The following is a 72,089-nucleotide window of genomic DNA, read 5'->3' on the forward strand; positions in this document are numbered from 1 at the left end:
CGCTGGAGATTTATGGCAAGGCGGAATGCTGAGACAGAATTGAGAGACTGAGATTGAGAGACGGGTGAATAAAACGTTGATTCCCACTCTCCTCACACAATGGGGCCAGAGTGAGGCTGTGCAGTGATCTGTCAGGTCTCTGCAGTCTGACCACGTGTGCACCCAGGCCCATAAACAAGCCACTGCCTCCGTTTCGCTCTCGACATGTGTCCTCGCGCACCCTCCTATCTGTCCCCAGGACACTGCCACAGGAAGATGGAGGAAAAACTAAGAAGAGTGTGTGTGTGTGTGTGTGTGTGTGTGTGTGTGTGTGTGTGTGTGTGTGTGTGTGTGTGTGTGTGTGTGTGTGTGTGTGTGTGTGTGTGTGTGTGTGTGTGTGTGTGTGTGTGTGTGTGAGAGAGAGTGAGTGACTTTCTGGGTCAGTGGCTACTTATCATGCAGAATTCCATCTAAAATTGAAGGATTATGCAGATGATGCCAAATGTTTGCTGGAGGTGATCGCGAGTGTCACATTATTGTGTATGTGTTGTTTTGGAAGACTGTTTCAGTGCAGCCCAGCATGCAAGGCTTAATAGGAATGGTTCAAAACTGAAGCTGCACTGCCACCTGCTGGAAAGGAGACAGAATGGCGTGAGAGAGAGAGCCTGTTGTAACTTAACCTCGCCTCACCAGGCTTTCCACCACCTTGGAGGAAAGCCTGGTCTCTGTTTCAAAAGTCTGTATGATCCTGTCGGGAGCGGATGATATCGTTACATCATGTTGTAGTATTGTTCTGTAGTCGACAGTCAGGAACAACGTGTGTGTGTGTGTGTGTGTGTGTGTGTGTGTGTGTGTGTGTGTGTGTGTGTGTGTGTGTGTGTGTGTGTGTGTGTGTGTGTGTGTGTGTGTGTGTGTGTGTGTGTGTGTGTGTGTGTGTGTGTGTGTACACACATACATACGTTTTGATAAAATGAACTTCAAACTCTCAAGGCAGCAACTGTGTTCAATAAACAGTTTAACCCTGTGACACCGTGACGATAGGAATGAGGCCACGCCATAAGCTCATCTGTAACACTCGTCAGAGGAACGAGCCCCCTGAAAATATCCTTCATCATGTGATGGCAGGAGTCTCATTATAGTTCACCCCTCTGTCACACTCCCCGCTCTCTCTTCATCTCACGCTCTCCTTCACACGCGTGCACACACACACACTTCATACTCTCAGTCATTTGACACTCGTGTACACATGTAGACATGTGCACCACACAAACATACAGTATAGGCCTACACACACATGACATGCACAATCACACCGCCGTTGACAGTTTCATCTTTAGTACCGCTGGCCTGTATCACAGTATCCAGGGTGAGATCCAGAGCTTCTTCTCCTGGCCCACCTCTGGAGGCCATGTGACCTATATGCACCAGGGTCAAAGCTACAGTATCCTATGATTAACACAGAAAAGGATCGTTCTTGCGTAGCCATTCCGTCCTGCGTTGAATGCATCCATAGGGCTCTCCCGACAAGTCAAAAGCTCCCACGAAGATGCAGTACAATACTTTACTGTACTGTTCCAATGCAATCAATTCCGTTTTCAAGAATTTCCTCGAGTCAAGTTACGTAATCTGGATGTTAATGGTGTCAGGCTATAATTCAATATACTGCCTAATTTCAGTTCGGCAAATAGGTTCCGTCGCAGTGGGAAAAGACTGCCTACATTGAAAAGTGCAAATGTATCTACCCACCACTGAGTTTCTTTTCTCACTTGAAACAAGATATCATTTGCAAAGGTTTACTGAAGACTAAATAAGACAGAATTCAAGTGTTTTGCGAAGTAAACTATACAGCCAGGCTGAACAAAATGTGTGAATGCACAAGGGCATAAATCACAGGCTTTTTTTTTCTAATATATTTTTTATCCCACGATTTTGTAACTCATTTTTCACCCCTGTGTCAATCATCTAATGTGATCCTGGGCTCTACACACCCTCCACCAACCTAGTCCCCATATATGGGGGACAAGGGGAGAGCAACGGACTTGAACTCATGCTTCCTTCATGCCTGAGTGTCCAAGTTGCTCCTTTACACCTGACAGGGGGGAGTTTCCCTGGTTGGACGTAGCGCGTGGAAGGAACACGTTATTCCAACCAGTTCCTTTCCCCTCCATCAGGCGCCCCGGCTGGCCAGGGGGAGGCAGTTTAGTGACCAGGATTACTGCATGTTTTTTGTGAGGGTACCTACCCTAGGGGACACGGGGAGAACATGCAAACTCCACACAGAATAAACCACAGGCTTACTCATACTATTCTGGTATAGTTATGTGCACTCTACATAACTCCAAAAGCATTAATAGCCTATATAGTGTAACAAAATCTGGTCTTTTGCCATAGAGTATACTTCAACTTTCTGGTCTGGAGGTACTCTTTACTTTAGAGTTGCTTTAAAGCTTGTATTAGAACATTTTTTGGGGGGGAAAATGTACATTATTAAACAGAAAAGATTGTATTAAGGAATAAAAACCCCCAAGGGTACATGCCATGGGGAAGAGGACATAAACCATTAAAGGTTTCATGACATTCATTTTCATTCATTTTTCATAACCTCAATTACACCCACACAACCTGAACTTTTAACATTACGTGGGTTTTGTGTGGTGTGTTCTATGAGGCCCTTTGAGCTGCAATGAAAACAGCCAATAACCCCACAGTGACATCTGTTGGCAAATTGTTATGTAATATTATATGGGATTTGTGGACTCTTACCTCACAGTCCACAGGAAGATCAGAGCACTTGTTTGAGCCAGAAAAAACCAGGGGTTGTCATGGCAATCAATTGGCTGAGGCAGAGGCTGTAAATTGCACAGGTGAGGGGATTTAGGCTGACTAGGCCCACTGGCAGAGCCTGACCAGAGCCTTTTGTGGTGGTTCTGTAGAACCGTGGGTCCGACCGACTCGAGGCCGGGCACTGCAGTCCATGCAGGGGTGTGGAATGCGTGTGTCGAATTTGAAGTCGGTGTGGCGAACGGTTCTCGAGTTACGCGCATTACACACATGCACGCAGACAGAGACATGGTGCATTTATATTTGGATGAAACTCGCTGCCTACTAGTTTACAAGCTGGCACATTCGCAAACATTAGTCCAATTAGTCCATTCACATGGTGTATATCTTTCTGCTGCTGGCTGGTAGTGGTAACCCAAGTAGCCATGAAACTAATTAAAAAGTTCCCCAACTTCTTGCCATTCACCAACTCATTTCTCCAGCATACTACAAGTGGCTAGATTTGAATGTACTGATCCTCATATTTCCTCAGGAGAAATCAAATAAGAAACGATATAGCCTACTGCACCATGGCATGGTTGTATGCTTCCACCAACCAGTTATTTTTTACATTCGTGTCTGCCCAGACTCACATAGTATAGTGAATTAAGCCTTTGAAGGCTTTAACATGTTTTGAGAGGTCACAGAGTTCCCTCAAGGCTTTTTCTGAGATATGGCGTTGGAGGCTGAACGGACAGCCAAGGGACTGTACAGACGGACAGACAACCCAGAAACATAATGCCTCCGGCCTAAGCTGTCGTCGGCAGAGGTTTATAGGTCAAGGTCAAGGTTAAGTTTATTTATGTCCCAAGCTGTGCAATTCATTTTACAGCAGATGATAAAAACTCTAAAAACACATTTATAAAAAGTAAAACATACATAACAGACATACGTACATTATCACAACATACAGATTTGTATTACATTTAAACAGTGCTTTTCAACCAGTGGTCCGGGGACCACCAGTGGTCCTTGAGGGGTTTCCAGGTGGTCCCCTGCTAAATGATGGAGAGTTGTAACCAAATATAGAAAATGGACCCAAAGGTCCATTTGGTTTCATGTTACGCTCTCAAGAGTTAAATTATTAATTGTTTAATACGTATCTGCATTACTTAATTTACACAAAGTCTTCACAATTACAGAAAGTAGAAGAATTGTTTTTTTGATCAACGTTTGCCAACCACATGGAATTGTGTGTCAATGATAACAAAATATTCTTTAGTTACTGGGTCTGAGAGGCTAAATGTCATCAAATGGTGGTCCCTGCCCTGGCTCAAATGCCGAATAAATGGGCCTTGATATGAAAAAGGCTGAAAACCACTGAATTTAAATATAAAGTGCAACTAGAACCAAGTGTAACTACAACTATCTTCACCACCCACCCCTGAAACCAAACAGCAGCTACCTCCTCCTACTTCCCTTGTTGACGGCCCGACGTGAGGCAGGTACAAAACTCTGCCTGTTGTTTTTGGTTACAGGGGTCACTCTTTAACCACTGGCCAGAAGGCAGTAATACATATTCACGGTTTAGAGGGTAAGAGCTGCTTTTTTGAGCACCTGCTCGTCATATATTATAGGACTCAGACAGCTGAATTTCACCCCCTCTTAATCTTGCTAGCCCAATTATCAACCCCATTAAGGGCATTCTTTTTGCAGAACAAAAACGTCAATGATTTGTCCACCTGGACTTTTGCCCATTCTGACCTGAGATCAGATTCATACGAGGTTTCCACTGGACACACACTGGTCTGATTAACCCATTCTGACCTGAGATCAGATTCTAGAAATGTCAGTCGCTCTTCGATTTTTCAAAAATAGCAGACCTACAAGCTCGTATCGCGCCACTCGGTGGCGCGATATGAGCTTGTAGATCTGCTATTTTTCAATAGCTAAAGCATAACATGATGCTGACACCAAAATGGGTGCCCGGTCAGAATGGGTTAAACAGAAGAGGCGCTGCTGACCTTGCTTACCCACCGTTTCAGTATTGGAATCGAAGATAATGGTCCCAAGGTATTTGTAATTGGTATTACCACTTACAAATATATAAATAAAAAAACAGACACAAAAGGAAGCAAATCCGTCTAAATATACTTATGTAAAAGCTATACAAAATCTAATGTCTAATCACATAATGATAAAAGAAAATCATAATCAAACTGGGGACCCCCCCACCCTGAAGCACTTGGAATTGCAGACATATTTAGTTTAGAGCGTGTACAGTACTGTAGATCGACTATTTCATCAATGTTAGCCTCTTTCTCACAATTTGGCCAATTTGGTATTAAAAAGATCTTAAAAGTCATTAAATTGAACATTTAGAAATGTGCAGATGTTAAGTGAGAAAACAATGTTGGACATTAAGCATGGGTATATACCCCCCATGGGGGTCCCGCGGCTAGAGTTCTCAAATTCTTCCCGAACCCAACACGGCCCGACCCGATGTTTTCGGGCCGGGACGGGCCTAAAATGTATGCTAATCAGTATGAAAACCAAAAAATATATATCGATTTTTTTTTAAAATAATTATAGAAATAATAGTTCCGTTCTGTCTGTTTGTGTATTTACCTATTAAGAAGATGGAGCTGACTGGCGTTTTTTTACTCTGTGTAGAGTTCTCAAATTCTGCCCAAACCCGACCCGACCCGATGTTTTAGGGCCGGGTCAGACCTAAAATCGATGCTAATTAGTCGGGCCGGGCCTTGGGTCAGATCAGTTAGGGCCAGGCCTTAATTTTCAGGCCCGTTGAGAACTCTAGTAGTCCCTACCCCCCGTTTGGGAACCAGTGCACTACACTAACCCGCCTTGTCTGCATACTATAGTATAATAGACCTGGACCAGCTCAGGCCGGCCCGTGCCAACAGCGCTGGCCCACGGCCAGCTGACTAAAGGTGCCAGCATGGGATTGTTGCCATGGGGTTTGCAAAAGGTCAGAATGCAACAGACGGGATCAAGTGACTTCCTTCAAACTGCAGTTTCACTCATACTGCAGGCCTGTGTGAGTGTGCTCGTGCGTGCGTGCGTGTGTGTGTGGGTGTGCGTGTGCATTTGCGTTTGCGCGTGCGTGCAGCACAGGGAAGGACAGGGTAAAGCCACCGGTGTCGTGCACCAAAAATAGCCAAGCTTACAATGCTGCAATGTTAAATGTTGGGAACTTGATGATCTGCCATTTTCACTGACGTGCAGTGGTGAGTCGACGCGACCTGCCTTCCAGCAGCATTGTTGCACTTCCTACATTACTGGTTCTAAATGTGGCGTTCGGAGATCCCAATTGGAATCTCTGAGGTGATTGATTGAATACTAAAAGGTTAACACAAAGTCCTGATGGCTTGTTTCCATTGTGGTCCTGTGTATTCAATTCATAAAGACATACGATACTATACTATGGCGGCATAATAGTAGAATTAATTATGGTATCCTTATGTGAATGTGACCCTTATGGGTCCATTTGTTTCCATGTGTACACTCTGAGTCACATGAATAGGCTATACTGAAGATTTGGCGTAGTAGATCTTACATAATAGATTGTGTTCCCAGACAAAGAAATTGTGACATGAAACTTGTATTAGGAATGTAGACATTTGTGTCTAAAGGCAATGTCGGCTACAGTTTATTCATTGCAGGTGATCAGTCAATAAAATCTAAATAATCGATAAGCTCAACCACTTTCTCTTGTCAATCATCAAGTAATCATACCCCCCCCCCCCATCCCCAAATGGGTCAACCTACGTAGTTGTAAGGCAGAACATGACTTAGTTGTAAGGCAGAACATGACTGTAACACATGCCTCATGATGTACGCACGTATCCTCGCCGATCAGCTGTTCTCATGTGGCACTGACTAGAGTGTGGCCCTACTCTCGTGATTTGGCTCCCGTTGGGGGGGTTGATCTGAGGACAAGCAGGGGCATGTATCATATGCAGCCGCACCAGTGGTGGAAAAAAGATCAGATTCATACGAGGTTTCCGCTGGACACACACTGGTCTGATTAACACATTCTGACCTGAGATCAGATTCTAAAAATGTCAGTCGTTCTTCGATTTTTCAAAAATAGCAGACCTACAAGCTCGTAGCGCGCCACTCGGTGGCGCGCTATGAGCTTGTAGATCTGCTATTTTTCAATAGCTAAAGCATAACATGATGCCAACACCAAAATTGGTGCCCGGTCAGAATGGGTTAAGTACAAGTGTCAATGCTGCAATGTACCTGTAGAAGCATGCTGTACAAAATTTACCCATTTCACGTTTTCACATTCATAAAAGTATTTTGAGGCCCAGGCCGTAGCGTAACGGTCTGGGCACCGGACTGGTAATCCAGTCGCAGTGTGCCGCGGGTTCGACTCCCGGACCCGACACGGCCTTTACTGCATGTCATCCCCCCATCTCTCTCCCGTTTCCTGTCAGCCTACTGTCTGTCCCTTCAAAAATCAATAAAAGGCGTAAGCCGCAAAAAAATATCTTAAAAAAAAAAAAAAAAAAGTATTTTGAAAATGGCAGATCTACAAGCTCACAATGCGTCACGTCGCGACGCATTGTGAGCTTGTCACACTACTGTCTATCGAACAAAGGCATAAAAACGCCATAAAAAATATCTTTAAAAGAAAGTGTGAAAGAATTGTTACTGCCAAGAATATTTCACCAAGTCAATAAAGAAAGTTTGGGAACCTCTGATTTAAACTTCAAAGAGCCTTGTATATAAATGAGTACCTTGAAATGATTTGCGTAGTATAGTATATTAGCAACCAATGACGTGATACAAGTGAAGGAGTGCCTGCAGCATTTCTGGATGAGCTGGAGGCCTTCCTAAGTATTTTTGGTATAGCGTGTGAATTACCAAGAAGCCTCACACGTTGCACGATGGATAATGCTGTAACTCAGTGATTTTAAACCTTTTTACTAATTCAGGAACGCCAATCTACACTGTAAAGTCAGTATTCATTGAATTACAGTTGCAGACAATTCTTTTTTTATGGCTTTTTTATGCCTTTATTGATAGGTAGACAGTAGTATAATATAATAATAATAAAACTTTATTTGTATAGCACCTTTCATGACATGAAATGCAGCTCAAAGTGCTTTACAGAACAATGGAGAATAAAAGAAAAGCAAGGCAACGACATTAAAAAAGAAGCAGTAATGCAATACAGTGAGGACATGAATAACAAAAAAATAAAAGATCAATTAAAAGCAATGTTGTAGATGTGGGTCTTGAGCTGAGCTTTAAAAAGCTGACAATGCTCACAATGTGTCGCGATGTGACGCATTGTGAGCTTGTAGATCTGCTATTTTCAAAAGATTTTGATAAATGTGAAAACTTGAAATGGGACATTCTGCACAATGAGTACCGGTACTTTTACTTTTGGTACTTTAAGTACATTGTAAAACCAACAATACTCTTGTACTTTTACACAAGTACATTTTGAACAGCGTGCTTCTACATTGCAGCATTGATACCTTTACTTAAGTAAGAAATGTGAGTACATTTTTCCACCTCTGGTGCAGCTGCATATGATGTATGCCCCTGCTTGTCCTCAGATCAACCCCCCCAACAGGAGCCAAATCACGAGGGTGACTAACTATAGGCCTGTCTGAGAGAGATGTGTGTGAATGTGTGAGAATTTTGGCTGGTTGAAGACCAAGCGAGCTGCGGCATTTGGATCAGTTGGAGAGGCTTAAGTGCACATGCCGGTAGGCCGTTGTACAACGAAGTATACGGTAGAACTTAAGTTCTAGTTATTGTGTCACATGATGTCTGTCTGTCTGTCTGTCTGTCTGTGTAATATGTATGTACAATACATGTATAGTCACTCTGTCCGCAAAAAATGTGTGGACAGAGTGACAAACCTGGCTGTCATACACCAGAAGAGCACCGAACAGAAACCCGTTGAGACGTTGAAATTGTTTCATGAACAAAATCCATTTCTTTATTGAAGATAAGCAAGACGATGGGAAAAACAAAGTGTTAATCTTCTAATGCCCCACTGTAGCAAACATCTGTTAAATAATACACATTATTGCTTTGGTACTTTGTGTTAAAGCTGCAATCCGGGACTTAGTTTTGATAAACTAAAACATTATTTTAACCAATCTGTATAGCAGAGCATGTTAATACAATAACTAGTACATCTACAGTGGACCCCCAGGGGTCCTTGAGGGAGTTCCAGGGAGTCCCCAGCAACATGATACATAGTTAGGAACCAAATGGACCCTTATGGGACTGTAACTCTGAGAGTGTACAAATGGAACCAAATAGATTTGGTTCCATTTGTAAAAGAGTTAAAATATTAACATGCTTTTACAATACAAATTGGGGTCCCAGAGATAGAATGTATGCCGTTAAATGGGCGACCGTAGCTTAATGCATGTCAAACTGGGGGTCCTTGAAATGTAAACGTTTGAGAAACACTGCTAGACAGTGGCGTGCACAGACATTTAGAGGGGCAGGTGCTCAAGTGAAAAAAGGGCACCTTGTGCAGCGCATTTTGGGGCGGGAACCCATTTTGGTGCTTTAGCTATTGAAAAATAGCAGATCTACAAGCTCATAGCGCGCCACCGAGTGGCGCGCTACGAGCTTGTAGGTCTGCTATTTTTATTTTTTATCGAAGAACCACTGACATAGAAACATATAGCTTTAGATTGTGGGGACCTAAATCATATAGTAGAAGCGTTTTTTATCAAGATTTGATCAATGTCACCATGGTCCACACACTACAAATTAAGAAAAAAAAAAAACTTTTTTTTAAATTTATTTTTAGCACATTGCCAAAAGGGCAGGGGGTGCTCTAGCACCCCCTAGTGTCTGTCTGTGCACGCCACTGCTGCTAGAGCCGTACAATTGGGGGTCCGCGGGCTGATGGATGTCAATTTGGGGTCCTTGACGTGGAGACAGTTAGAGAACCACTGGGTTTAGTGCTCTTCCTACGCTTCCATTGAGGAATTTGACAATCTCAATAAAGTTACGTATTGTAGCTTTAAGTGACATTGGCCCGTAAAACACATGAATTTACATTAAACAAAATCAAATCTATAAATTAAAGTTATTTTGTTTTATCGTCCACTTGACAGAAATGTATTTGACCTTGAATAAATGAATGAACGAATGAATGAATGAATGACTTTTATTTCGAACATTATTTGAAAACAAAACAAAACTGAAACAAACACAACAACAAAGCTGTGCATCGGCTGCACCGCTCCAAAAAAATAGAACAATAAAAACAATCGCAGCAATAACAGAAATAAAATCAATAAGAACATCCAAAAGGCCCATGACGGGCCACATTGCCAGGGGTCACATTGCCACATTGCCAGGGGTCACATTGCCACATTGCCAGGGTGCCGGCCTTGCCGTGGTCCTGTGCGACTGGAACTTCCGGGGACCCCCGGGTACCCCCACACGGAGTTGCACCACTCCCTTCTCACGGGTGTGAATTTTGTATGTTACCCAGTGGCAATAGCTTTTTTCTTGCTCTAAACATGAGCGTAGTCTTGTATTCATTAACTTAATGGCATGTGATTGTAAAAACTGTATATTTGTGTAATCCAGATATACTTGACCACTCAGCTCTGCAGTTTCCATACTATTCCAAATAATTATCATATTGGATTCAATGGTATAATGACACAATAAGTCATACATACCCCTGCCTAGATTGTCTGTCTGTCTGTCTGTCTGTCTGTCTGTCTGTCTGTCTGTCTGTCTCTTCACACATTTATGTTATGTAATTGTGCAGCAAACCAATTTGCAACAAACTTTTCATTTCCATTTCCATTTCTAAAACCAAACCTCTTATGGGCCACTAGTTTGAGAAAATCATCGAAGCTGTCAGAAAACAAAATACCAATCATATCCACTCCAATCACAGGTAAACGTGATGCCCCCCTTCCCCCCCAGAATCATGGCCTATCCCTTTGTCGCATTTCTCCCTCGATGCTTCCAGAACTGGCAAACCCACCAGCACAATGTAACCACAGAGAAAACAAAGCATGAAGGGAAGTCGTATATCAGGGTGGTGACAACTAATGCGGCAATTAGAAGCACTTGGCTGATTGAGACGAGCACATTACGCCATGCTAGAACATTTCTGCTGGCATTGTCCTGCTCTGAGGAGGAAGGGAGACTCTCCTCAGATGGGGGAGTTGATCGGTTATTGATTTCCTGGACCTGGTGTGTGACTAAACAGCCTTCTGACAGTCTACCTATCTCCTGGTGGGAGAGGGGCCTGTGTTTGATTTGGTTGGCACGTATCTGATCCGCAGACGGCAACAGTGGGCTGTGATGCAACCTGAGTCCAATAGCTGACTCAGTGGCACCCTTCTCGGCAGGTTTAACATCGGAAATGAGCTCAGGTGTTGAGATGATAGATCTGTGTGCTGTTTCAACTAATGACCAACTGCTCTCAACTGTGCTATATTCATTGCTACATGTGGCTATATTATAATTTTTATTTTCGTCGAGTATGAGACTTTGCACGGTTTCAGTCAACAGCTGACTACACTGAGCAGTGTCATAATCACTGCAACCCGCTGAACTTAGATTTAGGTCTTCATTGAGACTCGCAGCAGGGTTTAGATCTGTAGCTAATTCTACGAGGGAAAATACACCAGAGTCAAATTCCTCTTGGGCCCTATTCAATTGTTTACTGTGATTATGGTCAGGTGTGTCTGTTAGCAGGCCTCCCATTTCCCCTGCTATATGCCCTGTTCTCTCAAAGGCAGTTGGAGTATCCTTCCAATCTGACACCTCATCCATACCCTGATCGATTCTATCTGTGAATTCCTCCTCCACACCTAACTTCACTCCCATTTTGAGGACTGTAATATCACTGCAGATGATAGGGTCTTTTGTTCCCTCTGACAATTTCTCACATTGGACTTGTCGGGGGCACTCAACTCTTTCTGCTGACACGTCTTGTTTCGTCAGCGCTTTGGGCAATTTCTTCCACTGATCTGGGGTGTTCTCTGCATCACACATCCCCTCCCCCAACGCTTCAATTTGCTTTCCGATACTCACCTCAGCATCCATGTCTCTCTGACTCTTATCGCCCCCCATCCCTTCTGATGTCTCGGGCGTCTGTCGGAGTTCACATGAAATGTCTTTCTCTGCGACTGTCTCTTTCAACGTACATTCTTGATGTCTACTGTTGCCACCTGCATCATCCTCCCTTGGTCTGAGATCGGCGTCCACTAGTGTCTGGCCCCACCCCTGTTCCCCATCATTCATAACTTCCTTGAACATTTCCTGGTTAAATTCAACCTCAACACTACTCTGACCGGTTGCTTTGTCACCTGCTGTGTCACATGCAACTTCCTCCTCTTTTGCCTCCCTCAATTTGTCAGAGTCTGAGTGATCTGACATGACGTTTTCCCATTCACCTTCATTGGATTTGTATGCAGCCACATTCGGCGGGCCCTGCCTAGACTCGCCTTCTGTTGTACCAAATTCATCCGAGCGCAAATGTCCAATATCTCCCTCCTCGTTGCGCTTTAATGCATTTTCACTGTTTTGTTTCGGCCTGAATTCCTCACATTTCTTTACATCCGCACACCCCTGGGATGTTGCCGCCGCCTCCCCACTTTCCCGTGGCCTAAATATTCCTTTTCCTGCGTGTGCTTTGGTTTCTGTGTAGCTCAGTGCCTGCCCTTCGTCCCCTGCTTGTCTGAATGAGAATAACACAGACCTCCTCTCATCCTTTGTCCCTAGTCTGATTGTCTCCCTAAATGCCACCGTGTCACACGCCACATTGTGTGTGCTACCTGCAACCTCCCTTTCCCCACTGGAAGAAAGACCCTCGTCTGGCCTTGCTCCCTGAGAGATCCTATCAACGGCGCTGGCATTCTGAGATTCTGCTATTGCTGTCATCTCTGTTGTCCCCGTCTCCCCAGAGCTTGTTACCGAGACTGCCGTGTGGAGTGCGAGATCCCCCTCTTCCTCCTCTCCTCCGCCTTTCACAATTTCCCTTCCTCTCCCCGTCCCCGTCCCCTGCCCCGCCACGTGTTGGCAACACCGACTGTCAGTGGAGCCCCCGGAAACAGATGTTGGCCCCGTGCGGCTGAATTTGCAGAGAGTGTCTGTTACGGCGGGGCTCCCCTCTGAATTTCGGGATGTGCCGTCATCTCTCAGGGAGGCGGTTTGCCCGCCCCCCGTGGGCACTGACCCTTTGGTGTTTGCCGCTGATGTTTCATGGGGGCCCGACACCACCAGTCGGCACTCAGCTAAGCTGTGTGCATGTCTACGGGCAGGCGTGTCTGAGACCCTCTGAGTGGCGGGAGGGGTTCGAAGCGACATGTGGTTTGAGGGTGACACCAAAGCTGCTGACTGCAGCCACTCCGACTCTGAAACAGAGGAATGATCTCTTCGATCTGGCCCACTGAGGAAGTCCTGCCACACGTCACACACAGATAAGTCGTCATTGGTGTTCTTGTTATTGTCATTGAGAAAGGTCTCCCACAGGTCACTCACAGTGGGTGCATTGTCCGCATGAACCTCTGCCGATTTGGACAAGGTTCTTTTCTTTCCCCTAGTCCAACTGTCATTCTCATCTGCCACGCCCCTCCACCGTGTTCTGTCATCCTCACTCCAATCCAGTGGCAGTAAAGGAATCTGATGGTAGGTGAGGATCTGTGGGCTCTCATTGGCTGGCTTCTTGTGGCGGATGCGGAAAACGCCATATGCTGAGTTTGACCCGGGTTGGCGCTGATGATGGTGATCGTGTGATTTTCGGGAGAGGGTGTCCGGCGGGCCACGCGCCGAGTCAACCAAACAGGCGCCCGGCTTCATCTGGTAGAAGTGGTCCTGCATGTGCAGCAAGCGCGCCGCCCTCCGCTGGCTTCTGGCACTGTCCATCTGTCAATCAGTAAGAAAGGGACGTGGGTCAAGCTAAGAGGATAATGATATATAGGATCTTTAAAAAAAGCCCTCTCAGGTTCGTTGCATCCGAAGATCCGCCTCGGTATCATACATTATGCATAAGAAGCACATCCGATTATCATATCTGTGACTGAGGTTCCTAAAAAATAATAATAATATATGTTGTTGCTGCTGTGGTGATGCAACACATTGCAATGCTGTTGCAACCACAGCCCATACTGTTATTTTGTTTACATCACTGCCCTCCTGCACACTCACAAGCCATAGTCTCTCTGAACTCCTAGTATTAATAGTTTGCACGTGGCTGCTTCTGGAGTGTGTATGGCATGTTCTCACGTATCATGGGAGCTGCCTTAGCTCTGCCGTTCTGAAGTTCTGTGCAGTGGTGGAAAGCAACTTAAAGCAGTGTTGATTTTAACAGCGGATTTTTATTTTAGTTTTATAGTCATAGTCTCTCGAATAGTCTTCATTTTGTTTTAGTCACATTTTAGTCCCCTGGAATGTTTTAGTGTAAATATCATACGTTTTTAGTTGACTAAATCTACAGTTGATTTAGTCGACTAAATGTTGTGAGCTTGTAGATCTGCTATTTTCAGCATGCAACCAAGTGTAAATTGATACTGGATCTCTTAGTCCCTAACATTTCAGTAACAGTCTTTAGTTTTTATTTGTTGACGAAATTGTCAATATATTTAGTCTTAGTTTTAGTCATCATAGCATTTAGTTTCCATTTAGTTTTCGTCAGTGAAAAAAGGTAGTCGACAAAGTACATTTACTTAAGCACTGTACAATTCTAAGGTATTTGTACTTTAATTGATTAATTCCAATTTCCAATACTTGATACACTGATACATCTCAGAGGCAAATATTGTACTTTCAACTCCACTACAATTATTTGAAAACTTTAGTTGCTAGTTACTTTGTACATTTGGATTATAATTACAAAACATACATTAACCATTTCGGCCATTTGAATTGAATTTCCTCAGGCTATCATAAACCTGGAACAATGACAAAACTGCCAGGTCAAATGTCTTCAATCTGTAAATACTAAAGAATACACTTTCTTATTTTAATTCTTCTTTCTTTCTTTATTTTATTATTAGATGTAGTGCTGTAGTTTCTGTAGTGCTGCTTCTATTTGTTTTAGCTTTTACTTTCATTATACTTTGTTTCATTAAGTGAATCATTTTTATTATACCTTGTGCAGAGCATGTCACAGCAACATTTTACTGCACATACTTGTGCGATTGAGTGACATTAATCTTGCGTCTTGAATCTTGAATAAAGAAGCTTTCTGTTCAGAAAGTTCAAAAGTTGTTTGGTAACTGGTGCACTTTTAATTGTGCACTTTACAGAAAGAACATTCCTGCTTGTGTGTACTATATTGTTTGTGAGCAGTGCAGTCAAAGAGTATATGCTTTCATAGGTTCATGTATACTTTTAAATAGATTCACTTCATCCAACTTGAGGTAAAACAATGAATGCTCACCAAGGCATTGTGCCCTTCATGGTGTAAAATAGAATGTATCTCTTTGTTGTCCACAGTCTTTCTGCCACTGTCCTCAGCTTTATGCACAGCCTCTGGAAAATAAATTGGGCACTCAGATTCTCAAGCACAGACTTCAGAGCAGAGTACCGGCACAGTTTGGGACTATATATCAACCCTAGCAGACACAGACAGTCACACTAATGCATGTAAGTATGTTGTGCAATCGTGCAGACAGACAAGTGGACTCCCACCACCACCCATCCCCCCACCCCCACCACTACCTACACACACACACACACACACACACGCACACACATACGCAGTGGCGTGCACAGACATTTAGAGGGGTGTCTATCTGTGCATGCCACTGCACGCACGCACGCACACACACACACACACGCACACACACATGCGTGCGCACACCAATACACACCTGAAACATCGGTTGTCATGGCTGAGCTGCCATTAGCATGTTCTTCTGCACTGCCCTTCCTGTAGTTGAAATGCAAAAAGTGAGCGTCCTGATGTAGGAATAACGGCATCGTCATGGAGTCAGGCCGGGAGCCGATTACCCTAACATGTAAACCTTTTCCTTCCACAGCAAAGACCTCTTGGCGCTGTTTGCTATATATTTTTTTAAATTTACATTTCAGATTTCAAATTATTTGGTTGAAAAAGAAAATCTGTGCTGCTTTATATCAGAACTTATTTCAGCTATGTATTTATTACACTTTGTCTATAGGATTATAATATTGTTTGTATAATGCCAGTGGCATAATTGCACAGTTTAGATTGGATGGAGGTTCTGACACTGGTGTCAGCAGGCTCACCTGTAAGAGCATCTGAGAGAGCTCCTCTTCCCCCTCTGGTTGTGACTCTCTTTGCAGACAGGTTCCTGCTCCTTCTCCCTGCCCTCCTTCACGTGGCTTTTCTGGTGACAGAACAGCACGTAGTTAAAATCCTGGTTGTTCACCCAGAAAACCCCCGCCTCCGTCTCGTACCGGATGCAGAACTCCACCCTGGTGCCCTCTCTGTCGAAAGGAGGCACGAGCGTGTACTGGAATTTGAAGCGGTCCGTTTTCCTAACGCTGGAGCCCGGCACGTACTCGGCCAGCAGGTCCACATGGCTCTTCCAGCCGTCCAGCGTGGTCCGGACATAGACGGATTTGTTGAAGCTGAGGTTGAGCACCCGTACGACACCTCGGAGGATGGCGGTTCCGGGCAGGAGCTCGATGTGCTCCAGCTCCGCCATCTGCTCGTGCACGTGCTGCTCCAGCTCTTGGGGATCGGGGGGCATCGTGAACAGGCATGAGATGTAGAACTCGTCCGTGGGATGTTTCTGGATAACCTCCACGTTGGCAGGCTTGCCTGCTGCTGACGCGTCAAACTCCTTGACGGACACCAGGTCAAAGCCGAACGCGTCCGCAAACGACACCTTTCTGCGTACCACTGGTGGTCGCTCCACATCGTCGTCCGATTCCTCCTCGGAGCCCATGGCTGAGGAAAGGGTCTCGCGTTCCTCCTGCTCTTCCTCCTCCTTCCCACCCTCGTCCATCTCTTCCACTGCCAGCACCCCATCCCTCTCCCAGATTCGGGAGTAAAGAGCCTCCATGATGTTCGAGGCCCTACAAAGCCAGTGTTTGCAAACCAAGAGTATACACTCAAGTATGTATGCCCGTCCGACAGTCTGTCCGCCCCAGAGCAGAGTGCCTCTTGCCTGGCTGTGGTAATGCAGTAGACGAGGGCAGAGGACGTGACTTCAGACATGGGTCTGGTTACAGTGAGTGAGAGCCAGGACTATAAATAGGTGGCTTATAACTAGACCGGTGCTGTCCCCTGTCCCCTCACATTATTGGTTAAATATGAAAGGAATTAAATGAAAAGTTCTATTCGAGATTCATGTAAGGCATACAGTAAACCAGTGGTTTCCAAACCTGTCCATGTGCTAGGGACCCTGACATGATGATATGCTCGATACCTTTAGGTTTAAATGAAATTGTCAAAATGACATTACATGAGTAATAGATTCATACTGTAATACACTATGATAAGTGTGTGTGTGTGTGTGTGTGTGTGTGTGTGTGTGTGTGTGTGTGTGTGTGTGTGTGTGTGTGTGTGTGTGCGCGCGTGTGTACTTGTATAGGGGGGCAATAATGGGGACGTTTTAATTAGTGTGGTTAACCAGCAGGCTCTGTGGATGTGGACAAATCTTTTGACGCCCAGAACAAACACAATTAAACTACATGTCACAGATCAATTCAGTAGGGATTTAGCAAGTTCAGCTATTTACATTTCTGTCATGCAAGTGTGATGGTGTCTTTGGTTGTCATCTTGATAATTGATAAAGCTAAATTAAAATACACCAATGCAGCTCCCTTTGACACAGGTGAGACCAGAGATTACGAATATGACAGGTGAACTATGTGCAATAATTACAATTACAAGGTTGCTTATGATGTATGTGGAGCTATAGCAGACAACATCCCAAAAATTACATCTTTCTTTTTAAGAGTAAATGCACCCTAGCACATATTGCAGAGAACTGGCATCCCACACATTGAAACCTTCAATTAGGCTGTTTTTCAGCAGGTTTCATGTTAGAAATATAGGTATATTTCATCACGATTAGGGTGTGGCCAGGAGCAGTGTTGATTTCGTCGACTATGACGAAAAATGTTCGTCGACTACCTTTTTTCACTGACAAAAATGACATAAAAACTAAGCCATGATGAGTAAAACTATGACTAAATACACTGATAATTTCGTCAACAAATACAAACTAGACTAAAATGTTAGGAAGGGACTAGTGGACAAGAGATCCAGTTAAAGTCATTTTACACTTGGTTGCATGCTGAAAATAGCAGATCTACAAGCTCACAACACGTCGCGAGCTTGTAGATCGGCTATTTTCAGCAAGTGTAAAATCAGTCATTACGACGGCATCAAGGCCCGCCAAAATACACTTATGATATTTAGTCGACTAAAACACTAAAACATTCCAGGTGACTAAAATGTGACTTACTATATGAAAACTATTCAAGAGACTATGACTAAAACTAAAATCAAAATGTACTGCCAAAAACAACACTGACTAGGAGTGCAACCTGATTTTAAAGTTTGAACCGGTAGAGACCGAGGCAACAATAGTTTACTGCAAGGAGCTGGGTGTAGTGGTCCCTCTTTAAGTTAAATCTGTTCCCACACTATTTCCATCCTGTATATTGACTCAAGTTGAAAGTTGACCCTCTCCTATCTTTGCACACTGAATGCGACCATGATTATGAGGTTAAAGTGCAAATTGGGAGCCATCAATTTGGAATGTCCTTAAATACAAAGTTACCGCCAAAACAGTGTCTTGTTCCATGGTGCTGTATATGTGCCTGGGGGTTCCATGGGGTCCCAAGCTAAATGATGAGTAGTTTATTAGATAATTCACTTAAAATGATTGCAATGCAATTATTTTTTTATCATCAACTTATAATATAAATAAGTAGAAATAGTACGAAAATAGGGCTATAGTGTAGAGCCTGGAATCCAGACTGATTTTATGTGTTCCGTTCCGTTTCTTTTTGCTTTTCTTTTTTAACGGGTGAGAAGAAAAATCACACCAGTGTGAACCGAGTGGTGCAACTCCCGTCTATTGGTTCTCTGTATCATTCCAATTTGTATCGTTCCAATTTCTTCTCTGTATCGTTCCAATTTCTTCTCTGTATCGTTCCAATTTCTTCTCTGTATCGTTCCAATTTCTTCTCTGTTCTCTGGTGCCCCCTACTGGTATAAATAAGTAACATACCCGCGCTCACTTATACATACAGGTACACATACAGGTACCTACCTAGGTACACGGACGTTGCTGGATGTAGGAGTGGTTGCACCACTCAAAAAGTCTGCAGAACGTACAGTAGCAAATCAGACTGGATTCCATGCAGGCAGTATCATTTGTGTCATGTGTATCAGGACACATGATTGGTGGTTGGTGGACAAACTTGACTTGGCTGTTTCAGGAAATGACTAAAGTTGTTTTGGTCTTGCTGGCCAGAACGCCCTACATGGGAGTGCAACGGTGACACACACCGTCACACCACAGTGACCCATAACCAAGAGGTCAAACAACCCTATACCTATACACCCTCCACAGGGTATAGACTAGGGTATGTGCACGCATAAAGTGAACGGCAAAGTGAGTGACTAAGTGAATTTAATGTTGTTTAAAGTAATTTAATGCAATCAAATGGGACTTTTCTGTTTGGATGTATGGGCTGTCAAGGCCAGAAAGTAGTTTTTAGCCACTCAGTAGGCATTCCTGCATAACTTCCTGGTATGATGATGATGTCATGCGCATACCCCTCTATTGAGCAAAACAACTATCTAACCATTAACATGTCCATTCACTGTGGATCTCTCTATGAATATCAGCAAAATGCCTAAACTATAAAGTCTAAAAGTAGGGTACTTGTGCTTAAAAGTAGCTCATGTGGGATTTCCAGACAGGTATCTTTCCCCCTGGTGTGTTTACATGTTCTGCTCCCTGGTTTTCTGTGCGCGTGCGTGCGTGCATGCATGTTTTCTACGGTACCTTGTGCTGTGTTCTGTCAATGTAAATATAGAGAGGGAGGACAGCTCCGAGCCCAGGGGAGAAGCAATGGAGGGAGAAGAGGATCAGCCCCCTCCCTCTTTGAAGCAACATTCAACGGCACACTTCCCCAATTTACCTTCCGTTGGGCTGGCGGCATGTTGAATGAATATTGCAAGTAAACCTAGAATGTAGAGCATTTCTTATGGTCGTCTCAGTTACTATGCCACACTATATCTGTAACTTCAGATAGCAACAGTATGTCAGACAGCATCCCGATGCCTTGACCAGCGAGGTAAACCGAGAATCAGAGCTTGAGGGATGTACGTTGGCGTTGATCCTGATTTCAAAAGGACGAAGGCCCTTAGGGCACGGACATCAAACAGCCAATGCATTTTGGCGAACCACCTTCATGTTGTGGTTAGTTACAGTACCTTCATCTCACTCACTGATCCAGGGTGAATAGAGTGTATATATGCACATGCATGGTGAATGGAAGATCTAGTGGCAAATCGAGTGGCGAAGTTAATTTAATGTTGTTTAAAGTCAATTAATGCAATCAAATATGGCTTTTCAGTTTGGATGTCTGGGCTGTCAAGGCCAGAAAGTAGTTTTTCTGCCACTCTGTAGGCATTCCCGCATAACGTCCGGGTGTGATGATGATGTCACTCGCATACCCTCTATTGTTCCATATCTCTAAAGGTTAGGCCTGCTAAGCAGTGGTGGGAAAAATACTCAACTAAAAGTATCAAAATTGCATTATCCCATTCTGACCTGAGATCAGATTCATACGAGGTTTCCGCAGGACACACACTGGTCTGATGAACCCATTCTGACCTGAGATCAGATTCTAAAAATGTCAGTCGCTCTTCGATTTTTCAAAAATAGCAGACCTACAAGCTCGTATCGCGCCACTCGGTGGCGCGATATGAGCTTGTAGATCTGCTATTTTTCAATAGCTAAAGCATAACATGATGCTAACACCAAAATGGGTGCCCGTTCAGAATCGGTTATAGAAATACAAGTAAAAGTCCTGTATTTAAAATTAGCTTGAGTTAAAGTACAACATCAAAATGTACTTAAAGTACCGAAAGTAGAAAGTGCTCATTTACAGTTGTACAAAAAATATTTTGGAAATGGCAGATCTACAAGCTCACAATGTGTTGCATAGCAACGCATTGTGAGCTTGTAGGCTATTGTCATTTGTCAAATGGCCAAAATGCATATTCTGTATTTAAGTCTGACGTCATTTTGTAGTCCTACGTTACGTCCGGGTCCAAGTGGCACCAGCTCCCGTCCACATCTCATTGTAAATAGAATATCTATACGCGTGAATCTTTTCACAATGACGTTATTTTTCAGAAAGGAAGCCATTGAGGGTTAAAATGCGTCTTAATGCTTCCAACTCGAGTAGAATTATTAATGTTCTGTACAAGTGTCCATGACAAAGAAAATATATGATGTGGAGACAATAAAGACTATTATCATCATTATTATTGAAGGTGGTAGTAGTAGTACTAGTCCATATATATAATATAGTACAATATTTCGGGGGCATATTTAGAATGTGTGCAGGGTTGAGTATGTTGAATCTAGTTTGCATTAATACGATCTCTAATGGAGGATTTAAATACAATGGCGATACTATTCAGTGTGGGGCAGACGGCCTGTCACAGCCAGATTTGGGAGACCAGTAGCTTTGTTGTTGCAAGGAAAGGGGTAAAATGAGACTTTCGTGGTTGTTTTAGTGTCAGATTTAGTCAGACGGAGGGACACAGTATAACTCTATGGAGACACAAAAGTGGGACCCGGAAGTATCTCCGGAGGGGGCGCTCACGTCACGGCTAAAATACTGAATAGGGATGAAGTGGGTAATGCATGTTTTGTAATAATAACACAAATCTACAAAATAACTAGTAACTAAAAGCTGTCAAATAAATGTAGTAAAAGTACAATATTTGGATCTAAGATGTAGTGGATTAAAAGTAAAAGCATTGGAAACACTCAAGTAAAGTACAAATACCTCCTCAATATTGTACTTGTATAAGTACAGTACTTATGTAAGTGTACTTAGTTACTTTCCACCACTGCTGCTAAGACTATAAAGTTAAGAGTAAGACTCATTAAAGTTAAGACTCACTTTGAGCTGTCACTTCTAAAATGTGTTTAAAGCTGCAGTCCAGAACTTCTTTGAACGAATAAATGATATTTGAACCAATAAGTAATCAGTATAGTAGAGTATGTAATCATACATGATTAGGCGTACCGTATCCATCCATCCATCCATCTTCAAACGCTTATCGGGTCGTGGGGGAAACGGCTCTACCAGAGAGCTCCACACTTCCCTCTCCAAGAGCAACATTAGAATAACCTCCTCCTGGGGGATCCGAGGCGTTCCAAGACCAGTGAGTCGACGATGTGATCCCTCCGGGGTCTCCTTCCAGTGGGACGTGCATCGAGGACCTCCCAGCTCGAGAGGCATCCTAACCAGATGCCCGAACCACCTAAGCTGGCTCCTATCCGTGTGGTTACTTCCTTACCGTATACATGTAATCATGTAATCAGTCAGTAGGGGTAGGCAACCTTTAGGCACGGGTGCCAACATTGGCACAGGGAAGGGTGATCACTGGCACACTGGCATAAGTGTGTGAGAGAGGTTTTTCTTTTTAAATGAAGTATTCAAAAAGGTTTTATAGTCAGTTAAATTAAGTCCCCCATTCCCCTCACGTCCTGCACATAATTCCACATTCATTCAAAATCCTAACTGTGACTGGGGACTGGGAGAGAGTCGAGGTCTAGGAGATTGTTGGTCATTACGGTATTACATCTTGATGTGAAAGAATGTACATTTCTTAAAAAGAAGAAATAATGGTTGCTATAGCTTTATTTATTTTTTATAGCCCATGGACAATCAAGATCAGTTGGAAATATAATATAACTTTGGAACTGCAGCTGTAAAACAAACTGTGGGATTGAGGTCCACTTTTGGACAGAATGCCCTCTCCATCAACGGAAGCCTATTATGATGGAATAGCCTCCCAGTCACCCCACCAGCCGCACCAACTAAAACAATGGTCACAAATGCCTCAAACATGAGACCATTAGATACATTTTAAATAGTGTCAAAATAGGTGTGTGTGTGTGTGTGTGTGTGTGTGTGTGTGTAATTCAATGAATCAAAAAGGTTATCAATAGGATAATCAGTGAGACGATCAATAGTTGCAGCCCTACTATGTACAGTAGCTACAGCAAGACCATGGTGTTAGAAACATTTATGATACGGAGGTACTGCAGGGGATGTATCACTTAAATCTAGTCATCCATGTGATCCTGTCTTCACCGCAATGTCGAATAGAAGGTTAGACTCAGACTGTATACGTTTCTAGCCCACTGAGCGGATTGGAACATCTCTGTGTGTGTGTGTGTGTGTGTGTGTGTGTGTGTGTGTGTGTGTGTGTGTCTGTGTGCGTGACTGTGTGTGTGTCTGTGTCTTGCGTGCGCACACATGTACATTTTTCATTTCAGAAAGGAAGTTTCATTCAACTAATCCTAGATATGTGGTATAAGTGTAACCAAAAATCCAATATATCTTGTAAATAGGCTTTAGTATCTTGTCATACAATACTTCATAGGTATGTGGACAAGAGTTTGTGCTCAAAGGATCCTTTGTCCTCCCCCTTAAAGGAAAAGGGAGGCCTTCCTTATTAGGCTTAGAAAATTGTGGTTTTGATTTCTTAGCCGTCTCTGGGGAAATCCACATTAAGTGATCTATTTTGAAACAGATGTTAAATTGCAACTGTTTTCAAGAGGCCATTTTGTGAGTAAAAGGAAAAAGAAGGGGAGTCAATGGTGTCTCGTGCCAAACAAAGACATCTAAAACCAACATATTTATACATACTTACCAACAACTTCATGCATTTTAAATGCAATATAAGTATAGTAGTTAGTTGCTGCGAGAGTGAGGTCTAGCCAACACCAACTTGGGATTCCTGGATCGCTGCCCTCCACAAATTCCTATCCGTCATCAGGTTCATGAGCTCTGCAGTGTTGTTAGCCAAGCTGTCGCGCCACAGCACATCTACATAGGTGGTACTGGTACGCTTCTTTCCCCTCCTGGCTTTGCCCTGGGTTGGCTCCCATAGAGTAAATTTACTTGCCTCAAGTTCTTCTCTCTCTGACTTTGTCCGTGACCCGTGGTAGGTCCCCATAGATGTCCACATTTCTGATGCGGTCCGTCCATGTGACACCTAGTGCCATTCGTAGCATTCTTGTACGTGTAGACTCCATCCAGGGCTTTTTCCTGTTGTACTGTGAGGGTCCATGTCTCGGCCCCATACAGCAGTACTGACTCCGCAGTAGCTATTAAGTACAATTTTGAGGTATCTGTATGTTACATTTTCTGTACTTTTACGTGTACTCCACTACATTTCAGAGCCAAATATTTACCGGTACTTTTAATCCACTACAATTATTTGGCAACTTTAGTTACTTAACTTTGTAGATTTTCATTATCATTACAATACATACATTAACCATTTACATTTTGGCCAGTTCAAAATAGCTGATCTACAAGCTCACGATGTGTCGCAATGTGACGCGTTGTGAGCTTGTAGATCTGCTATTTTCAAAATATTTGAAAACTTGTGAAATGGGACATTCTGCATAATGTGTATACTTTCTACTTTTGGTGCTTTAAGTAGCCTAGATTCTGATGCCATACTATACTTTTACTGTAATGTTTAAGTAAAACATTGGAGTGGTTTTTTTCCACCACTGAGTCTACAGTGTGCTGTATGTTACTTTCAAGTCAGTAGATGGCAGTCTATGTTAATGTCATGCCAATGCAGAACCAGTTTTCTTTGTCTGCATAATAATTAGCCTCTCCCTGGCCAGCCGGGGCACCTGATGGAGGGGAAAGGAACTGGTTGGAATAACGTGTTCCTTCCACGCACTATACGTCCGGCCAGGGAAACTCCCCCCTGTCAAGTGAAAAGAAGCGGCTTGGGACTCCTCATGCATAGAAGGAAGCATGAGGTCAGTCCGCTGCTCCCCCCAGGTTGGCAGACGAAGTGTAGCGCGCAGGATTGCATTAGAATAGAATAGATCATTGACATTGGGCGGAAAAAAATGGGTTGCAAAATCGTGGGATATTTTTTAATAATAATAATAAATATGCTATAGATGCAACATCTATAGCATGGGGGGGGGGGGGGAGTAAAACATAACTAACTTTGAGTCAATACTACATTAGTATGACCTTGAGTGGACTGCTACGTGTTAACCATTAGGTGGCAGCAAAACACCATAATTCCCCAGATGTTGGCCCTGTTACTTGTTTCCCCAGCCCAACTTCATCACTTCCGAGATGCTGTTTCCTCCCATTAAACAGTACTGGTAAGAAAATGTTTAATAGCAATTAGGATTTCCAATAATAATGTGATGGAATTTGAGATAATGGCGTGCGTCTAAGTAATAATTTTGAAAACGGAGTTGTGCTCACTGCTGACCTACAAGTTTAGTCATTGACATTAATATGCGAAGACTGGAAGCCATCATTGCAGTTTTGAACATGGGCTAATAATATATTGACGGTCACCATATAATAATAATACAATGATATATTCAAAGTCGGAGTAACGCAAATATAGCAAATTCGGTGTGTCGTTTGTTTGTTTATTAGAAAACAAACAACAACGTGTTTCATTTTAATAGGCTATAAAAAACGTAGACTTTCACTATTAATCTGAAACCTAATTTCGTCACTATGAATAAGTGGGGACATTTTATAACCGTAGCCTATATTTCACAATTATCGTTATTTTATTGAAAATGTCAGAAGTGGAATTACTTCACAGTCCCTTCCCGTTTGATATATTTTTAAAGAGCTGGAAACCCATTTAAAAGAGCCCGGTTATAGACATAGCCTATAGTTTTTTAATCTTGACTGTCCACGGTCCACCTCTCGGTTCAAAAGGAAAATGTCAATGTATCTTAATTATTTTAAAACAAAGACAAACAGAACAATATAGATATAGGCTACTGTACACACACTATTGAAACATAAATGTCAATTTGCTACATTCAAATTATGAAAGGATGGACAGGCATTCCTTCATAGGCAAACGTGAAATATAGCCTATCTTGCGTGCATTGTATTGGTTTAAACCAAAATATAGCCTACTATAGGCAAATTATTTGAATATGATATTCTGTCTAACATGCGTATATCAATTGTAAACTGAATTAACATTTAAATAAACTGATCAAAAATACCGATGTATAGCTATATTTTTCTAATTTATGCAATAGCCTGTTTTAACATCTTCTTACTATAGGACAACGAGGTATGGTAGCGCCACACGTCAGTTAATTGTTTCGTATTAAATGTTCTAATTGCTATATATGATTTGCAGCTGTATAGGCTTGAAACTGAAACTTATTTTCAAACCATGGAGCCTGGTCAAAAAGAGAGACCCAAGTGCTCGCTTTTATACAGAACAAATAGTTGTTTTTTCCCCTAATAGCCTATTATTTGTCTTTCATTTCTGTCAATGCGTCTATATCGCTCACTTCGTTCTCATTGGACTTAATAGAGCAACAATCTCGGAACTGGCGAGGCAATCGTGAGGAAAACAAGTTTCCAAACCCGGAGGGACACTAGACTTCATCTTCAACACCAAGGAAAACAAACACCGAAGTTCCCAATTCCCCAAATATATATATATATATATATATATATATATATATATATATATTTGGTTCTGTTTACATAGCAGGTGGACCTGACTGACGTCACACGGGGTCGCAGTGCGCCTAGAAAAAAACAACATACACGTGTGTGTGTGTGTGTGTGTGTGTGTGTGTGTGTGTGTGTGTGTGTGTGTGTGTGTGTGTGTGTGTGTGTGATTGTGCGAGGCCTCCTCCCCCCTGGGGCAGCATTCTAATAAGCTGCTCCCAAAATACTTGGCGTTGGAGGAATACATCTCGATGTGTTGAATCGCATCGGGGGAAAAAAAAAGACGAAGACGGGGGAAAAAAAGAAAAGAAAAAAAAAAGAAAAAACAAGCAGCTTCTTCTTGGCATTGCGCGTCATGCGAGAGCATTCAAACAGGAGCCGGTGTACTAGTGTACTTGCTTTTTTTTTTCTTTTGCTGTTGCATTCGTAATAACACACACAGCAGCGGCAGCGGCGGCAGCAGACACAGCATTAAGCAGCGTCTCTCTCGGCGCGTCTCCGTTGTGTGTGCAGCGCCGACCCGACCCCCCGAGGAATATTCCGAGCTTTTTCGATCTGTTTACTTGTTGTTCATTTTCCTCGCCTTAACGGTGAACTCGTAACGGTCACGTGTGGTTTAGAAGATTTCTCCGGCTGCGATCGAGCCCCGCAACTAAAAGAAGAAGAGACGACTTTACTTCTTCTTCTTCTCCTCACCTGCTGCCTGGCCCCCCTTCTTTATACTTTTCCAAAAGAGAGGCGATCGTTTAGGCTATAATACCTGCGTTTCGGTAAGTTTTCCCACCACAAGCGTTTATCTCTTGAGTCTTGAGTTGCTCTGTACGTCGTTATCGATGAAGTCCCACTGACTGCACCGTCCATTTATGAAGTGAATGTTGGCCGCAAGTTTTGAGCGATGCGGGGTCAAGTGTTTATTGTGTGTGTGTATTAACAAGCAAACTTGTTTACGGAGTCCATCGATGCAGTTGAAGGCTTGAAGCCTGTTATGACAACGGAGCAGCACCGGGTAACACGGCCACTTTGTTGCATATTTCACGGAGCACAATGCTCGATTGTAACTATACTTTTTTTTGATCATGTCGGGACCTGGTTGCGGTTGCATGCAAGTCCATGAAGCACGGCGGACCCCAATATTCCTAGCCGGCAGAAAATCGCTGCATATCGTTTCGACACTTGCAATAATAAAGCGATGGTATGGTAATTAACCTACTTGCTGAAATATATGACCAGTGATGTCTGGCTAACAGTTAATTGTCATTCAAGACCAAACACCACATTTTAAAGGAAAGTCAATTGGAAATTAGTAAGGCATTATTTGAAAAAAAATTAACTATTTAAATAGAAATTCATCTTACTATTTTGTAAGAGTTTAATCAATGCTGATCACCTTGGGAAAACATAAATTTAGTTATTTACCAATTTGTCTCTGTAGCTTAACGATTTCAATATTGTCATGTTGATTACATGTATGCACATAAAGCATGCTACATATGCCAGGCTATAACAGACTACCTGAAGTTTTAGTATTCAAATTAATATTTGCAATATTATGTATGCTGTGAAAAGGAATGATTTATGCATGGCATATAACAGTGTTTACACTTGATACAGTTCTGAGACTATACCCAATAAATATTATACATTAGCATATATGTCAGTTTCTAAAAAGCATTGTTAATAATTGCTCCAATTTATATGATATTTTCTTAGCATCTTAATGGCATTGCTTGCACACTTATAGTCTGCTGTTTTGGTCATTGTATGTAGACTAAAGATGCATTACTATTTTGCCCATAGTAATAGCCTACTAAACTAAGTGTCACACACTGACATTTTTAAGCCACAGTGTTTAAACCCATATACTTAAATAGGCACATTAAAATAGCCTACTAGTAACTATAAAACTCTAATATTCTATTCAAAGCATAGCAGGGCTGTAACTTGTTTGAATAACGATTACCGTATGTTGAAGAATTCTCAGCTGATTAGCCTATACCAGAATGATCACTGGAGATAACAAGATAATAATTATTATTATTATCACCATTTGGCAACACCTTACCGTGATTGCTTGTCCCATTTCCATATACAGTATATATATTTTTTCTTTTTTGCATTGTCCAGTAAGACAGAACAGTGATGCTGTCAGTTTTCACCATGACAGTCCTTATAGGCTATACTTGAGTCATTTAGCTATACTAACCCCGCTGTTATATAAGCTGCACTTCTGTTCCACGGCTTTACAACACACACTTCTCTCAGTGTTTCAACCGCCGTTCCCTTGTAATCACTGTGTGTGTGTGCCCCCCCCCCCCCCCCCCCCCCATCCCTTCCCAATCTCTCCCCAAAAAATCCATAGGTGTAACTTAGAGAGAGAGAGAGAATGAATGAATGAATGAATGAACAAGGTAGTGAGAGGTGTTGAACTGTGCGGGGGCCTGTCCTCTTGATCAGATTTTCACCTCTGGCTTAGCAGGGTCGACCTCTCTTTGTTTCAGCCGCGGGGTGCACACTGCACAGGTGTTCCCTGGTCGGCCCGTGCAGGTGTGTGTGCCAGTCCCCCCCCCCCCCCTCCCTGCGCCAAACCCCCTCAACAACCCATCCCACCCCCCTCTTCACTCACTAAGCAGCTCTCCTTGGTCTTCAAATGAGTATATATTTAAAAAAAAAGCCCCCATAGTGATTATGTTAGTGGCGGTGAGTACCGGCCGGGCCCTGCTGTGATTAGAATGTATTTATTTATTTTATAAAAGCCTCTGTTGTAATTTTCTTGATGCCTATCGATGTGTTGTGAAAACAGGGTCATGCTGTTTGCATCTTGCTTGTTTTTGAATGTGTTGTTAGTGGTGTGTGTGTGTGTGTGTGTGTGTGTGTGACTGTGTGTGTGGCCAGATAGAAAGTGATGCTAATCACTTTCCAAGGCAATAGGGAGAGAGAGAGAGAGTGATAGAGAGATCGAGAGAGAGAGAGATGGAAAGAGAGTGGGACTAATGGTTACTGACCGCGGATGGGAGCGCTGCGCTTATTATCCTGAGTCTCTCCACTCTGCGTCCATTTTTTGATTGCTGCATTCATCATGGGCCGCTGGTGCTCTACATTATGGTAATAGGAAAATGAATGTCCGCCGTGGGATTAATGTATATACCCCCCCTGTCACACGTTTCAATCATTTATCAAAATTAAGATTCCGCTTTCAGCTCCGTCCTTGCAGATCTAACGGCAAGATTCTTGTCTTGCATTTGAATATAATAACCGTGGGTGGCCTCAGAGACGCAAGGAAGTAGAAAACAATTATAGCAATTTATTTGAGTGCTGTTGTGAGTCTTGATTGTGGTGTTGTGTGCACGCTGCATTTGAACCTGACATCCGGAGTGCTCTGTGGAGAACAATGAGAACAGGTACCAAAATGTGGGTACTATTATATGAAGATGCAGTAGAACTGCATCGTATGACACAGACTATACTGTATCCTTAGCAGTGAAACACACCGGTAGAGCCAGACCGATATATCCTATCAGTCTAACGAACCGATGTATCCGTCGGTCAGCCATTATTTGACTTTTTAATAACATTGCCATCTGCAATTATGCAGCTGATGTGCCCTGATTTTTAATCACCCAGTATCGTGATTTTTGGCAAAAAAAAGTTTCCAAAATAGCAGATCTACAAGCTCAGAACGTGTCACTTTGCGTGGCATTGTGAGCTTGTGGATCAGCATTTCTTTTTTAGGACTTAATTGGTAAAATGTAATTCACCTGTTTTGTTCTTAGATTTCATATTGGAAGTTTTTCTAATTTATTCCAAGATTTGGCAGGAAAATATTGGTAAAAACATCAGTAATTGGTTGGTGGTCTCTAAGACACTCATTATCAGCATTGGCATGGCATCTGACACTAAAATCTGGCATGGCTTGGGCTCTACAAACATTGGTGACCTCACTCTCGCTTGGTTTTTAAGACTTTTGCTCTTGAATTGCACTTTCCCCCCGGCCGGCACCTCCGTAACGAAGCAGAAACCCAGCTCGGCACCAGCGGTGTCGCTGTGTTTGTTGTGAGAAAGAAAGGAAAAATGGAGGGGGTGGAAAAGCAAAAACAAGGAAGGGAGTGGTGCCCCGGTTTCACTTTCATAACATCTCCTGGAGTCCATGAGCGTGACCTACGTGGCCCCGTGTGATTCCACACCACAGCCAAGTTTCTCTTTTTAAATATGAAAAAAGCAGCACTGGGCTTAATGGCAATTATACGGGAAAGCTTTCTGTTATTATCCCTGCTAACTTCATAGAAATGTTTCCATGACAACCTCAGTGCAAGTTAAAGCAACCAGAAGTGATCAAGCCCTTTTTTCCCCTTCTCCCGTCTCCTTTTTTCCTCTCCGTCTTCTCTGTCTAGCTCCCTGCACGCCCACCACCACCACCACCTCAGCCCCACCAGGAAGAATGGAATTTGTGTTGACAGTTCTGGCCTTTAATGGCACTTTTGTGCCGCGCAAAAGTATTTGTTTACCGGGATCATATGCTGCGAGCTGTCAGCTTTGGAGAGATTGACTCCTTGAGATAAAAGAGTGTATTACATGCTTAAGTCCCCCCCACCCCCACTTCCACATACCTCCGCCCACCGTTACTCCGTCCCTCCAGCTCTCCATCCCGAACTCCCCCTTTTTGCACTGTAATTATCCACATCATAGTAATGGTGTGTGCGTGCACCGGTTCCACGAATGCATGATTTATATTTTGGTTTGTGCGCCGTGTCGCACAGCGGGAAATGGCTGATCTACACGCTATCAACCCATCGCAGCACGACACGTTGACAGCTTGTAGATCTGCTCTTTCCGGTGCGCAGCATGGCACACAACCAAAATATAAATCAGGCGTAAGGGTCTGTGAGAGCTCCGACCTTTTCGTGTTACGCTTCGGGTCACTCGTGTCTCCTTAAGCCGGACTTGACTCAGCTCAACTCTTGGTGGTGTATGTGCGTGTGAGTGTGAGAACAACAATGTGACTCTTTGGCCAGATAAAGGCGTGCAGGGTGGAGTCGGAGGACACAGGGGGATTAGCCGAGCCTGATTTCAGCCAGGCCCGCGCCGCGGCACCGAGGTGAAGAGTTGAAGCCTCAGAAAGTGTGTGTCTCTCTCTCTCTCTCTCTCTCTCTCTGTTAACACTGCCGCTTAAGAGTGGCCATGTGTTGTTACTGTTACCTTCATTCGGCCTCTGTGTGTAGTTGTGTTTTGTTTAGTTTTTGCACTGATGTGGACTAGTTTGATTAGTTTGGTTTGACCTGTACAATGTTTTCTTTCTTTTTCATTCCTGTCAAAATCTCCTCAACCAAATATGATCATCCAGCATCACCACACTGACCTGTCCGAAAATGTGTAGGTGTTTTTTGCCACTGCCTACAGTACGTACCATACTGATCTAGTCTGACCACAAGGGTCATAGGCATTTGACTTTTGTGTATCATTGTCAAATGTATGGTATTTGTCAATGATTGTATTAGTTGTGTTAAAAGACAGATCTGTAAAATTGTGTTTTCTGCGTAATAGTCACCAGCCAGGTTGATTTCACAATGGCTACTGGCTATACTGTCCTATAGGCTGGTAGAATGAAGTTTACAAGGGATCTGATCATCATTTTCCAATAAATAATTCATTCAGCATTACTGTAGAAAACCCAAATTACAGTCAGCTCTATTGAAGCTAATTTAGGCATTTAGCAGACGCTCTTAATCCAGAGAGACTGTAAATCGATCTGGATTAAATCATAAATTGTCCTGTGTCCGTGGCCCTGCCAGAACATCTGGCGACACACTTTCTGATCACGACTGTCCACGTTGGGAAAGCTGAGTCCTAGACTTTGACCTTGTCCTCCTGGGGTTCCCCTAGTGGCTGACCCTGGCAAAATACCATTAGTCTGGTCTATTCACCATCTGACCTGGCCAACCCGTTTATCTAATGAACTATGTCATTCCTGGGAGTGTCACCGTCACGAAATTGCACTTGACGATTCATTGTGACACAAATGATGGTGACTAACGGTTTGAATGGTGTGGTTTTCTTGCCATTGAACATTGGCACATATCCTATAAATGAAAATTACATTCCGTTTGGCTTTTAGGCTTCGTACAAAATAAAAAACATTGAGCCGGGCAGATTATGATATGAATAACTTTAAACGTGCAAATAAATGATAAGCTCAAGATTGACAATTTATACTATTTTACACTATCTTCTGAAAATGCTTGAAAATGTATGCAAATGTTTTCAACATTGACACGATTATGGAGATTATTCAGAATTATTGTGATTATCTCAAATAATTGCGATTATGTGATAATTGTGACAGGCCTACTGTCATTCCTCCTCTGAATCACAGTACAGATGTCAAGGACCACATGCTTTTTTTTAATTCCACCCCAAACATGCACACCAAATAATTACATGTTGACACGCCACTTGGTACAGTGTGAACGCATAAGTAGCTTTTATACAAGTGGACGGTTGACTGGAGAGTGGATACGTTGGTCGGGGAGGATGGGGGGACAGTGTTTTGGTGTGAAAGAGACTGCCCTGGTTTTCAGGGGTCTCGATCCTGAATCAAAGATGGAGGGTCACTCGTGGTAAAAGGCTAAGGTCACTCCCGCCGTTACTCTGACCACATTCAAGGCCCGCCAGGGGCTTTGACTCTGGTGAACAGGCAAGGCTCGGTGAGGGTGGATGCTGTCAGTTTGGCCATTGTGTTGAAGCATAATTCAGAAATGGCCTCTTCGTTGAACGCCCCACAGATTGTCTCATGATCATTTCTGACCTGGTTGTTGATTCGAGGATTGGAGATGCCCCTTTGCACAATGTTGTGAGACAGTGGGTCCTTTTATTTTGCAAAAAAAGAAAAAAGTTAAAAGATGGTCCAAAAAATGGGTTGGCGTGGTGTTACTGACATTAGTATTTAGATTTTTTAAACATTGAAACTAAAAGTCAGTGAGCATGGTTATATACTGTATATATAGCATCTGGGCACAAGTAGTATATTCATTGAAAATGCCCCAAAATACTACAGTACTGTATGTATATGCGTGTACACACACACACACACACACATACACATACAACACTTACTGTATATTTATATGGCGTGGAGTAAACCCATGTTCTGGATGGAGTTGGTGTGTAATAATAATGTACGCACACGGCGATGACATGTGGTCTTCGGTATTCCCTGTGCTAGGCAGCAGCAACGTGGGGAGTATCGATCAGTTGTACGCGAGCTGGTTCCATTCAACGCGGAAACACAAACAAAACAGTGACCTTCCTCTCTCTGGAACCTTGCTCGTCTCCAAGGACCAATCCTCATGTAGCAGAGAGAGAGAGACAGACGCAAGGGAGCGAGGTTGGAAGAAAACCTGTTTATTTCAAACATGTTGTCAGTAAAAAGAAAAAAGGGAAAGAAAAACTGCAGCGGGGGGGGTGGGTGGGGATGGGGGGGGGGGGTTGTGACGGTAACGTTCTTTGACAGGCACATTAGGCTGCAGAAAGAGCATCCCGCTCAGGGGCGAGGGCATATGGTGGTGCCTTCTGCCGGCGTCGCTTCGGAACAAGTTCCGACACTCGCACAGGGGTCACGACTGGCTCAGGTTTGTTCCCTTCTCTCGTGTTTTTCGCTCGTCTAAATAAAAACAGGCGGACAGATGAAGGGGGGGGGGTGGGGGGGGGAGCAAAACAGGAGGGTCGGTGGGAGGTTGGGTGGGGGGTTGTTAGTGCTGCTGTGTACAGTAGCGCTGTGTCTTCTCACCCTGTGTGAACCCTACTTTTTTGGGGGGTGGGGGTCAAGAAAGACAGTTGTTTGGCCGTAGAGCCGTGAGACGTGACATTTTCATTTTGTGCGTTGTCCTTCTCCTGTGTTGTTGTGGGGGTTTGAGCACGAGTACATACTGTACACATGAGTTTGCAATACAACATGGTGGTAACCCAGTTCTATGGGACTAGTGCAGGGCTTCCCCACACAACAGTGGCTCCAGGGGGTGCCAAGTGGTGTGCATCTGCACTCACACACACACTCACACACACATGATCGATGCAAAAGCCACTTCTTTGCCCCAGAACCTGCCACCGTCTTGCTGACAGTGTACAGTCAATCCCCAAGTGTAAATTGGTCCTTCTGAGGGTCAGGGAAATTGTCGATGCCAAGAAAAGAGGGTTTAAGTGGTTAATATTAAGCAACGGTTGTGTTTCCCTGCATTGGCTTTGGTTGACTTCCCTCGTCGTCCTAAGTTGGACGGGATGCACGCTGGACACCACGTGGGATGACGCAGGGCTGTGGTCTCGGAACCCTGTAATTACACTACAGGCTACCGTGGACGCTCGCCTATGGGCCGCGGCAAAGGCCTCTCTGAAGCTCCCTGATGATGCAGCCCCTCCTTCCCTTTCCCCCCCCCCTCTCTCCCGTTCTTTCCGAGGAGATGAAATGGCCACAACATATGGACACGGCAACACAATGGTTTATTTTTATGATATCTTGACGAGTGGTTTTTAATTCAGATTGTCACTGCTGGCGAGCGAGCAGGCCAGATGGTGAAGACGAGTGCCCATCAGAGCCGAAATACCTCCAGGCAGCTGTTGCTCATAAACTTAGTTATTTCTGTCTGTCTCTCTGTATGTCTCTCTGGCTGTCTCTCTGTCTGTCTGTCTGTCTGTCGTTCCTTCCTTCCCTGACCCTGCATTTCTTTACCGTAGCTTGGGTCAAGAGCAGTCAAACCTGTTAGAACACCTGTTTTCTACTGAGGAAGATCTGTTGTTTTGTCGTTTCATTAGGCAGGGCTCTGAGTTGTGTGTGTGTGTGTGTGTGGGGGGGGGGGGTTCCTTGTGGTTGCAAATGTGACTGGCACTGGGCCAACTTGGCACAGCACACAACAGAGAGAGAGAGAGAGAGAGAGGCAGAGACCGAGAGACGGAGACAGTGCAACTTCGTTTTTTTCTGCGAAGCAAAACTCACATTCTCACATTCTTTATTAACGCTGTGAGTTAACCACAGTATATAGGGCTTGCCCCTATATACTATATACTTACTTGTAGCCTATACGTACGACCAATAGTGAAAATAGGCTGGTGCTCTCGATCATTCAGATTATTATTACTTGCCGGGTTGAAAGTGGTTAACATTTAACACTTACGGACACTAGGAGGCCTTTGGCTAAACTTTCCAGAGAGAGAGAGAGAGAGAGAGAGAATGGACTAAGTCACGGTGTTCATGTGTTCATGTATCACCCCCCCCTTCCTCCCACCCGTCGTACAACAGCGTGGCGGACTGGCGGTGAATGAACGCAGGACATGCATCCCAGCAGTCCAACACCACCACACCACCACCATCCCACTCCATTCTATACTCTACTCCCCTCCACCCCCATTTCCCCTTCATCATCATCTGGCATTCTCCCGCGGCGCTCGCTCCTTAACCCATTCTGACCTGAGATCAGATTCATACGAGGTTTCCACTGGACACACACTGTTCTGATGAACCCATTCTGACCTGAGATCAGATTCTAAAAAAATATCAGTCGTTTCTTCGATATTTTTTTCAAAAATAGCAGACCTACAAGCTCGTATCGCGCCACTCGGTGGCGCGATATGAGCTTGTAGATCTGCTATTTTTCAATAGATAAAGCACGACACGATGCTGACACCAAAATGGGTTCCCGTTCAGAATGGGTTAACCACATGTGTGCCAGCCAGCGCTCGGTGGGCATGCTCTTGAACTCGCTCCGGGGCTAATTGTTCGCTGGTAAAGCGGCACGCTTGTTGGTGGTAGTTTGTCGTATACACACCCCACCCCTCCTCCCGACATCATCCCGACAGGGCGATACAGATCACCATCTCTCCCTGCAGTTTATCCACACACACACACACACACACACAACCCTCCCCACATAAGTCTGAAAGATTGCAGCTTGTAATCCGGCCCGCGCGCTGAATGCAACAAATACACCATGAAATTAAAGGTTCTCGCGGCGGCGGAAGCTCCGTTGCGAGAGAGAGAAAGAGAGAGAGAGAGAGAGAGAAAGAGAGAGAGAGAGAGAGAGAGAGAGAGAGAGAGAGAGAGAGATCACCGTTCCTTCGGCTGTTTCTGTGGAAATCAGGCCGGCACGGTGGAGTGTGGATAAGCCGTTCATCATAAACACTACTCCCAATTGACACTAGTATCTCTCTCTCTCTCACACTCTCTCTCTCTAAACGTTAATTGTTAGGTTACCTCATACCTACTCATCACTTATCACTCTGGTGTCCTCGCTGTGGAAGCCGTGCAGTAAAATGCGTAGTAGTGTCAATGTAGAGTCGCAGGTGTGACGCGCGCCGAAAGGAACACAAACATGGCCGACTGCAAAAAGTCTAAGGCAAGCGCAGAGAGAAAAGTATATTCTACACACACAGTGAAATCCCAGTTTTAATGTATAAATCAGAAGAGTGTATTAGATGAACTCTTGGATTAAACTCTGAGAGTGTATACACACAAAATGGAACCAAATGGACCCATTGGAGTTAAATGAACACCGAGGATTCTATCAATTCTACAGTGCTGGCCTTCAGTCCAATTCACCCTGATCACTTCTAATCTAGTGTCACTGTACTTCATAACGATCACGAGCGGGCAGACAGACAGACAGACAGACAGACGGTGCTGCCCCTGTGGCGAGCTAATCACTTCTGAGGCCATGCCTCTCCCCTCCTCCTTCCTCTCCTACCTTTCCCTCTATCCTTGTCTCTCTCCGCCTCCTCCTCCTCCTTGATCCTTCTCTTCTCAGCCATGCCTTTGTGTCGGTCTTACACCTTTCCTCGTTTGTCCTCTCTCTCGCTCTCTCTCTCTCTCTCTCTCTCTCTCTCCCCCGCACGCACACGCGCACAGGGGCTGCATAAAAGCCAGGTCCCCCACAAACCCCCTCTCTGATACGGGGAGAGTTCATTAAAGATGTGCCTTTGATGGGCAGTCCTCTTTTTTTTTTCTGCAGGACTAACGCTTTTTTCTTCTCTCTCTCTCTCTCATCTCTCTCTCTCTCCTCCAAATACCTTGATGTCGAAGCTTAAGAAGGCATTGTGCAGCAAAGCCCTCCTTTTGATGCGGCTTATTTAGATCTGCATAGTAAATCAAGGAAATGTGGCGGGGGGGGGGGGGGGGGGGGGGGGGAGTAAATAACGAGCCCAGCAGATGGAAGCGAGGAGATAAGGGGCGGCCGGGAGCGAACAATCGCATTTGTATTTTGTTATGATGTTGACAGCAGCTAAAATTCACTAATCTTGGGCCACTGATCTGCATTTCAAAGAAATCTCATTTAGCAGCGGGGAGGATAAAGTTCCCTGCATTGTGTCTCTTTTTTTATTGCATTCTTTGCTAATTCATCTCGAGCGCAGATTTTTTCTTCTTCTTTCTGTTAACGGGCGGCGGGTGTTGCGGGCGGGGGGGGGGGGGGGAGCGGGCTTTGGTGGCGGTGCAGCGGTGAGCAGGCGTGCGCCTCGGCCACTGAGGAGGTGGTGGTGGTGGGGGGGGGGAGTCGGTGGTCTTAAATACTGTGTGAAAAGCGTTTACGTCTAGACCGCGAGCCGAGGGTAATTACACGTCTGCCCATGAATAGAATGAGTTTGAAGACTCATCTTTGTTCGGAGCCGGGGCCTGAATTGCTCGACCAAACACTGATAAGGGAGAAGGGGACCATTTCGGTCCCCGCGCAGGAATAAATATATAAATAAAAAAAATGCCGTCAGTGACTTTCCATAACGACCCGTCCGCCCCCATGCGCCTTTTCGAACGCCGGGGATGGTATTTACTTTAAAAGATAAAATTATTGTGTACAGTAATCTGACTTGTTAGCATAATGTCCCCTTTCATCCTCGGACCCTCCTTCAGCCGCCACGCGGAGGTATTTGTGGGGGCCGCGTCTTAAATAGTTTATCTTGACTTAGCGCGCCGCTCAGCGCTTTATGTAAATATCTGCCCCCATAGCATTATTAGGCCTTCATGAATACTTGAATGCGGTATTTCTCGTATTTTCATAAGTTGATAGAATTCACAGACGGGTTTTGTATTTGGCGTAAAGATATGTGCGGGTATTTGTAAATCCCCTCGAATTGGAGGTCACATGGACTAATAGTGGCTTCTAATGCGCTCCCGGTGAATAAAATATGACATGTGCATAGCTCAGAGGTGTTATTGAAGTCAACTCAGCATTCTTTGTGTGTGTGTGCGCGCGTTCGTTCATGCGTGTGTGCGTGTGTGTGTGTGTGCGTGCTTGCGTGCATGCGAGAATGGGGCATTAACTTGAAATTATGTTTTTTTTGTTGTTTTCTCTTTTTTTTAATCCAAATGACTGTGAAGGGGAGGAAGAGAATTTGATGGCAGTGATGTCGGCTATCACAGTTGTCATGTTTATAGTGTTCATCTGAGCCATTTGATGCAGCTCTGCTGTTTGCGCGAGCCCGCATGCATCTGCATTTACTTTATTATTACATTGTTTGCGCAGCACTGCATTTCCTATTCAGAGATAGATGGGGATAGAAGGTGATGCACACAATGCAAATAGATGATCTTTCTGTGGAGTAAGTGTGTGCATGCGTGCGTGCGTGTTTGTGTGCGTGCGTGCGTCTGTGAAGATGATCTTTCGGCGTGGGCCTTATTTGATTCCTGACAGTAGAAGCCAACCTCCTCAGAGCCGTTTTCCCTGCAGATGACGGGGCTCTGACTGCATGCATGGCTTCTGGTGTCTCCAACCGCTGCCCCGGCCTCGACTCACTCTGAGGAACTGTCGCAGAGCAATCTGTGCAACACCTCCCCTTCACCCACCCACCCACCCACCCCGCCAAATTCAAAACAGTAAAAATAATAGCACTTGGCAGGTTCTGTTTTCAGCAGTCCTCTTCAGGGGCTCAGGGCTTTTTGTATACAGTTCAGAGAGCACATACCACAGGATTCAGCAGTCGCTTGTTGCCCGTAGGGGTCATTGGAATTCTGGGAGAATAAAAGGAGGGAGAGCGAGCAAGAGAGAGAGGGGGAGAGAGAGAGAGAGGTGAAGCAACCAGGCCATTTGCGGGCCCTTTTCGCACTCCTCGCTGGCAGAAGTTTGTCTAGCCTACGCTTTCTGCACCAGAGGGAATTTGAAATGTCACGAGGGGGGTCAACTTGCTTTTCAACCCATTAAGGACGGGGAACCCTTTTTGGGGTTTTTACCTTTCAAGATGAGAACCCATTTTAGGGTAGTTGTTGCTATGTATATAGCAACGTCATGTTTCTTGTCATTTTGGAATAAATATTTGAAGTTTTAAAACCTGGGTTCAGGATTTAGAAGACGGCCTCAGGTCTAAATGGGTTAAGACGTTATGTAGTGTGTAGTGTTGATTTAGTCGACTAATACTATGATGAAAATGTTCGTCAACTACTTTTTTTCACTGACGAAAACTAAATGGAAACTAAATGAAAACTAAGACTAAATATATTGTCAATTTCATCAACAGATAAAAACTAGACTAAAATGTTAGGAAGGGATTAGTGGACAAGAGATTCAGTATAAGTAAAAGACATTCTACACTCAGTCATTCTACACACAAGTCATTTTACACTTGAAAATAGCCAATCTACAAGCTCACAATACTGCGACGCAGTAAGCATAAAATCAGTCATTATGACGGCATCAAGGCCTGCCAAAATACATTTTAGTCGACTAAATCAAACTCAAATGAAAACTATTCAAGAGGGGGCACGGTGGCACAGTTGCCTCACAGCTAGAAGGTTCTGGGTTCGATTCCTGCTGGGGCCGTGTTCTCTCCTCAGTGTCCATACCCGAGGCGGGGTTGGTGAAAGGGACTTTCTGTGTGGAGATTGCCCTCACAAAAACATGCAGTAATCCTGGTCTCTAAACTACCTCCCCCTGGCCAGCCGGGGCACCTGATGGAGGGAAAAGGAACTGGTCGGAATAACGTAATAACCTCCCCCCTGTCAGGTGAAAAGAAGCAGCTTGGACTCCTCATGCATAGAATGGAGCATGAGGTCAGTCCGCTGCCCTCCCCAGGTTGGCAGAGGACGTATTACATTAGATAATTGACACTGGGTGATAAAATGGGTTGCAAAAAGCATGGGATAAAAAAAAAAAAAAAAAAAAACTATTCAAAGATTTCCTGTCAAAATACCCCCCCCCCCCCACCCTCCTGACTGTACAGCCAGGCTCGTGCATTTAGCGCAGAAACATCATCAGCTCTAATGGGGCTAAGTTGTGTAGACGCCACGACGTGTATGGTTTAGCGCAGGCAGCCGAGAGAAGGGAAGGACACGAGAAAAATCAAACGTGTCAGGTTTAACTACGTGATTTACTCTGCGTTGAGAGCTTGAGCCTTCCATGCAGGGGCTGCACCCTTCAAGTCGAGAGAGAGAGAGAGAGAGAGAGAGAGAGAGAGAGAGAGAGAGAGAGCGTGGGTGGGGGTGGTGTGGGAGCGGCGGGGGGTGCGGGGGCGGGGACGCCTGTCACATATTTCTTTGTAACGACAGCGTGTACTGTACATGGCCTAAATGCAGTGAAGGCCCCTCCCCTCACACATGCACATGTACTGTAAACACACGCGCGCGCGCACACACACACACACACACACACACACACACACACACACACACACCGTCGCACACGCTTCACAGAAAGATCCAGGTGCACTCTGTTGTTCTGAAGTTTATTACCTTGATCTAAAAGGCCACAGAAAATGCAGGAGACAAGTCTAAGGCTGTACATGTCTGCACAAGAACCCCGCTGAGCACGGGCCGAGGAAGAGAGCAATAACGATACTGTAGCAGAGTGTTAGGAAAATCTATTTTGACTAATGGTGCATTTGATATGTCCCCCTTTTTTTTTGCCAGATACCTGACGTCGCTGGACCACTCCTGTGACAGAAAGAAAACAACAGCACATATCCTTCCAGCCTCGGGGTGAGTGCCCTGGACTGCGTTCCTTCATCGTTTGAACATTATGGTCTTAGAACTGTGAAATGTCTTGGTTTTCATTTTGTCATGCGACTTGTTCCGCTTCTGCAACAATTTAAAGTCACTGTCAAACTGGGGGGGAAAAAAAAGTACAAATATATTGTTCAGCTGTTAACCACTTAAAGGGACACTTCAACCCGTTTGCAAACCGATCTTATTTTAATCATGTTTAGGACACAAGAAGAAACACTTTCCTGGGGTTTTTAGGTATGCAATGTGTGTTTTTAGATATTTTAGTCATGACCAAAATTTGTCATGAAAATGTGGTCTTCTCGACTTCAAACCTCACACCTCCATGCAGCCTCCCCCTCCCTCTCTACAAGGTGGGGCAGTGCACCAAAGCATTATGGTCATTGTAGGAATTCAGAAATCCAGTCAAACACACAGACTTCATTATTTATCTGGCCATATATAGGGTGCAAATCGTGCTAATGTTATCTAATACAAATACTATTTTCATTGAGTACACCCTTGTCAAGAACAACATGTCAAATACAAAACATTGCAGATTTGCAAGGTCACAGCGTGCCGCGATGTAGATCAGGCGCGTGATGTGACACATTGTGGTGTGTTGTGACCAAATGTACATGTGGTATTAGCCATTTGCTATGTCCAAAACGGCGACGCCATGTTGAAATATGTTAAAGTAGCAGAGTGCAGTGGTCTCTGTTGTGGTCTTGTCACACTATCGTTAGCCCCTTTTCTGTTCTGCTGATTGGAGCGGTTAGGCGGGGTCGAGAGGGGCCCCGTTCCCCCAGAATGGAGCGGTTAGGCGGGGTCGAGAGGGGCCCCGTTCCCCCAGAATGTAACAAATCTTCATCTTGTCCACCTTGATAGAATTCCCCCTCCGCTGGGCAACCTCTCAGTTGTGCCTGTTTGGTTTTCACACCCCAAGGATTTTCAATCTACTCTAGCTTAGAAGTTATGATATGCATTAGGGCCAACAATGTAGCCGAGGTTGGGTCTCGGGGTAGTTTTATTTTATTTTATATACAACTATTATATTGTGTGTGTGTGTGTGTGTGTGTGTGTGTGTGTGTGTGTGTGTGTGTGTGTGTGTGTGTGTGTGTGTGTGTGTGTGTGTGTGTGTGTGTGTGTGTGTGTGTGTGCCGTGTGTGCGTGCAGTATACACTTTGTGTGTGTGTGTGTGTGTGTGTGTGTGTGTGTGTGTGTGTGCCGTGTGTGTGTGTGTATTTATTTATTTATTATTATTATCCCGGCCCCTTTCATGACAAATAATTACAAATAATCTTTGCCCTTTTTTCTTCTTTCTAATTATTTGTTCGGCCCCAAAATGTGTGTTTATTGTCACGATTTGTCACGATCCGAGTTGGCTTTGTCTGAGACTTACAGATCTTTAAATAAATACTTTTTGAAACGTATATGGGAAAAATGCATGAGGAATTATTTTCCGGGCCTGTCGTCATGAAAGGGGATGGGACTGCAACGTTCTATAATGGCATGTAAATAATATAGCAACACCAGGTTGAATAGTGGCTAAAAGCAACTGTCCATGTTCTCATTTCTCCGACCTATAGGATGAAATATGCCCGCTCTGTGTCCATAGACTGACCCCGGACGGTTCATAACTCTGAAGTCCTCCCTCAGCGGTAAGTGGAGACAGACTTTGTAACTACTGCATGCTCAGTGTTGTCTGCTCGTCCCAGTGACTGTCGTCCACTGTTGATATGCGTTACTAGCTCTGCAAGCGCTTCACGGAGCTACATTTATATGAACACATAATCCTGTGTTGGAGCTCACTGTAGAGCTCAGAAGTGTGTGTGTGTGTGTGTGTGTGTGTGTGTGTGTGGGTGGGGGGGGCTTCCAAGGTTGTATTGATTATTGGTAATAATCCAGATTGTAATGCCCCTAATACAGTGGTTCCCATACCTTCATGTCAAGGACCTCTAAATTGACACTAATTATCCCGCGGACCCCCATTTGAAAAGATAAGACAGGGACCCCCATAAGAGAAGATTCTTACGCAGTGTTTCCCAACCCGTTTAATTTCAAGGACCCCCAGTTTGACATGCATTAGTCCCCCATTTAATGGCATTTGTATCTCTGAGACCCCAATGTATATTGTAAAATCAATGTTAATTTGACTCTGAGAGTGTACAAATGGAGTTCTATTTTGTTCCAGTTGTACACTCTCAAGAGTTACAGACCCATATGGGTCCATTTGGTTACAAACTTTCATTTAGGTGGGGACCCCCTGGAACTCCCTCAAGGACCCCTGGGGCTTGGGAACCACTGCCCTAAAAGCATGAAAATGTTGGTTTCCTGCTAATGAGAATGCACCTTTTCGTCACACTTTTAATGGGACATTTTCTTCGGATTAGCATTGCTTTTTAAATCCTAATTTAATTTCCCACTTTGGTGGGAACACATGTAGTGAAAAGAGTAGATCTAGCTACAGCTCTATTCTCTCTTTTTCTTTTTATGAACGACCACTTCATAATTGGTCCTCACTGATGCTCATTATAAGATGGAACCATTTATTTCTACTCACTCTGTGTCTCAGAGCGAAATCTGCCTACTACCAGTGACATCATTGGTAGGCAAGTTTTGCTCATTTCAAACAAGATTATTATTATTTTGTGCAGGGGCTTACACAAACCCAAACCGGAACCTTTTGGAAGCGTTGTGCCCAAAAATGGTGTTGGTATGGAACTATGTCCAACAATAACCCACCCCTTACAACATAGCGAGGCTGAATCACAAGGCACCGTTATGGAGCACTATAAAACCACCGTGTGATGACAAATGCATGTACTCTTCACTGGTCAAAATCACGTTGAGATCATTTCAGTCCGCGAGCAAGCTTGACACACGTTGTCAGTAATGGCAGCCATTTGGTGCTTACAGAGACCTCATTCCTCAAGTCCACGCTGTCGTTATTTTAGCCAAATATGAAATTGGCAATGGGCTGCCTGTGAGTTCAGCGACCAAGGTGAAACCAATGTGTGTTTATTATCTTAAATAGCATCTATCATTTTCCTTCATGCTCTCGTGTCTTCTCTTGCACCACAACGCTGAACAGAAAGCCCTCCTCTTTCAGAATTGGTACTACCAGAGGCAGTTTGTCACCAAGCCAGTGCACAAATAAGCATGAAGAATCTCAGGTCGATTAATGGGACGCAGCAATTATGCCTCTCTCTCTCTCTCTCTCTCTCACACGCACGCATGCACGCACACACACATGCACACAGTCAGACACACACAAACATAGACATTGCCGGTGTGTATACCGATGGCTGTGCCTAGTTATGTGCCGAGTGGATTCATGCCGAGGGGACTGAGTTAACCAGGTATAATTGGTCGTGAGATAGCCTACAGTATGTGTTGCAAACACATTTTGACAGGAGGGAAAGTGATGAATGAGGCACGAGAGAGGCACATGAAAGCGTGTTTTACCAAGTCCAACCAGTTCCCATTTTATTTCAACTGTACTGCTTCTGCTATTGAAAACGCAACACTGGGGCTTAGACATTTTCCATGTCTTTTGACTCTTAATCTTTGTTTGCACATTAGCCAGAGAAGTCACCTTCACACACTTTGAATAATTCAAATAAATCTGTAAAAATGAAAGGCTCAGCAGCAGCACATGTCAGAAAGACGGTTTGTGTCCCGGTGGTTGTGAGCACTGAGCAGAGAATGCCCCGTCAGTTCTGCTTTGAATCCACGCAGTGGGTTTATTTAGCTATTATGGCCAAGACTTAAGGGATACTTTTTAAACACACATGTGCCATTGTGTCCAGCTTAGACGATAATGTGCGGTCATGAGGATGTGCAAGGTGGCTTAGCTGTAGACCCTAGTCCACTTTTTTACCCCAGAGACCCATCTTCATAGAACTGACATCCCACCCCTTCTTTTACACCTTCAATTAAATATATTTGAGTATTACTGCTTAATTTGTCTAGTATGCAGTTGCATCTTAAAGGTTGAACCCTTCGGCCTGGGCCGTGGTGTAGCGGTCCAGGCACCTCGGCTGGTAATCCATTCTGGCAGTGTGCCGCGGGTTTGACTCCCGATCCCGACGGCCTTCGCTGCATGTCGCCCCCCCCCCCATCTCTTTCCCCATTTCCTGTCAGCCTACTGTCTGTCCCTCTATAAGAAATATAAAATAAAGGCAAAAGCCACAAAAATCATAAAAAGAAAAAAAGGTTGAACCCTTCACCGTATAGCCCCTCGCCACCTTAATGTAGGCTATGTAAAAATAAACTACCGCAATCGACTATATCTTGCTACGTGAAAAGAAAAACAGCCGCTGGACGGCCGCGTGGATCGGTTCTCCGCTCACATGATTTCCCCCAATTTGAAATAGACGCCTCGTCGTCGTAGATCAGAGACCTTCCATCATCCGTCATTCCATTTCAATACCACTCAAACGGTCTCTCTCTGAGCCTGGCGGGGCTAAGCGATGGGTGTGTGCGTGGGGGGGGGGGGGGATGGTTCACCTCAGGTCTTTACACTGGGCACACAGAGTATTGGAGGAACTCTGGTGCAACTGTAGGGAGGGGGTGGAAATCATAAGGCTCACAATCAAAGGGATTCTTTTGGGCCGTTTCCCTATCGGCAGCCTCCCGTGTGTGTGTGTGTGTGTGTGTGTGTGCGTGTGTGTGTGTGTAGGAGGGGGGTGGTAGGAGATCAGGCAGAGCCTCCCCACACTTTTTAAATCTTTATCCACCATTAACCCCAGTGCTGAGATCAGGGCCATTGGTCAATCCCTCTATTCAATAAAACCCCGGAATATTTTAACCACTTAACCAGGCCACAACAAAAATATATAAAATCTCATTTTCATAGCCGATCTACGAGCTCATACCGTGTCACATTGTGAGTCTGTACATATGCTATTTTGGGGAAAAGAATAAAATAAAGCTTTTCACCCATAATGCCCATGCCCAGGGTTTAAATGGGTTAAAGCAGAACCCTCCTCCCTCCCAGAACCCCCCACCCCCCTCCTCACCTTCTCTCAACACAAAGAAGGTCTTACTCATGAAAGTTTCGCGAACCCCCTATCTCCATTTCCCCTTACCTTACCTTGTCCTGAAAACCTGCTGTATGTATTGCTCCTTTACAATATGCCTCTCTCTCTCTCTCGCTCTCTCTCTCTCTCTCTCTCTCTCTCTCTCTCTCTCTCTGATCTCTCCCACTCCTCCGGCCCAGAGTTTTGTCTTCTCACTACTAGTAGAGAGGCAGCGGATGACCAATGGGGGGAGCGCGGGGCCACGTTGAGAAGTTTTGGAAGTTGCCCAAGTTTCCATCTTCCGATTTAATGAGGTTTTGGTGTTGGGGCCTGACACCGCTGGGCTGTGAGCAAATTGGAGGGAAAGCGGAGAGGGGACTCGCAGCCTCCCGCTCTTTTCACGATCCACTCTCAGATTAAGAGCAGGGGTCTGTTTTCTTTTTAATGGAGGAAAAAAAATAGGCAGACTCTGGAATTGTACTCATATTATTTCCACACAGGAAATATCTTTCACACCTGATGTGTATACTCTCAAGCCTTTCTTCTCTCTCTCTCTCTCTCTCTCTCTCTCTCTCTCTCTCTCTCTCTCTCTCTCTCTCTCTCTCCCTCCTCCCGTTGTCCTTCAAACGCAGGCCAGCCACGGCTGGCCATATGTAACTCATCACGCCGCGTTGCACATTCACTCTCGAAAAAAAGGCCATAACAAGGTTGGATTGTTTTAACGCGTCTGAGTTTTGGGGGAAAAAAGAGAGAAAAAAGAATCGATTCACTCCAGAAGCCCCCCCTCACCCCCCCTTACACACACACACACACACACCTCCCCACTCCCATATGAACATTTCACTTCCAAAGCCCATGCTGTCTCGTAGCAAGTGTCAGGCTATTTGTTAAATTATGTCCATAAACTGTTTAGTTTGTGTTGCCATAATCTCTTTATTTGCAATCTGTCTACGCTGTGCCTGCTTGTAACCAAACACTGTGTCAAGCCTTAAGTGTGCATGTTGCGGTGTGCATACTAGGGATCTAACTGGATACAGTTACAGATGGGAGATGAGAGAAGGGTCCTCTCTTTTCTCTTCTCTTCTCTTCTCTTCTCTTCTCTTCTCTTCTCTTCTCTTCTCTTCTCTTCTCTTCTCTTCTCTTCTCTTCTCTTTTTCAGATTATTTCTTCTCTTCTCTTTTTCAGATTATTTCTATACCTACCTGTTCATGCTTCTTCTCCCACGTGATTATTTAGTTTTCTTTCTATATATTTATTTTTTAGACTAAGTCAGTATGTTAGTTTTTGGAAAACCACATTAATTGGGCAATTATCCGATTCTGACCGCATCCACAGTCTTCCAGGTTAAAAGCGGGTCAAGTGGAAAGGCTCGTGGCCTAAACCTGCATGTGCTGTGATTGTACGGGCACACCCCGCATTAGGCACACATGTGTTCCCCGCCTAAGCACTCAGGACATGACTGATTGCAAATAATGTCTGCAATATCTTTAAATTTTGAATATATAAACGAGCAGGGGGGATCTAGTGTTTCACCTGTTATTCTTTCGAGCCCGCAACTTAATTGGAGAAAGCCTGGCTGCGGAAGCCCAACTCCGCGGCATCGTTCCAAGAGCCCTGAGATTATTGTGAAACGCAAAGACCAGACCCCCCCCCCCCTTCCCCCCAACCCCACACCCTGCCCGGGCAGGGGTGACATCAGAGTGGGCTGACACCGGTTTGAACCCCCTTATTTCAGGTGGGAAGAATTACGTGCGGCTTCAGTTTGCAGCGCGATCGTGTCCAATGAATTGGTCTCACACAGTCGCGCATTCTTTTCTCCACCGGCCGGAGCGCTGATTATCTTGACAGATTGAACTCGCTTGTGTTATCACCGAGCTGTCATGTCTCCTCATTTTTCAGTTTGCGTGCGCACAGACACGCGCGTGCACACTGCACAGACACACACACACACACACACACACACACACACACACACACCACACATAAACACGCCGTATGCCCTCAGGTTTATATCAGAGCCTAACAGTGCACCCCTGTGTTTTATAGGGATTTTTGTCATTAGGGCACAGGCCCAAAAACGGCCGACGTCGACGGGTGTTATTGATAAATGGTATTTATCCCAGTGATTGCGTGTTATGTTACGGTGTATAAAACCGTGTCGAATGGCTGATAAATCAGTGTTAAATTCCATCCACTCTAAAACCAGATACATTTTCACAGTGTAAACATTGTGTTAGCAATGTCACCTTCGGGTACAGTCACTTCAAAGTGAGATATCCTCCACTTGAAAAATGCAGTTCCTCTACCCCTGTAGTGTGAGAGTAAACCCTGCCATGCGCCATTGTTCAAGATACCTGAAGGATTCTTGTTTTTTGAGGGGGTGGTTATGTATTTTTGCCCATATATTCAGATGAAAATTCAAAGTAAAAAGCTTTGCCATATTTCCAGATTATAAGCATTATTAATATTAATATGGCAGTACGACACACAATGCATGCAGGGTTTTTTCAGAATTTGAGCTTTCTAAAACAGAATTGTTTTGGGGCGTAAAAGTCAGAATTATGGATGATCACTTTTTCCTCTTGTTAATGTCTCCCTGTTTTTGAGGGGCACCAGCCCCTCCTATGTCCAGCTTTGTGTAAACACAAACATTGAATGCCATTAACAATGAATGGCCATCTTTGAGTGTTTGTGTAAACACAAACATTGAAGACGAAGGTGAGGACGCAAATTGAGATTGGCCAGAATGAGATGATGTATGATGACGTATAATGAGAAGAGCGCCCCTCACTTCACACAGGGGTGATTCTTTTACCCCCCATTTAAAGCTGCAGTCCGGAACTTATTTGACTGAATTCACCATTCATTTAACCAATATGCATGGTACAGTTACAGTATGTTATTTCAACCTAACCAGTACATCTACAGTGGAAGGATGTTGTACTGGAACCAACTTTAGACTCTGGGGTCGGGTAGATAAGTAGCCCTTCCTGAAGCTCCTAAGCCCCATTTCTCCCCTGCCAGTGCGGGGATTGCGTCTTGGCAGAGAGGTATACGTTTGGTCTCTCACACGGAAGACCCGTGTTTAACCCATTTAGACCTGAGACCAGATTCTACAAACTGTTTTATGAAGAAAAAGAAAAACGTTTCTATGTCAGCGGTTCTCAAACTATTTCATGTCAAGTACCCAAAACAATTATGTGCATTCGGCCCCCGACCCCCATCTGAAAATATGTTGTTCCAGGTACCCCCCCCCCCCACCAGGAGAAAATATATCAGTTAAAAAACGTTTGCTGTGAAACAATATATATTCAAAGATTTGCACATCTGCGTTACTTAATTTACAAGAAATCTACTCAATTAGAGAATGTAGAAGTGTAATTTCAAGTTCAACGCCAGTTAACTCTCATAATGGCACCACATCAATGCACCATGAAATCGTGGACAAAATCTTATTCAACAACAACAAAAGATTCTTTAGTTTTGGGTCTGAGATGATAAATGTCTTCAAATGGTGCGGTCCGTGGCTCAAATAAATAATGGACTGTTGACATGAAAAGGGAAAGCCACTGCCATAGGAGATAATACCTTGAGCAACGCTATCACCGTGTCTCCGCCCCTCCCCAATCAAAAAACCTGAAGTCAAACCAAGCGGTCACAGCCACTGAAAAAAAAGAAGCTTTTACTCCGGAGGCAACAAGCCAAGTCCTTTGTTCATTATGCTCATTTGATCGCGGCTTGAAAAGGGATACAGGCAACGATTGCCAAGGAATCCAGCCATACCTCGTCACAAACCACAAGCCCAGACAGTGCAACTCTTCCTATACCTGCTCGGTATGGGAGGGGGAAACGGTCACAAAGCTTTAATGTGACTGCAAATAATAACACCGTGCTATATAACTGACTAGAAACGCAGGTTTTATAACCCTTTTACTCTGTGTGTGTGTGTGTGTGTGTGTGTGTGTGTGTGTGTGTGTGTGTGTGTGTGTGTGTGTGTGTGTGTGTGTGTGTGTGTGTGTGAGAAAGAAACACGGGTTTTTCGTTTCATACGGTACACACACACACACACACACACACACACAGACACACAGACAGAGTGCTCTTGCTATGGGTCACGGCGCTGACGGACAGAGGAATGTGAATGTGTGTGTATGTGTTGACAAACCCCACTGAGCTCTGAACGGGCATCGTGATTACACCTCATCATGCATGTCACCCCCTCCCCCCCCCCCCCCCCCCCTCTCTCTCTCTCCCCCCAGCCTCTCCTTTCTCTTTCTCTGCCGCCTATCATTCTCTCTCTCTCTCTCTCTCTCTCTCTCTCTCTCTCTCACCGAGGTGCCTCTTGGGCAATCATGTGGTCACACTACCTGACTGTGAGGCTGCTCAGAGTGCGGTTGACAAAAACAGCCCCAGGCCCGTCATGTGGAAAAGATTCAGTCGGCACACTGCATACACCCCCCCCACCCCCCCCTCTTCCTCTCTAGCCCCTACTCCACCACACTTTCTCCCTCTAATGTGACTGTGTGTGTGTCTGTGTGTGTGTTTGGGGTGGTGGTATGTATCATCCCTCTTGTGCAGCTCACCTGTGAAGGAAAACATGCTTTCCCCTCTGTCTGTGTGTGTGTGTGTGTGTGTGTGTGTGTGTGTCTGTGTGTGTGTGTGTGTGTGTGTGTGTGTGTGTGTGTGTGTGTGTGTGTGCGCGCGTGTGCATGCGTGCGCAGGCTTTCAGACTTTCTCCCTTTCACTCAGAGAGTACAGTACATGTAGCAGGAGCGCTCCCTCTCTCTCTCTCATGTCATGTAACATGCAGCCTGTCGGTCAGCGAGAGAGAAAGCTCGCCACCTGTCAGTCCGTGCCGGTGGTCCCCCCCCCGACCGCCACGCAGCTCTGCTCGCCCGTGTTGAGCAACACGGGCGAGAGACCTTCACCCTCGCTGCCCATGAGGGAGATGGATATACTCACTCTTCTGTAATTCTATGTGCTTTCTAACTTTTTGTGCTCTCTCACTCTTTACCCCACACATATACATTATGTGATCCTTTTCCATCTGTCATTCTGCCTGCTAGTTTTCAACTCTCTCTCTCTGTCTCTCTCTCTGTGTCTTTCTGTCCCTCTCTCTCTGCTTCCATCTCTCTCTCTCTCTGGCTCTATCCGTCCCGTCTCTGATCCCCTGCAGTCTCTACCTGTGTGTCTGTCTTGAGTCTGAGAATATACTATGGTCCGTGATGTTTGTCTCCCTTTTTCGACGTTTTGTTCTCTGTCTCACACTTCTATTTTCTTCATTGTTTCCCTTCCAGATCCATCACTCCCGTTTACCTCCCCTGTCTTTCCACCCAAAACTGGTCTCACTGTTATCATTCATTGTCTCTCTGTCTCTCTGTCTCTCTGTCTGTCTCTCTTTCTCTCTCTCTCTCTCTCTCTCTCTCTCTCTCCCTGTTTCTGATGTTGTAGGGTCTTTGTCGCCTTGAGTCCACTTCACACTGTCACGAATGTATGCACACACACAAACACACACACACACACACCCCGAGAGAGAGAGAGAGAGAGCTGCCGGGCTTGTGATTGAAACTTGCGTCTCAAAGTTGCCCAACGTTCACTGAAGCATTATATTGGAGATCGGGGGTAAATAAAGTAGGCGGGCACGGGTGAGGGCTCTGGAATGAACTGGAGCCATCTGCCAGGTAGAATGCATATCACACACACACACACCCACGCGCACCCATGCACAAACGCGCACATACTATGTGCGTGGGGAGACACACGGCGTGAGCGACAGGAGGGGCTGTCGGTGATGTCGACGCATGCGAGTGGCAGAGTGGGATGGTATTTTCGATGGTTCAGGAATTTCACGGGTCCAATGTTTGTTGTTTTTTAGAGCTCCTCTCTAAAAAATCAAAGGCAGAAAACTCTCAAAACGTGAATAACTCTTGCTTCCAATTCTCACCAAAATATTATGTTTTTGACGGCCCATCGCGGTCCCGTCGCTTGTCGCGTTAGAGGTAATCAACCCTCCCGTTGTCGATCCCCTCAGGGGTGTTTTGGCTACATCTAGCTACTTCTAGCTACTTCCAAGATGGTGCGGATCAACCTTGAAATAGACTCTGAAGCTGCAAATTGCTGGGCGCCCTGATTTATTGGTTCCAAATACCCCCGGGTGGTCAGAGTGTTAACTATGGAGTCGTGCATTTCCCCTTCAGTGTACGTGTTGGTTGGTTGGTCGGGGTGAGAGAGCACGTGACATCATCAGGGATGGAGCACGTGACATCACGTGACGGGGATGGAGATCCTTGATGTCATCAATAATAAGCCCATGGAGAGCCCTGATGTCATCAATATTGGCCAGCAACTCTGCATCTGATCTGACCTCAAACCCTTAGATCTCCATATATGGAGCTGACCTGTTGTGTTCTGACATTCCATATGTTGATCCTTCCCCATCCATCCTTCCTCTTCGATGTCTCCCTTTTGACTGATACCTGTCCATTTAAACTCAAGCCGGGCCTGCCCCAAAGTTATTTGGTGGTCCTTGAAGCGATTGAAAGCGACTGCACGAAAGGACTAACAAATAGTGTAACCACATGGTGTACATGTTGGGGTGTACACACACCCCCCGATATGACAATTTCCATTACGCTGTATACGCACAACGTGTGATGCCAGTTGAACTGGCAGTCAAAGCGGTTGTTACGCCACTTCGCTGCACTTTTACGTTCCACACTATGCCTTTCTTCTGTCTGTGATTTATGTTCAGTGGTTTTTTTTCCTTTTTTTTTTTTTTTTTTACAGTTTGATTCAAATGGTTTTTACAGAAAAGGGCTTTTACGGAGTTACTGGGTAGGCTAGTTAGCGCACCAGTTAAATCTGTAGACCTCGTGTGTGTGTGTGTGTGTGTGCACGCGTGCACTCGCGCGTGTGTGTCCACACTCATCCGCACGTGCAAGCAAGAAAGAGAGACTGCAGCGCTTTTGAATCGGTGTCTGCCAAACGATCTTTCTGTTAATTTTGTTAAGAGCGCAGCAGTGAAGCGCTGCGGCCTCACCAACCGAAAAAAAAAAGGCCCCGTTGGTATTGTTCTCCTCCGGGGGTGTTACATAAAGGTCCCTTGTGTCCGCCCCGGGGCCTTTCTTGGCGCCGTGGTGTGGGTATAGGTGACATAGGTAATACGTTTGCATTGTGCCCGGTGATAAATACTCTAGCCCATTCTGACCGGGCACCCATTTTGGTGTCGGCATCATGTTATGCTTTAGCTATTTAAAAATAGCAGATCTACAAGCTCATATCGCGCCACCGAGTGGCGCGATACGAGCTTGTAGGTCTGCTATTTTTGAAAAATCGAAGAGCGACTGACATTTTTAGAATCTGATCTCAGGTCAGAATGGGTTCATCAGACCAGTGTGTGTCCGGCGGAAACCTCGTATGAATCTGATCTCAGGTCAGAATGGGCTAGGCTCTTACTCACTCCACTGCTCCCGAATGCGTCTGCACGGCACGGTGCATTGTGGAAAAAGGCGCGAGGTCATTTGGAACATGGTCACTCTGTCTCATCCTCTCTCTCACACGTTCTCTCTCTCTGTCTCTCTGTCTCTCGCTCTCCATCTCCTAGCCCTTTGTCAAATATGTCCGTGGCAGCGATAGTTTCTCATTTATTTGCTGAATAGTCGGCAGGCTAAGGAAGAAAGAAGAGTTTTACATTATGGAAATGATGGAAGGGCTCTCTCATAATCTCCCACATATTCATCATGGCAGACATTGGACCTTCAGCGACACTGGCCCTCTCCATTTGGCTATTGTTCCCACTCCTCCACCTCTCTCTCTCTCTCTCGTCTTTCTATCCTCTTATACCATTTCCCTCGGTGGAATGAAGCTGGTTTTAATCCATGTCTGTCTTTGGAATGACAGTGTTTACTAGCTGTCATTCAATAAGCCCGGAGTGCGACGCGTGTCTCCCCTGTGTCAGGGAATGGCATATATGAATGCACCATGGACCTCTCTGAAAGAGGCATTGTTGGCCCCTATTGACAACACCAGGTACAAAGGAACAGTTAGCTTAGAGTGTGTGTGTGTGTGTGTGTGTGTGTGTGTGTGTGTGTGTGTGTGTGTGTGTGTGTGTGTGTGTGACTAAAGCACACCCGTCGTAACTACCGTCGTCAATGTAGGGAAGAAAGGTTATTATTATTATGGATATAACCACATTGCTGCTCGCGATGTGCCTCATTGCGGTGATAAAGTCGGCCTTTAAAGCCGCTTTACCAACCGGTAGAATATATCAACAAAGGTGGAGGGTGTTCGACCCCACGCCAACAGCGGGGAGTCCAAGCACCTGGACAACATTTTCAGACTATGTCCGTCCACTTACACCAGAGGAGTGGATCCTCTTTCAAAACGAGGAAAGAAACTTCAGAAAAAACTCTGGATGCAAAGCGACTCGAGGAGCGGCGAAACTTTGCCTTCTCAGGTGGAACGCCTGTCAAATGGATTAATCCATTCTGACCTGAGATCAGATTCACACGAGGTTTCCACTGGACACACACTGGTCTGATTAACCCATTCTGACCTGAGATCAGATTAAAAAAATGTCAGTCGTTCTTCGATTTTTCAAAAAATAGCAGACCTACAAGCTCGTATCGCGCCACTCGGTGGCGCGATATGAGCTTGTAGATCTGCTATTTTTCAATAGCTAAAGCATAACATGATGCTAACACCAAAATGGGTGCCCGGTCAGAATGGGTTAAACTCATCAGCATTCTTAATGGATTGTAAGAAGAACGGGACTTTCACCACTCGCCATAAGAACGAAAGACCATTTGGACTACCGCTACTTAAGTACACACTGCGAGTATTAAAAATAAAGTCTTTATAAAGATTGCCAGACATGACCGTCTGGTGGACCTGGTCTCAGACAAGATCAGAGGAGTACAGGACAGGACAACAAGAATGTATAAACACAGCACTGTAAAAAAAGACTGGTTTGATCACAATGACACGCATGCCAATTCACTACAAAATATTCCAAATACCCCAGATATTGTGTTCATCAATGAAATTAGAAAAACTATTACTATATTTGAAATAGGCTGCCCATTTGATTTGTATATGGACACTTGTTTTACATCCAAACTTATGAAATATCAGCTTCTGGTGGAACGTATTATGGCCTTGGGATATAACTGTCAACTTATTGTCCTTGTATTTGGAAGTCTGGGCCATGTCCATAAACTTGTGCTCAGGGGTCTGCAATTGGGTGGATTGTTAAAAACAAATGCAAAAAAGCTGGCTAAATACTGTTCTGTCTCAGCTACTATGGGCAGTCTGTCTGTCTGGAGAAGGCGTTGTTTCATTTATCCCTAGGTGGCTTAAAAAAAACCCAAAACAAACATCCTGTCTAGTAGTGTCAAGTAATAGTATGTAAACAATGTGCTATATATATATTTTTTTTTCCTTCTTTTCCCTCTGTGTGTTAAGCATGTGCAGCAGCTATATCTGGTTGGACCATATAATTGCGAACGCAATGAGCACTAACTATGAGACCCTGCAGATCATGTCTGTGTGTGTGTGTGTGTGTGTCTGTCCCGTGAGCACTAACTATGAGACCCTGCAGATCATGTCTGTGTGTGTGTGTGTGTGTGTGTGTGTCTGTCCTGCTGTGACACCACCCGCCCGCCACCAGAGGGCGCAGCTGTAGCACACACACACACACACACACACACACACACACACACACACACACACACACACACACACACACACACACACACACACACACAGTAGAAAACTTAAAAAAATTACTAACTAAAAAGAAACAAAGTACGTAATTTATTCTAATTGTTGTTTTTGCATTTTACGAGCTGCGTTCGCTCCCCGCGTTTGCGCGTCTTACTTGTGTATAACCTAATTCTGATCAGTTCAAATGTGTGTGTGTGTGTGTGTGTGTGTGTGTGTGTGTGTGTGTGTGTGTGTGTGTGTGTGTGTGTGTGTGTGTGTGTGTGTGTGTGTGTGTGTGTGTGTGTTTTTCAATGTGTGGTCATTAATTTCAGTACAGTGTGAAAAATCAACTTGCACAGACTGCATAAACTTGCTTGAAATATATAGGCAACCCAACACATAGAATTGTATGGTACCATTACTACTTTTATGTACAGTATATCTGGTTGTAGTGAATACTATATTGATAGCGATATATGGTCCTTTAACCCATTCTGACCGGGCACCCATTTTGGTGTTGGCATCATGTTATGCTTTAGCTATTGAAAAATAGCAGATCTACAAGCTCATATCACGCCACCGAGTGGCGCGATACGAGCTTGTAGGTCTGCTATTTTTGAAAAATCGAAGAGCGACTGACATTTCTAGAATCTGATCTCAGGTCAGAATGGGTTAAAAAGTATATGGCACTCCACCTTTCTTTATACTCCCTCCCCTCTATACTTGACTGTACGCAATACTGTACACATTCCCTGCATCTCAGCGAGGAGATAATAAGCCTGTGTAACGGCCTTAGAAAAAAAGAAAAAGAAAACAAAAAAGAGCCCACATGCTGCCGTCTACACAACAACAAGAGGATGCAGTAATGTTGGGTAATTACTGCCTGTAAGTAGGGATTAGGGCCGCCGTCGTTGACAGCAAATTGGCTCTCAGGCAGCGTGTTAAACGCACCTTCAGACGCTGGATGAGACGCACTCATACACACAAGAGGAGAAGCAGGCATCTGTATTCAACTCCCCCCACAAGATCTCCATATGACCACCTCCTCCTGTATATGACCACCTCCTCCTGTATACGACCACCTCCTCCTGTATACGACCACCTCCTCCTGTATACGACCACCTCCTCCTGTATACGACCACCTCCTCCTGTATATGCCCACCTCCTCCTGTATATGACCACCTCCTCCTGTATATGACCACCTCCTCCTGTATATGCCCACCTCCTCCTGTATATGACCACCTCCTCCTGTATATGACCACCTCCTCCTGTATATGACCACCTCCTCCTGTATATGCCCACCTCCTCCTGTATATGGCCACCTCCTCCTGTATATGCCCACCTCCTCCTGTATATGCCCACCTCCTCCTGTATATGACCACCTCCTCCTGTATATGACCACCTCCTCCTGTATATGCCCACCTCCTCCTGTATACGACCACCTCCTCCTGTATATGACCACCTCCTCCTGTATATGACCACCTCCTCCTGTATATGCCCACCTCCTCCTGTATATGACCACCTCCTCCTGTATATGACCACCTCCTCCTGTATAATGCCCACCTCCTCCTGTATATGCCCTCCTCCTCCTGTATATGACCACCTCCTCCTGTATATGACCACCTCCTCCTGTATATGCCCACCTCCTCCTGTATATGACCACCTCCTCCTGTATATGACCACCTCCTCCTGTATAATGCCCACCTCCTCCTGTATATGCCCTCCTCCTCCTGTATATGCCCACCTCCTCCTGTATATGCCCACCTCCTCCTGTATACGACCACCTCCTCCTGTATATGCCCACCTCCTCCTGTATACGACCACCTCCTCCTGTATATGACCACCTCCTCCTGTATATGCCCACCTCCTCCTGTATATGACCCACCTCCTCCTGTATATGCCCACCTCCTCCTGTATACGACCACCTCCTCCTGTATATGCCCACCTCCTCCTGTATACGACCACCTCCTCCTGTATATGCCCACCTCCTCCTGTATATGCCCACCTCCTCCTGTATATATGACCACCTCCTCCTGTATATGCCCACCTCCTCCTGTATATATGACCACCTCCTCCTGTATATGCCCACCTCCTCCTGTATACGACCACCTCCTCCTGTATATGACCACCTCCTCCTGTATACGACCACCTCCTCCTGTATATGCCCACCTCCTCCTGTATATGCCCACCTCCTCCTGTATATGCCCACCTCCTCCTGTATATGACCACCTCCTCCTGTATATGACCACCTCCTCCTGTATATGCCCACCTCCTCCTGTATATGCCCACCTCCTCCTGTATATGACCACCTCCTCCTGTATATGCCCACCTCCTCCTGTATATGACCACCTCCTCCTGTATACGCCCACCTCCTCCTGTATATGCCCACCTCCTCCTGTATATGACCACCTCCTCCTGTATATGACCACCTCCTCCTGTATATGCCCACCTCCTCCTGTATATGACCACCTCCTCCTGTATATGACCACCTCCTCCTGTATACGACCACCTCCTCCTGTATATGCCCACCTCCTCCTGTATACGACCACCTCCTCCTGTATATATGACCACCTCCTCCTGTATACGACCACCTCCTCCTGTATATGCCCACCTCCTCCTGTATACGACCACCTCCTCCTGTATATGCCCACCTCCTCCTGTATATATGACCACCTCCTCCTGTATATATGACCACCTCCTCCTGTATATGACCACCTCCTCCTGTATATATGACCACCTCCTCCTGTATATGACCACCTCCTCCTGTATATGACCACCTCCTCCTGTATATGACCACCTCCTCCTGTATATGCCCACCTCCTCCTGTATATGACCACCTCCTCCTGTATACGACCACCTCCTCCTGTATATGCCCACCTCCTCCTGTATATGCCCACCTCCTCCTGTATATGACCACCTCCTCCTGTATATGCCCACCTCCTCCTGTATATGCCCACCTCCTCCTGTATACGACCACCTCCTCCTGTATATGACCACCTCCTCCTGTATATGCCCACCTCCTCCTGTATATGACCACCTCCTCCTGTATATGACCACCTCCTCCTGTATATGACCACCTCCTCCTGTATATGCCCACCTCCTCCTGTATATGACCACCTCCTCCTGTATATGCCCACCTCCTCCTGTATACGACCACCTCCTCCTGTATATGACCACCTCCTCCTGTATATGCCCACCTCCTCCTGTATATGACCACCTCCTCCTGTATATGACCACCTCCTCCTGTATACGACCACCTCCTCCTGTATACGACCACCTCCTCCTGTATATGCCCACCTCCTCCTGTATATGACCACCTCCTCCTGTATACGACCACCTCCTCCTGTATATGACCACCTCCTCCTGTATACGACCACCTCCTCCTGTATATGACCACCTCCTCCTGTATACGACCACCTCCTCCTGTATATGCCCACCTCCTCCTGTATATGCCCACCTCCTCCTGTATATGACCACCTCCTCCTGTATATGCCCACCTCCTCCTGTATATGCCCACCTCCTCCTGTATACGACCACCTCCTCCTGTATATGACCACCTCCTCCTGTATATGCCCACCTCCTCCTGTATATGACCACCTCCTCCTGTATATGACCACCTCCTCCTGTATATGACCACCTCCTCCTGTATATGCCCACCTCCTCCTGTATATGACCACCTCCTCCTGTATATGCCCACCTCCTCCTGTATACGACCACCTCCTCCTGTATATGACCACCTCCTCCTGTATATGCCCACCTCCTCCTGTATATGCCCACCTCCTCCTGTATATGACCACCTCCTCCTGTATACGACCACCTCCTCCTGTATATGACCACCTCCTCCTGTATACGACCACCTCCTCCTGTATATGCCCACCTCCTCCTGTATATGACCACCTCCTCCTGTATATGCCCACCTCCTCCTGTATACGACCACCTCCTCCTGTATATGACCACCTCCTCCTGTATATGCCCACCTCCTCCTGTATATGACCACCTCCTCCTGTATACGACCACCTCCTCCTGTATATGACCACCTCCTCCTGTATATGCCCACCTCCTCCTGTATATGACCACCTCCTCCTGTATATGCCCACCTCCTCCTGTATATGCCCACCTCCTCCTGTATATGACCACCTCCTCCTGTATACGACCACCTCCTCCTGTATATGCCCACCTCCTCCTGTATACGACCACCTCCTCCTGTATATGACCACCTCCTCCTGTATACGACCACCTCCTCCTGTATATGCCCACCTCCTCCTGTATATGACCACCTCCTCCTGTATATGACCACCTCCTCCTGTATATGCCCACCTCCTCCTGTATACGACCACCTCCTCCTGTATATATGACCACCTCCTCCTGTATATGACCACCTCCTCCTGTATATGACCACCTCCTCCTGTATATGACCACCTCCTCCTGTATATGCCCACCTCCTCCTGTATATGACCACCTCCTCCTGTATATATGACCACCTCCTCCTGTATATATGACCACCTCCTCCTGTATATGCCCACCTCCTCCTGTATATATGACCACCTCCTCCTGTATATGACCACCTCCTCCTGTATATGACCACCTCCTCCTGTATATATGACCACCTCCTCCTGTATATATGACCACCTCCTCCTGTATATGCCCACCTCCTCCTGTATATGACCACCTCCTCCTGTATATATGACCACCTCCTCCTGTATATGACCACCTCCTCCTGTATATGCCCACCTCCTCCTGTATATGACCACCTCCTCCTGTATATATGACCACCTCCTCCTGTATATGCCCACCTCCTCCTGTATATGACCACCTCCTCCTGTATATGACCCACCTCCTCCTGTATATGCCCACCTCCTCCTGTATACGACCACCTCCTCCTGTATATGACCACCTCCTCCTGTATATGACCACCTCCTCCTGTATATGACCACCTCCTCCTGTATATGCCCACCTCCTCCTGTATATGCCCACCTCCTCCTGTATATGACCACCTCCTCCTGTATACGACCACCTCCTCCTGTATACGACCACCTCCTCCTGTATATGCCCACCTCCTCCTGTATATGACCACCTCCTCCTGTATATGACCACCTCCTCCTGTATATGACCACCTCCTCCTGTATATGCCCACCTCCTCCTGTATATGACCACCTCCTCCTGTATATGACCACCTCCTCCTGTATATGCCCACCTCCTCCTGTATACGACCACCTCCTCCTGTATATGACCACCTCCTCCTGTATATGACCACCTCCTCCTGTATATGACCACCTCCTCCTGTATATGACCACCTCCTCCTGTATATGACCACCTCCTCCTGTATACGACCATCTCCTCCTGTATATGACCACCTCCTCCTGTATACGACCACCTCCTCCTGTATATGACCACCTCCTCCTGTATATGCCCACCTCCTCCTGTATATGCCCACCTCCTCCTGTATATGCCCACCTCCTCCTGTATATGCCCACCTCCTCCTGTATATGCCCACCTCCTCCTGTATATGACCACCTCCTCCTGTATATGACCACCTCCTCCTGTATACGACCACCTCCTCCTGTATATGCCCACCTCCTCCTGTATATGCCCACCTCCTCCTGTATATGACCACCTCCTCCTGTATATGACCACCTCCTCCTGTATATGACCTCCTCCTCCTGTATATGACCACCTCCTCCTGTATATGCCCACCTCCTCCTGTATATGCCCACCTCCTCCTGTATACGACCACCTCCTCCTGTATATGCCCACCTCCTCCTGTATATGACCTCCTCCTCCTGTATATGACCTCCTCCTCCTGTATATATGACCACCTCCTCCTGTATATGCCCACCTCCTCCTGTATACGACCACCTCCTCCTGTATATGACCACCTCCTCCTGTATATGACCACCTCCTCCTGTATATGCCCACCTCCTCCTGTATATGACCTCCTCCTCCTGTATATGACCACCTCCTCCTGTATATGCCCACCTCCTCCTGTATATGACCACCTCCTCCTGTATATGCCCACCTCCTCCTGTATATGACCACCTCCTCCTGTATATGACCACCTCCTCCTGTATATGCCCACCTCCTCACAGGAGGACGACGCTAGAAACGACGCTAGAAACGCCGCCGTTACTCAACTCCTCATTAGATGGCTAATATCAAGCGAGTCTCCGCCCCCGCATGCACCAGCCTCTTGTTTCACAGATCAATACGTTTTGGTCTGAGCCTGTGGGGGTGGGGGGGGGGGGGGGGGGGGTCGAAACGCCTGGCGATGACACATCAATGGCAGTGGGAGCTTCTGTTTGCTCGCCTATTTACCTCATTAGGTTTCATATATAGGTTTAATCGCGCTGATTTCCTATTTTTACATCCTGGTGCTCGGGGATGGCACCGTGTGCGTCCACCACATGCTGTACATCAGGGGTCGGGGGGCTAGCTGCCAACAAGACAAGTGTTCCCTGGGGTCTTTGTGAGAACATTGGAGGCAGGCTGGCATGGTGAAGGCTGGCATGGTAACAATAGTTCAAAATACTGTACATGCGTTTTTCACTAACCACTGCAGCTAAGTGACAAGTAAGTGAAACTTAAATGGGTTCCTTCCAGGATAATTGCATCGTCAAATGTAAAAGCCCTCTCAAATGAATTGAAAATAATAGACTTGTCTGAAAGCAGGATAAATGTGGGCACTTTATCACATTAGTCACGTAAACCCAGTTCTTGTGGGAGATAGTAAGCAAACTATCCCTACTTTTCTGCCTTCGTGCAACAATCCCAAATGTTTATAGATGTAACGTGTTCTACAGTATGGTGTCTAGCTCCGGAAACTGTGGGCTACTTAAACGGTAAACCAGGTTGAAGTTCAAGAGATTCAAACTCCAATGTTGAGCATGGATGCATTAAGCAAGTACGCATACCAGTACCAGCATATAGTTGCTGAGTCAGACACTCCCTCCGTAGGAAATTAATGGTTCGACACATGTTCACCCTTTATTGGATAAAGTCTAATTCCACTCAATGAATCATAACAGTGCATGATTCTCAAAGTGGGGTCCAGGGACTCTCAACGTCCTTGAGGGGGTTCCAAATGGATTCTTACAGTTCTGTACAAATGGAACCAAATGGAGTTTGAGAACCACTGAATTATAGAATAGGTCTTCTTTTCCTGTGGCTCACCAAAGAACATTCAGGGCCACGGCCTTGGATGACCCATCACCGTGTTAGAGCGCCGCCGCGCTCTCTCTCTCTCTCTCTCTCTCTCTCTCTCTCTCAGGCAGGCCCTTACCCATTGCTTTCTCTCCCGTCTGCTTCCATTCCATCTCGCTACCTGCCCTCGTTACCTGAGACCCACATTGCGGTAGTGAAGCCCAGGCAATTGGGTTCGTGCCTTAACCCATTCTGACCTGAGATCAGATTCTAAAAATGTCTGTTTGAAAATGACAGTTTTCTGAAAAAGCTATGTTGCTATGTCAGTCGTTCTTCGATTTTTCAAAAATAGCAGACCTACAAGCTCTTAGCGCGCCACACGGTGGCGCGCTATGAGCTTGTAGATCTGCTATTTTTAAATAGCTAAAGCATAAAGTAATGCTAACACCAAAAGGGGTTCCCGTTCAGAATGGATTAATAATGATTCCCTTTGTCTCCACCGGCATCGCCTTGGACGAACAGCCCCTCGTATACTGAGTCAGCAGCATCCGTGATGAATGTCTGATTATCATCGGACTCTCTCCCCTTTTTCTCCGCGGGACGGAGTCTTCCGCTCCGCGTATCGGCCTGTGCAGAGATAGCGGTGGGTATTATTTATGAAGTGAGACGGTGTATATTTGATATTTCAGATGTACAGCATGGGTGGCTGGGACGGGTCGGGGGTTTCATGAAGCAGTGGTTCCCAAACTTTATCATGTCAAGGACTCCCACATTGACACTCACTAGCCCGCGGACCCTCCATTTGAAAATATAATTTGCCAAGGACCCCCATAAGAGAAGTGATTTTCAACCATTTTCATTTCAAGGACCCCAGGTTTGACCTGAATTAGGCCCCATTTAATGGCATCTCTCTAGGACACCAATTTATATTGTAAAATCAAAGGTACTTTAACTCTGAGAGTGTACAAATACGGGTCCATTTGGTTCCATTTGTACACTCTCAGAGTTACAGACCCGGTTCCATTTGTACACTCTCAGGGTTACAGACCCATAAGGGTCCATTTGGTTCCGAACTATCATTTAGCTGGGGAACCCCTGGAACTCCCTCAAGGACCCCTGGGGGTCCCCACTTTGGGAACCACTGCCATAGAGCACCGAGCACAGTCTAACATCATGTCCTACCTGTGTCGCGTTTTTTTCCTCGCCGATGTCTGTCGGAAATATAGGGCCCTCCCACTAATTTTGCTAGCCAATTACATTACAAGTCATCCCTATGATCATGTGTAAGTAACTGGGAGGGGATTTATCCCAAAAAGTCATGTTTTTGCAACAAACGGTTACATTTTTCACATTTGCGGCGCCCCCCTATGGATGAAAAGGGAATTGCTTTTGCCATCACCCTCGACATGTGATTCAAATGTGGGGTGGATTGGACATTTCGTTTGCGATTTGCGGCATTTTTTGTGAAATAGGCCCCTCCCACTAACTTCGGCCGTGAAGTCCTCCCAAAATTGAGAGGGGCCAGACTTAACCCATTCTGACCGGGCACCCATTTTGGTGTCAGCATCATGTTATGCTTTAGCTATTTAAAAATAGCAGATCTACATGCTCATATCGCGCCACCGAGTGGCGCGATACGAGCTTGTAGGTCTGCTATTTTTGAAAAATCGAAGAGCGACTGACATTTTTAGAATCTGATCTCGGGTCAGAATGGGTTCATCAGACCAGTGTGTGTCCGGCGGAAACCTCGTATGAATCTGATCTCAGGTCAGAATGGGTTAATCTGCCTGCATGGGGCAATATGCGTTGCAAAGGCGGATGGAGGCTGGCTATGCGAGGCTAGGGTACACACACAGTGCTTCAAGTTTAAATGGCCATGTGGTCATAACCGCGTGCGGATAGGACCGATCTGTGGCTGTGTATTTGAATACATGGAATGTAAGGTCACAGACATTCTATAGGCCTAGGGCTATTAACCATATTGGAAAGGTGAGTATTAGGTAAGCCAGACAATAATACCAGACAATGTTGTTGGCTGCCAGGAGTGCTAACTAACAGTTAGTAGCATAATATTAGTATTTTGTATTTTCACACCTGACGTTTGAAATGCATCACCCTTTAAGTTTGTTTTGTGGTCTCTGCAGGATCTTTTAATAAGGCTGGATATGAAATGCCCCCCCCCCCCCCCCCCCCCCACCTCCCTTCCCATCTCAATGTAAATTTCCAATAGGAATATTCTCCTACAAGAGGAACGCCGTTGTTATTCAAGCGTTGTAAATTAATTAAATCAGATTTCCTCCTATGCTGCCGGGCGTCGCCTTGATAATTGCATCAACACGGCGGCACATAATAAGTCCTGGAGTGTCTCCATGGCTGCGGCTCACTTCAATCCGCCGTCGGTGTACACGGCAAAATGCGGGGTGTCGATTTAACTTAAAGTGCAGAAATGGACCCTTTCGGACAGTTAAATTGGCACTCCATGGTGCTTATTACTTCCCCAACGTTACCACTTGATCAACGCTATCTGCCCCTGGTATTCCAGTTAATAATGCCACGTGTAGCCTACATTTGAAAGGGCATTATTATTATTATTATTATTATTTATCATGGTGGTGTCCGCACTTCTAAGTGTGGTGTGTGAGTGTGTGTGTGTGTGTGTGTGTGTGTGTGTGTGTGTGTGCACACGTGCGTGCGCGTGTGTGAGGAGGGATATCCCGTGAATCAAAGTGGATATTTTTTAAGTATGGGTTGGATGGATGAGGGAGTTGGAGTGGCAGGGGCATGACGTGATCTCACTGAGTGGCAGGGGCATGACGTGATCTCATCATCTCACTTGATGATATTAAGCGGCCTCGGTATTAGGCAGCGATTGGCCCGGTGCCTCGGCCTCTCGCGCGGACGCCCTGGGCTCCCCGCGCGAGAGGCCCATGGCCAGCATAGATCACGGTGAAAAATAACCGGGCGTGCCTTGTACATTTCAGCTCGCTGCGGCGTGTGCGTCACAGATGAAGGTGGGACCCCTGCATGTAATTGAGGTGCTGTGTACGTTGTGTGTGTGTGTGTGTGTGTGTGTGTGTGTGTGTGTGTGTGTGTGTGTGTGTGCTGGGGGGGGGGGGGGGGGGGGGGGGGATTATGGGATGGTGGTGGTGAGTGTGGGGTTTGTCAGAGAGATGAGAAATGGAAATCTGTGTACTGGTAAATAGATAATCACACAGAAGTAATTGAGGTTTTCAAACCCCAATCTACTCTGCCAGCATGAGCTCGTTTGCATGTTAATCACGTCAGTGAACACCCCCCACCACCACCCCTCTCTCACACACACACACACACACACACACACACACACACACACACACACACACACACACACACACACACACACACACACACACGCATACACACCTTGCTCCTTGCCTCCTCCATCACAGGAAAAGTCCATGTTCACTCATACACACACACACACACACGCGCACGCGCGTCTATAACCGGCTTTTAATTGCATTTAAAATGTCACAGAGGTGGAACACATGTAATTTAGCCATAACTGTGTCCAAATTAATGGGCAGTGCGAAGGCGTTCCATTGGACGGTGTGCGCATGTGTGTGTGTGGGGGGGGGGGGTGATGAAAGAAAGAGACGGAGAGAGAAACAGAATCCATCCGTTGTGTGTTGATTGGAGATGCCTCGGGTTTTCCCACTCTTTCCCTCATGAGGTTAATATCACGGTCGCAGGGTGTTCTGGGAGGCGTTTTGGCGTGTCATTCACAGTGACATCAACCCAACACTTAAAGCCAAGTGGTCCGGCAGACAAGATGCCAGGAGGAGAAATAATGAACCACTCAAGCCCCGCGGGCCACATACGTAGTCGCATGACACATTTCTGAACATTTCTTTACAGGGACGCCAGGGTCAAAGTATAGTATATGAAAACCAAAAAAAATAAAAATAGATACAGCCCAAAAGTGTCATGGGGTTTAAAAGAAAGACGAAGAAAGAGGCGGAGAGAGAGAGAGAGTGAGCCCCCCCCTCCCCAAAAAAAAGTTTATTTTCTTTTCATCAGCAGGTGTTCTTTTGGCGTATAAATTACCAAGATGATGTTTCCATAACATGGCTTTAGGGTGCTCCAGAGGGCAGGGGGAACCTGTGAAAACAGACCTATTTAATTTTTCATATAGAGGAAGACCAACAGGAGCAATAAGCCAATATTCTTCTCCCCCGCTTTTTTTTCCTTCTTCTTCCAGATGCCTTCCTCTCCTCCAACAACACAGCGCTGCATCTTTCTGTTTTTTTTTCTTCCAAGGATAAAAAAAGAGTTCTTCCGAGACCTACATGAAAGGAAAGGAACTGTTGAAATGTTAATTTAACCATCTGCTGTCGAGACCTTTTTTTTTTGGTGCAGGTGGGGGGAGGGGGTCTGAAAATTCTTTCTTTCATTTTTTTTTTTGCCTAGCTGCCTTCTTTTAATTCCCAGTACCTCTGTTCTGTTTCATGAACGTGATGCTATTTTGGCAGTTTGAAGTCGGAAGGGAGAGCTCAGACGGGAGGGGTTTGCACTCTAGCCTCCTGAAAACGCACACACACACACACACACACACACACACACACACAATGCCACATGCCGTCTTTGGTCGGGCCACCGTCCCGTTAGTTTCCTGTTTAGGGGCTCAGATGTCCCAGCAGAGCTATGAGGCAGTCTCTATCATATACCAGTCCCCTGACTCCAGTTACCCTGGCGTGTCCATCTCCTCTGCCCTGCAGTCTGTCACTGTCTGTTTCTCTCGCTTGCTCTCCCTCCCTCTCTCTCTCTCTCTCTCTCTCGTTCTTCTTGGTCTCTCTGTGTATGTCTCTCCGTTGCCATATCTCTAGATCGCTCCGTCTCTTTCCCTGTCTCGTTGCGGTTGTCCCTGGCTCGGTTGCGTACTCTCACTGGCTCGGTTGCTTCTCTCACTGGCTCGGTTGCTGTCTCTTGCGCTGCATCTCTTCCTCTGTCTCTCATGCGCATCTCCTTCCAGTGTGTGTGTGAGCGCATGTGTGTGTGTGCGCGTCTCCTCCGGGGACCCATTGAGCGTGTTTATCTTAATGCTGAGGATTTTAATCATTCGTTTATAAGACCCTCTGTCTAATAAGGTTTTATTTTCTGTTATTTTCTTGTTCTAAGCACTATGCTCAACAGTCTGCGCCGCTTCCTGTAAGCTCCTTAAACCCAGCCAGATCCAAGGAAACGCTCAAATCGAAAATCCCCAAAAATGATCTTCCTGCTTTTCGTGTATTCTTTTTTTTTTCTATGAACAAGTTGACACTTTCAAATGTAAAGAGCAAGAAATCATATTGCCAAACAATGATATTGCCAAGTTTATACTGTGGCTTTCGCCCAAATGGCCAGATTCCATTGTGAGATTTGATAGTTGGCAATTAGGGTGAGACATCCTGTGTGCAGAGAGTTGCTTAGCATTTTCCTTGGCTGGGATCAGATTGTTTAGTCTGCTCTCATTGTGAGCTGTTTCTGAGCTGCAGTTGACGGTTGTTTGCAGAGCGCTGGGCTTCGGGGGGAAAATGTGAGAAGGGGGCCTTGGTGCCTTTCTCTATTTATTTATTTTCCCCCTCGTCCCTCGTCCTTGGAGCTGCAATCTGATTTGTGTTCATGTTCCTCTATTCTCTCTGAGCGTTTTTTAAGTGTGGCTGCTGAAATCTAGACTCTGTATGACCTCAGCGCGCGGCCTGCGTTTCATTAATGACCAGCTCTGTGGTTTGGGGGAGAGGAATATTTTTCATATGACACCGCCTTGCATTAGTGCAGAGCGGCAGCTGCACAGCCACAAAACCATCCAATTCTGTGGCTTTGAAAGGTGTGAAAAGTTCAGCTCCCTATAGCAAGCCTTTGCATTTATAATTGTAGCTCGGTGCGCGCGTAGGCGCACATGTGCGTGTGCGCGCATATATGTGTCAAGAAACGGAACTATACTGTAGACTTGTAAAAGAGGGGAAAAAAAGTTAGAGGGGCAAGAGTAGAAAAAAAGAAAGTCACCTGCTAATGAAACATTTGTCTTTCATTCTCCTTGGCAACTTGTAAAGTAAATAGCGGAGATACATTTCAGAGTGCGACGTTTACACACGTAGAGATTTGACATGCTACGCCTCAGAGAAGCCACCTAAAATAACAAGCAAGGAATTCAAAACGGGAATGGCGAGCATTTTGACAGCTTGATTCATTGGCAATAAATATGCCGTTCTGAGCCTAGTTTAATATTGTTTGGTCCCTCTGAGTCCTTAATGCTAGTTACTCTCTTTTAAGTCTTTCCTTTATTTTATTTTTCTTTCTATACTATTCTTATGGCCTCTTATGGGTGAAGTGTTCTTTATACTGTGTGCCACATCTGGCATTTAAGGGCATTTTTCTTTGCACATTGATTGATTTGCCAGGCTTTGTCGGCGGCGACTCACGCAAACCCACTCAGAGATTGACAAAGGAGCATGCAACAGTTCACAGACTCACTTAGCGAACCGCTGCAACCCGCCCTTGAGAAGAAAAAAAAAAGAAAAAAAAGAAAAGAAAATGCAGACACTAGACTACTGTAACTGCGCTCGGTACCTTGCAGGATATTGTATATCCAAAAGGAAACCTCAGATTTGTCCCGTCCAAAAAAACAAAGAGCCCTTGTGCTGCTCTCCTCATCACTCTCTCCTCCTCCTCCTCCTCTTCACCCACCCCGCCCCACCACCCACACACACACACACACACACACCAACCACACAGCTTTTAAAAACGCATAGACGGGCTGTCACCCTGACACAACAAACACTCCCCGGTGAATACACGAGATTGCACGTGTATATTTTCCAGATAATTCCGAGCCATTCATCACGTCACACCCCTACCAGCAGCCCCATGGCAGCATAAAGTGTTGTGTTGTCAACTCTGAGGCAGGAGTTTGGAACCTGAGCGAGGGGAGGCTAGTCACCGATGCTGAGAGAGAGAACAAAGGAGGCAGATTACCTAATAGTCCTGCTATGTATTTGAAGTGGAGTCTGCTGTTTGTTTGGGGAGGTGCAGGGGCGCTGGAACGTGCGTGGAGATGTCTCGCAGGCAACTAACGGGCACTTTTAAGCTGTCAAGAACGTCCCCTTCGCTATCCGTCTTCCTGAATAGATTGCAACCGGCTCCGGCGCGAGGCCAAGAGGCGAGAAAGAGATAGAAAGTTAATGACGTCTGCCAAGTTCTCCAATGTGTTATTTTTGCGACTGCTGCCTCTAAATGTAATTGGGCGCCTTTGTGTGTAAATTAAAAACAGTCGGCAGCGATGATGGCTTGACAAGTGGCGGAGTTGGCGAACGTGCGCTCTATTTTCGGAGCCCGATGTTACGAGATCCGTAATGAGAATGCTCTCCCACGTTGTGTGTGTTAGTAAACAACAGCCTCGCAGATTGTCACAGAGTGAAGGGTAAATCTGCGTGGTGCCAAAGATTAATTCACAGCACAAACATCATCAAGTCGCGGTAAACCACTTAATTACATGCCACAAGAGCGCATAGAACAAACTGCTGGGGAAGAAACATGTCACACATTAGTTGTAACAGGGAGAACTTGTGTGCATCACAGAAGTAATTGGTTTTAATTTGCTGTATACTCTTCTTGATTTAACCTCATTACCAGAACACTTTGAAACAATGCAGGGTTGGAAAAGTACACAAGTTAGGTTTTGATACGTACGGAAGCAGCAGCAGTAAATTAAATTGTTTTGTGAATGATACACTTTAGTTTGTTAAACTTCCTCAACTTCATGGTGACTATTCATGGTGACTTATTCATTCATAAGTCAGTTTTTTATAACTTTAAGTTTTTTCTTTATTTCTGCAAGTGTGGCTCGGCTGCTGCCTTTCACATCGTAAATGCATTAAATCAACATCTTCCTTTCTCGTGCGAATGATGAACAAACAAACAATTCTGTCCCGAAAGGCTCTGAAATCGGTGCCAGCCGTCTGTTTTGATAAATTGTACATCTAATCCCATTTTCAAAGTCATCAATGATTGCTTTTTTTGCCACTCAGAGCTCAGTGCATTGACAGCTTTTAAAGGTAGTGAGTAGCTCTGATAAGTGGCTCGTTGCTCCTACTAAAGGCTTTTTATTGAAGGTTTAATAGCTACTGTATAATGAGTTATAATGTATTCCCCGCAATTGTGTATTTTCTCTGATTTAGTTCTTCCTGCTTTGGGGAATGGGCAAAAAAAAACAGCATCTGAATGTTACTAGCTTTTTAAGTGAATTGCATGTTTTTTTTAAGCAGATACATTCTCCACCAATGCCAAATTGAATGGCACTTGAATAATTGGAACAGCTAACCTTGCGGTCATGTAGCATCTAGGATGATTCAGGAATTGTTTGTGGTACCTCAAGAAAAAGGGGGAGGGGGGATACAACCGTTCATGTGAACATTTTCTGCCTGGCCGGAGTCTATTGAGAAGCAGAGGGCTTATGAATCATATTGCCGCTCCAATTTAATGGAACATAGCTTTCAATGACAGCGTGTACTGGCACATCATCAAAATGAAACTTCCAAAGTTCCGCTTAACTTGTTGCTGAAATCGTTTCTCGTTTTCAGGAAAATTGCAGAGTGCCCACGTCGCCGAGAAGTGTATCGGGGAATCTTCTCCCCCTGAAGCAGAAATTGCCACTTGCATATACTTGTCTTTGACCAAGTGAAGCCCTCGCCCAACTCTCTGGGGGAACATGTGCCGTTTAGGAAGATATAAAGGAGTAATTTTATTACCCGGTACATCTCCCCCTCTGAAGCCATTTCGACTCTCCTTTCAGCCACCAC

The 72,089-nt window shown here is 45.3% G+C and overlaps 1 protein-coding gene and 1 long non-coding RNA gene across 2 annotated transcripts; one reads left to right on the forward strand and one right to left on the reverse strand.

The window, feature by feature from the left end:
- Positions 1-13,412: 13,412 nt before the first annotated feature.
- Positions 13,413-16,803, reverse strand: LOC310853772 (protein phosphatase 1 regulatory subunit 3A-like). The gene is made up of 3 exons (XM_083758213.1): positions 15,991-16,803; positions 15,594-15,652; positions 13,413-13,644 (listed from the first exon to the last, which is right to left on the reverse strand). The coding sequence occupies exons 1-3, from the start codon at positions 16,770-16,772 to the stop codon at positions 13,553-13,555; spliced, it is 933 nt and encodes a 310-aa protein (XP_083614339.1). The 5' UTR covers positions 16,773-16,803; the 3' UTR covers positions 13,413-13,552.
- A 10,008-nt stretch (positions 16,804-26,811) lies between these two features.
- LOC310853774 lies at positions 26,812-43,073 on the forward strand. Its single transcript, XR_014568838.1, has 3 exons — positions 26,812-27,243; positions 41,339-41,407; positions 43,000-43,073. It is a non-coding gene; the product is annotated as an uncharacterized lncRNA (long non-coding RNA).
- The last annotated feature ends 29,016 nt before the right edge of the window (positions 43,074-72,089 follow it).

The sequence above is a fragment of the Protomyctophum parallelum genome, assembly GCF_964188405.1.
Source record: "Protomyctophum parallelum genome assembly, chromosome: 22".
NCBI lineage: Eukaryota > Metazoa > Chordata > Actinopteri > Myctophiformes > Myctophidae > Protomyctophum > Protomyctophum parallelum.

Coding starts and splice junctions, on each gene's coding strand:
- LOC310853772 (XM_083758213.1), bottom strand. CDS start 16,772: ATGGAGGCTCTTTACTCCCGAATCTGGGAGAGGGATGGGGTGCTGGCA. Junction 15,653..15,990: donor TCTCTCAGATGCTCTTACAG/GTGAGCCTGCTG, acceptor TTTCAACTACAG/GAAGGGCAGTGCAGAAGAAC. Junction 13,645..15,593: donor CATGACAACCGATGTTTCAG/GTGTGTATTGGT, acceptor ACTGATTGACAG/ATGGACAGTGCCAGAAGCCA.